A 72,089-nucleotide genomic window follows, 5' to 3' on the forward strand; every position below is an offset into this window, starting at 1 on the left:
AACACAAAGAAAGCTTCACCAAGGATGAAAGAAAAACACCAACCAAGCTCCAAGGGATGTAAGCTTTCTCTCCTTCTTCTTCTTCTTCTCCAAGTAGTATCCGGCCACCACAAAAGCTCCAAAGGAAGAGAGAGAGGTTCGGCCACCACAAAGAGGAAGAGGAAAAGAGAGGATGGCCGGCCACACCAAGGAATAAGAGAGGGAGAGAAATAATAAAAGTTGTACCTCATGAAGGCACCCCTACCCCTTCTTTTATATTCCTTGGCTTTATCAAATAAGGAAATTTATTTATAATAAAATTTCCTTAACTTTATTTGACAATAATTAATTAAGAAAAAATAAATAAAATTTCCTAATTAATTAAATTGTGGCCGGCCACCTCATGGAGAACAAATAAGCCAATTTTTAATCAACAATTAAAACTTCCTTATTTGTCTTTGGAAATTTTAAAAAATAAAATTTCCCTTTAAAATCCCTTCATGGTTGATAAAAAGAAATTTCTATAATTTTAATTTTCAAACATGTGAATAATTTTTTAAAGAGAAAAAATAAAATATCTTTCCAATCTACAAATAAGGAAAGAGATCTAATCTCTTTCTTTAATCTTTTGTAGATCCTTTTAAGAGAGATATTTTAATTTTAATTCTCTTTAATAAATTATATCTTCCACATAATAAAAATTAAAATTAAAAATCCTTTTTAATTTAATTATGGTCGGCCCTCTCTAGCTTGAGTTCAAGCTAGGGCCGGCCACCCTAAACCATGCTTAGGCCGACCCTAGCTTGATTCCAAGCTAGCTTGGCCGGCCCCCTTTAGATGGGTATAGAAGGTGGGTATAGGTGGATATAGTACTCTATAAATAAGAGGCTACGATATGGACCGAGAGGAGGAATTGGTTTTGGTCTCCCGATAAAATTAAGCATCCCGTGTTCGCCCCGAACACACAACTTAATTTTATCAATAATAATTCATTCCACTAGAGAATTATTATTGAACTATCGCACCAATCCCAAATTACATTTTTGGGCTCCTTCTTATTATGAGTGTGTTAGTCTCTCTGTGTTTAAGATATCGAATGTCCACTAATTAATTGAGTTACTGACAACTCATTTAATTAATATCTTAGTCCAAGAGTAGTACCACTCAACCTTATCGTCATGTCGGATTAAGTCCACCTGCAGGGTTTAACATGACAATCCTTATGAGCTCCTCTTGGGGACATTATCAACCTAGTATCTCTAGGACACAGTTTCCTTCTATAATCAACAACACACACTATAAGTGATATCATTTCCCAACTTATCAGGTTTATTGATTCATCGAACTAAATCTCACCCATTGATAAATTAAAGAAATAAATATCAAATATATGTGTTTGTTATTATATTAGGATTAAGAGCACACACTTCCATAATAACTGAGGTATATGTTCCTTTATAAAGTAAGTATAAATGAAACAACCTCAAATGGTCCTACTCAATACACTCTAAGTGTACTGGTGTAATTATATAGTCAAGATAAACTAATTCCTAATTACACTATGACCTTCCAATGGTTTGTTCCTTTCCATTTTGGTCGTGAGCTACTGTTTATAATTTATAAGGTACTGATAACATCATCTTCTATATGTGACACCACATACTATGTTATCTACAATATAAATTAATTGAACAACTACAAACAAATGTAGATAATTTGACCAAATGTGATTCTTTATTCATAATAAATGTTTACAAAGCTTAGGCTTTCAGTATACACTCCAACAATCTCCCACTTATACTAATGACTAAGCTGCCATATCTTCTACCATACATCTGATTCTCATTCCCTCCACATGCCGATCGAAAGCTTTCGCCGGAAGGGCCTTAGTGAAAGGATCTGCCAGGTTATCCGCTGATGCAATCTTGGCGATGACAACTTCTCCTCGCTTCACGATATCTCGTATCAGGTGGTACTTGCGCTCTATATGTTTACTTGCCTTATGAGCTCGTGGTTCCTTCGAGTTTGCAACTGCACCGCTATTATCACAATAAATTGTGATGATTTTGGGCAAACCAGGAATCACATCTAAGTCCATTAGAAAGTTCCTGAGCCATACTGCTTCTTTAGCTGCCTCAGAGGCTGCTACATACTCAGCTTCCATGGTTGAGTCCTTATGCTTAACACTCCTCCATGCAATGGCTCCACCTCCTAAAGTAAACACATAGCCTGATGTAGACTTACTGTTGTCCCTATCTGATTGGAAATCTGAATCCGTGTAACCCACAGGGAGCAAATCGTCTGCTTGGTAAATTAGCATATAATCTCTAGTCCTTCTCAGGTACTTTAATATATGCTTTACCACAGTCCAATGTCCTTGTCCAGGGTTACTCTGATATCTGCTGACCATGCCCACGGCAAAACAAATATCAGGTCTCGTACATAGCATTGCATACATAAAGCTTCCTACAGCCGAAGCATAAGGAACTGCTTTCATGTCTTCTTTCTCCTTTGATGTCTTTGGAGACATCTCTTTAGATAGAGTTATTCCATGCCTAAAAGGTAAGAAATCTTTCTTGGAATCCTGCATACTAAAACGAGCAAGGATTATATCTATATATGAAGCTTGGGACAAACACAACATTCTTTTCTTGCGATCCCTTATCACTTTGATCCCAAGAATGTGTGCACACTCTCCTAAGTCCTTCATATCAAATTGTTTAGACAACTGTACCCTTACGTCTGATAATACCTTGACATTGTTGCCAATTAACAAAATATCATCTACGTATAGTACAAGAAATACCACCACGTTTTCGTTACACTTCTTGTATACACAAGACTCATCCAGACATTGAATAAATCCATATGACTGGATTACTTCATTAAACTGGATGTTCCAAGACCTTGAAGCTTGCTTCAGTCCATAAATGGACCGATTGAGCTTGCACACTAGATGAACCCTTCTGGTTGCTTCATATGGATGTTCTCTTCAAGACTTCCATTAAGAAAAGTTGTCTTGACATCCATTTGCCAAATCTCATAATCCATATGAGCAGCAATGGATAAGAGTATCCGGATAGACTTAAGCATGACTACCGGTGAAAAGGTTTCCTCATAATCGATTCTCTCTTTCTGAGTATACCCTTTCGCAGCAAGCCTAGCTTTGAAAGTTTCTACCTTCCCGTCTGTCCCTCTTTTCCTTTTGTAAATCCACTTGCATCCAACGGCTTTTACACCATCAGGTGGTTCTACAAGCTCCCAGACCTTATTAGAGTACATAGACTCTATTTCAGAATTCATCGTCTTTTGCCAAGATGCTGCATCTATATCTTGGAGTGCTTCGTCATATGTTCGGGGATCAGGTTCATGTTTACCCGGGATCAAGTCCGAAGACTCTCCTAAAATCATGAATCTCTCAGGCTGCCTTACAACCCTCCCACTACGACGAGGCACTGTCTGTGGTTGTGTATCATGTGTGACACGTGTTGCAGTCTCTTGTGGTACTTCATCTTGTACTGTTGGTACTAAAGTAGACGTGTCCTCTCTTAGTTCTTCTAAAACAACTTTACTACTGGGCTTGTGATCCATTATATAGTTTTCTTCTAAAAACTGGGCATTGGTGCTAACAATGACCTTCTGGTCTTTAGGACTATAAAATAAACCACCTTTCGTTCCTTTGGGATATCCTACAAACACGCGAACTTCTGTACGGGATTCTAACTTATCAGCATCTGGTTTCAGCACATGTGTTGGACTACCCCAAATCCGAATATGTCTTAGACTGGGTTTTCGCCCATTCCACAATTCTATGGGAGTAGAAGAAACTGATTTAGAAGGTACTAAGTTCAGAACGTATACTGCTGTTTCCAGAGCATATCCCCAAAACGAATTTGGTAATTCTGAATAACTCATCATCGATCTAACCATCTCCATAAGAGTCATATTCCTTCGTTCTGCTACACCATTCTGTTGGGGTGTTCCAGGTGCAGACAATTGGGATTGAATCCCAGCCTCTGATAAGTAATTCCTAAACTCTCCTAAGAGGTATTCGCCACCACGATCAGATCGTAGTGTCTTGATACTTTTACCTAGTCGTTTTTCCACATCAGCCTTGTACTCTTTGAACTTATCAAAGCACTCGGACTTGCGGCGCATTAGGTAAATATATCCGTATCTTGAATAATCATCTATAAAAGAGACAAAATATTCAAAACCTCCTCTTGCCTGGACAGACATAGGACCACACAAATCAGAATGAACCAATTCTAACACTTCTTTGGCTCTATACCCGTTGGCCTTTAACAGCCTCTTGGTCATTTTACCTTCCAAGCAAGATTCACAAGTTGAAAAATTTTCCAACTCTAACGAACTCAAAAGTCCATCAGCTATAAGCCTCTGAATCCTACTTAAGTTAATATGACCAAGCCTTAGATGCCAAAGATATGCTTGGTTCATTTCCGAAGGTTCTTTTCTTTTATTAGAGTTAGAAGATGAGTTATAAATTTCCATGTTTTGCCTTGTGGAAGAAATTGGATTTAAAGTATACAAATTGTCAACTAATGCACCAGAACAGATAATCACTTTATTTCTTTTAATAACTACATCGTTACTGAAAGAAACTGAATATTCATCTAAAAACAGTTTAGAAACTGAAATTAAATTCTTTCTAAAACTGGGTACATAAAGATAATTTCTTAAAACCAAATTTCTATTTCTACTAAAAGATAAGTAGATGTCTCCCACTGCAACAGCCGCCACCTTAGTAGCATTGCCCATGTAGACGGTAATTTCTCCTTCAGTTAGTCGTCGGGTTTCCTGGAACCCCTGCAGGGAATTGCAGACATGATCAGTGGCTCCCGTATCTACACACCAGGTGCTGGTAGATAACACCGCTAAACATGTTTCAACAACTAGAGTATGAGATATATCTTTGTTGTTCTGATTCCTACGAGGATAGTCCGCCTTCCAATGCCCTGACTGCTTGCAGATGAAGCATTTGCCCTTCGGCTTCTTCACTCCAGCTTTAAATCCTGTACTCTGAGATTTATTCACTTTCTTTACTGAGCCAGCTTGTTTCTTCTTCTTCTTTCCTCTCGGTGTAGAAGTAGAACCATTCTCAACATAGTGAATTTGAGAATTGTGACGAAATAATCCTTCTGCTGCTTGAAGTTTTGTCAGTAGTTTCGCTAATGAATAAATCCTCTTATTCATATTATAGTTCAGGCGGAACTGCTCAAAACTTCTAGGTAGCGTTTGGAGGATCATATCGATCTGGATTTCCCCATCAATTTCTCCTCCAAGGATCTGTATCTCGTTCAGATAAGCCATCATCTTTAGGATATGATCCCTTACAGGAGTACCCTCTTGCATGGTGGTTGTCATTATCTTTCTCATGGCTTTTTGCCTAGAAGCCCTATCCTGATGACCAAAGAGTTCCTTGAGATTGTTCATAATATCATAGGTTGTTGGTAAATCTTGATGTTGATGTTACAATACATTTGACATTGAAGCCAAAATGTAACACCGCGCCATCTCATCTGCTTTTACCCATTTCCTATGATATTCAATCTCCTCTTGGGTAGATTCACCAGTAAGTGCTTCAGGACAAGGCTCAGTCAGTACAAATTTATAGCTTTCAGTAGTAAGGACAATGTCTAGGTTCCTTTTCCAATCTATGTAATTAGGTCCAGTAAGTCTATTCTGTTGAAGTATGATGGACAGTGGGTTGAAAGTCATCCTAAGAATCACAAATAACTTTTGGTCAGAATTCTAAATTTAGAATAATATTGATTCCTCAAACAATACTATTTTAAATTAACCAACACCTCAAAACACCGTGAATTTTGTATGCCACGTTAGTGTGGACATATACAAATTCAACATTTGTAAAAAGGAGGGTTTTAACCCATTAATTTTATTATCTTGTCAACCTAACTTTGACAAATAAAATTAATAGTTGGTATCATTTGGTCACACAAATAATAGCAGTGACTCCGATGGGGAGGATACTATTAGATGTGTCTAAGTGTATACCACTACTTGACACTAAGTCCATTAATAAGATTATGCCCCTTCCATTGGGGAAGATCACACGCTCTTAATTAACTTCCTATAGTCATCCAAAAATGGAAGTCTGTTCTAGTGATCCGCAAACAAGCTCATCCGTTATGGAGGAAGGCACTCAGAGCCAACGCGCAAGCTTGTTTGCATCACTTATAAACCAGTAATGGAGACCATGGAATTTACTTAAAAATCCCTCTCCCACTTAGTTATTTATAAATAAGGAATTTTAACTATGCTAGCCTACTAAACTTGTAAACTAACATGCACACACAGCACAATATAAAAGCAATAAATAGAAAATCTAATTTTCAACTATTATGGCTTTTGTCTCTAGTTGTCCTCCGTGTGTTGTCATCTCAAGCTGCTGCCATATTTGGCCACCGCCACCGGGTCTAGCTGTCGCCTCCATTTTGCTCCTAGTTCCGCTGCGCCTCTGGTCCTTAGAAGGTTCCACGCTTTGCAAGATTCGATCGGCGACATAAATAGAATTTTACATTTTTGATCCTATATTCCATAAAAGGAATGTACATGTATCTAGATCAAAAATAAAATCCTAATAAAACTAAATACAGCTCCTGCTGTATTTTAATACAATCATGCACACACATATAAATGACCTTGACATGTCCAAGGGTCCAATCACACACATAATAATTAAAAGCCATAATAGTTGGATCATCCACAAAGTTAGCACATCCTACTATTAACCTGCCTAAATTATGTATGACATGTGCATAATTAACCTAATACCAAATACACAGAGGCAAAACCCTAGCTCTGATACCAATTAATGGTTGCTACTCGGAAAGTCTAGAGGTTCCACTGTATAAAAATTTTGTACAAAGGTCTGAACCTTTTCCTAGCTACCATGTGTTCTTTTAAATTAAATTTTGGATCGCCTGCGGAACTTAACACGTTTGATCCAAAACTTAATCTATTTGTTCTTTTAGGTTTTGACTTGGATCTCCTGCGGAACTTAACACGTTCGACCCAAATCACCTTAAGTTATTAATTCCATTAAATATTAATTTCCCTAATTGGTTCCCAGTACTGACATGGCGAGACACATGGCCTTCTTGGATATGGGAGCAACCACCACCGACTAGACAAAACCTTTTATAGAAATTTAATATTTAATTTCCTAAAATAACTTTAGGTTAACCGAAAAGAACAATCAAATAACAAGGAAAAATAAAACAAAAGAACACAACTTCGAAAAACATATTCGAAATACTAGAACGTAAGCCTCTTGTATTTGGTATTATTTCCATAAATAACTAGCATGATGCAGAAAGTAAAATTACTAGTTATACCTTTTAGAAAAACCTCTTGATCTTCTACCGTATTCCTCTTCTAACCTCGGACGTTGTGTGGGCAACGATCTTCCGAGATGAGAAACCACCAATGAACCTTCTTCTCCTACTAGCTAGGTTCGGCCAACACAAAGAAAGCTTCACCAAGGATGAAAGAAAAACACCAACCAAGCTCCAAGGGATGTAAGCTTTCTCTCCTTCTTCTTCTTCTTCTCCAAGTAGTATCCGGCCACCACAAAAGCTCCAAAGGAAGAGAGAGAGGTTCGGCCACCACAAAGAGGAAGAGGAAAAGAGAGGATGGCCGGCCACACCAAGGAATAAGAGAGGGAGAGAAATAATAAAAGTTGTACCTCATGAAGGCACCCCTACCCCTTCTTTTATATTCCTTGGCTTTGTCAAATAAGGAAATTTATTTATAATAAAATTTCCTTAACTTTATTTGACAATAATTAATTAAGAAAAAATAAATAAAATTTCCTAATTAATTAAATTGTGGCCGGCCACCTCATGGAGAACAAATAAGCCAATTTTTAATCAACAATTAAAACTTCCTTATTTGTCTTTGGAAATTTTAAAAATAAAATTTCCTTTAAAATCCCTTCATGGTTGATAAAAAGAAATTTCTATAATTTTAATTTTCAAACATGTGAATAATTTTTTAAAGAGAAAAAATAAAATATCTTTCCAATCTACAAATAAGGAAAGAGATCTAATCTCTTTCTTTAATATTTTGTAGATCCTTTTAAGAGAGATATTTTAATTTTAATTCTCTTTAATAAATTATATCTTCCACATAATAAAAATTAAAATTCCTTTTAATTTAATTATGGTCGGCCCTCTCTAGCTTGAGTTCAAGCTAGGGCCGGCCACCCTAAACCATGCTTAGGCCGGCCCTAGCTTGATTCCAAGCTAGCTTGGCCGGCCCCCTTTAGATGGGTATAGAAGGTGGGTATAGGTGGGTATAATACTCTATAAATAAAAGGCTACGATATGGACCGAGAGGAGGAATTGGTTTTGGTCTCCCGATAAAATTAAGCATCCCGTGTTCGCCCCGAACACACAACTTAATTTTATCAATAATAATTCATTCCACCAGAGAACTATTATTGAACTACCGCACCAATCCCAAATTACATTTTTGGGCTCCTTCTTATTATGAGTGTGTTAGTCTCTCTGTGTTTAAGATATCGAATGTCCACTAATTAATTGAGTTACTGACAACTCATTTAATTAATATCTTAGTCCAAGAGTAGTACCACTCAACCTTATCGTCATGTCGGACTAAGTCCACCTGCAGGGTTTAACATGACAATCCTTATGAGCTCCTCTTGGGGACATTATCAACCTAGTATCTCTAGGACACAGTTTCCTTCTATAATCAACAACACACACTATAAGTGATATCATTTCCCAACTTATCAGGTTTATTGATTCATCGAACTAAATCTCACCCATTGATAAATTAAAGAAATAAATATCAAATATATGTGCTTGTTATTATATTAGGATTAAGAGCACACACTTCCATAATAACTGAGGTATATATTCATTTATAAAGTCAGTATAAAAGAAACAACCTCAAATGGTCCTACTCAATACACTCTAAGTGTACTAGTGTAATTATATAGTCAAGATAAACTAATTCCTAATTACACTACGACCTTCCAATGGTTTGTTCCTTTCCATTTTGGTCGTGAGCTACTGTTTATAATTTATAAGGTACTGATAACATTATCTTCTATATGTGACACCACATACTATGTGTTGGAACCCCAAGGTTGTTTTGGTGTGATCAACAAGTTGAGTTAGGTCCTGCGTTGTTTCTAACCTTGTGTCTAAGTGTGAAGGAGCTTAGGAGCACAGGTACTCGAGCGGAAGACGCAGCTAGCGAGAAAGACGGCACGCTGTGCGTCCGAGGGACGAGGTGCTGCAGAAGAGTACACCGGCGGACGAGAAGGAAGTGCGCGCGGTGGTTCCGAGGTACGAAAGCCGGAGCGGAAGATTGCTCGGGGAGCAAGAGACGCGGATGAGTTCGCTGGTGGACGAGAAGGAACACGCGATAATTTCGAGGGACGAGAAGCCGGAGGGAAGCACGCTCGAGAAGACCGGAAGATGGGTTCGGGTGAGCCCAATTCCGGATGGCAGAGATCACCCAAGCAAACAGAGCCAGAGCGAACAGACCCGGACTGAGATGAGCTGGATCGAGATGAGCTGAATCGGAGTCCAAAAGTCAACTTATGTTGACCTTAGGGCTCCGGGCGCCCGGATCTGACCTGGGCGCTCGGAACCCTTCCGGGCGCTCGGAATCGACTTTTCAACAGGATCGAGTTTTGACTCGATCCGACCGTTGGGGGATAAAATTTATCTTGGTCCAGAAGCTTTTCATCAATTCAGAACTCACGCTTTTCTTTCAAACACTTGTACGCTTTCTGTAGTTAGCTTCTATTGTGCGCTTCAACTTTGTAAGAGGCTTCTCCGCCTGAAGGAGAAATTCTAGTACGATCATCTTTCTTGGATTAACAACCTTCCCGGTTGTAACCAAGTCAAAACCTGGTGCCTCGTTTTCTGTTCTGATCTTAGTTTATTGCTTTGATTATTTTACAAGTGTCAGTTTAAGAGTTCGAGAAGGGTTGGTTTGTGTTTTGATTTCTGCAGGGCTATTCAACCCCCCCTTCTAGCCGGCCCAACGGTCCTACACTATGTTATCTACAATATAAATTAATTGAACAACTACAAACAAATGTAGATAATTTGACCAAATGTGATTCTTTATTCATAATGAATGTTTACAAAGCTTAGGCTTTCAGTATACACTCCAACATTCCTAGGAAGAAATCCTAGGCTTGATTCCGAACATAGGGGAGAAGGAGGCTAGTTTCGGTGGAGGGAGGAAGGAGGAGGAAGAAGAAAATAACTTTTCATTCTCTTACTCCTATTTATTCTAAATGAAGGGAGAAAGGGAAAACAACCTTTTCATTCCCTTACTTCATTTACTCTAAATGAAGGGAGAAAGGGAAAATGAACTTTTCATTCTAAGTGAAGGGAGAAAGGGAAAATAAACTTTTCATTCTAAGTGAAGGGAGAAAGGTGTCCCTTCACCCTCTCTACCCTTAATTACAATTTCCCTTTCTTTCCTAACAGCACACCCCTATTGAGGCTACTGGTTATCCCATATCACAGAGAGCTTGCCACTTACTAAAAGGTTCAAGGTTTGAACCTTGGCCATGCCTCTTTTTGGTTCTATTTTCTCTTTTTTTTTTTTTTTTGTAGAAGAAGGAACCCACATAAAACCCATTCTAACCATGAAAAAAAATTATATAAAATTACTAGAGATTTTATGGGTGTTGCATTCACTTGACTTCACTCATCAGGATTTTCACCTAGCTTCATTCACTAGAATTTTCCAACTACCTAGCTTCACTCACCAGGTCTTTCAACTGCCTAATCTCCAGTTAGGACTTCCCCAGTCAAGTATCTGGTCAACCCTTTGACCTACTAACTCTCCATCACATCAACCTGGTCAACCTTGACCAGAATCTGCAATCTCCATGTATTATCAAACATCGAAACCCAAACATTGAGACTCAGGCTTGAGCCAACTCAAGCTTAGTCAACCTGACCCAAGGGATATTGCACCAACAATCTCTTCTTTTTTGATGTTTGACAATACCTTTAAGTTAGGCTAATCTCATAGCCTCAAATTCCTTTCATGCCAAGACATGAATAAGAGTTTTCTTCATTCTCTCCTTTTCTTAAAGGATAAACTCTCTCTTTAAATAATAAAGACCTAACTTAAATCTAAGGAATATTACACCAACATATAATAATTACTACGATTATGGATGCTCTAATACGTGGAGACCAATTCGACGGGAGGCTATTCAAATTTCAACATTGATCATTAATTTTGAAGAAGTTTCATTAGTCTATGGCATATTAGTAAATGAAACTTATTTAGAAACGATCGAAAAGAAAATCTTTGTAGAATAAATCAGATAATCGAAATAAATTATAAAGCCCGAGTGTCAACCTAATGGAATGCTTCGTGAGATTTTATTTTGCTATGTAAAAGGGAATTTCATTTTCACCCTTTATAATTTTTCGTAAATTTCACAATGTCCTCGGATTTTATATACAAAAAATTTAAATTTTAATAAATAATATCTATCTTAAAAAAATTTGGCACACCTCTTTGAGGGGTACATGCATTTTTGGTTGGTAGATGTAATCCTTCAAGAAGTATATGTATTTTTTTTTATGGTAAATGATTTTAAGTGGTAGATGCAAACTTACAGAAATATCCTCATCGACTCATCCATTTACTATTATCAACTATTGACTTATTAATGTGTATCATCGAATCATCTTTATATAGTAAAATTTTAGTTAGTAAATCGGTCCAATTCCATTATGAATTTTGAAATCCAATTAAACCAATCAACCTGCTTTTGATTAAATAGTAATAATAGAATGTTTTTTTTTATTAAATTGATGAAGTTTTTATTTAAAAGTTTTAATATTTTTTTAAGAAAATAGTTAATTTGATCATCAACTGAATTAATAGATTTTTATATTGATTGAATATTTTTTATTTATTTAACTTTAATATTTGATTCAGTTTTCATGGAATGCTCGCTCCTAGAAACTTCAAATTACTTATTCGTCTTTGACTATGAGAATGGTGGTACACGAGAACAAATTGCATGTTTTTTTTTTTGAATAAATGATAATTGGATTGGTATTACTGACTTGTGAAAAGCACTTTTTTAGTTGAGATTTATTAATTTTAATAATCTAGATAAATTATTAAAATTTTAAAGTATAAAATAAATTTAATAATTATTTTTTTTCCTAGAGTAAACAAACTCCTTGAATAGACTTGAGGGTGCTATAATTTATTTATTCGTACAGGTAGAATCCCAAGTCCAAATAGGAGAGATGGGAAAATTAGACTAGTTTAGGGGTGTTTGGTTTATGTTTTTCATGTTATTTCTTATTTTTATTTTATGAGAAAATGAAAAATACGTTTAGTTTATGTTTTTTATGTTCATTTTTAAAAAAATGAGAGAGCGTTTTCTAAGAAAACGAAAAACATGAAAAAATTATTTTTTAAAAAACAAAAAACGCACGATTTTTAGAAAATGAAAATAAAAATGAGATAAGTCAAACACACTTTTATCTTCTTATACGATCATTTGTCAAACTTAACGAGGATTCATAGTTTCCTCTCACTCACTCAATTGACACCTTAATTATTTTAATTCAATTAAAATAATTAACTGAATTAATTTAAAATTTTAATCCAACCTATTCAAAAGTTTTTTTTTAAAAAAATATTGATTATTTTGATAAAATAAGTTGGTTGTGAATTTTAAAATTCAATTAAATTAAATTTTTATTAAATAAACAAATATTGAGAATTTTAATTTTTTTATTAAACTGATTAAGTTTTTATTAAAAAATTTTAATGTTTTTAAAAATTAGTTAATTAGGTTACCAACAATATTAATAAAATTTTTACCGGGCTGCTTATTGGTCGATGATTATAATAAATATATAAAAATAATTGCTCAGATTATTTACGTCATCTGAAGATCAGACGGCTGTGATAGAAACCGACATCACAAGATTCATCTTCACTGCAATTAGTGGGCAGTGAGGCTCGAACCTAAGTCATCTCGCTCAGACTTTAAATTTGTAGCCACTGCGCCAACATAACTCGATATATTCATGGGTAATAAAAATTCTTATTAACATTAATACCCAATTTTCTCAAAATATTTCTTCGAATATGCAAAATTAATAAATTAGTTAGAATATTAATTTTTTTTATCAATTATTAAATTCAAATTTGGGACAAATCTGCATCTAATGTATTTTAGTAATTTTATTCTTTTAATAAAAAATGTAAAATACCGAAAAATGACGAATAACCATAAGGGAATTTTTAGAAATTTTTTGAGAATTTTTCGGAGCTCGTATAACTTATGATACGATGATAAATATTGGGTCTCGGAAAAGCCTGTTTAGGCTACCCCGTTTTAACGAGGAAATGTTTATTTTTTTCTTTTTCTTTTTCCTTTGTTTTCCTCCCCCGCGTGTCGAGCCTCACCCGACGCTGCCTCATGTCGTCTCCTCCCTTGCCCTAACCGCACGCGGCGGTTTTCTTCTCCCCCCTCCCGCGTACAAAACCCAAGCTGCACGCCTTTTCTTCCCCGACAGCCGCTTTTCTCCGCCGCACATCGCCGATCCCTCTACCTTAGCGCTGCCACCCTTCCCCCTCTTCGGATCTGCGCGCCGATGCCGATCACCGGCCATAGGAACCCCAGCGTCGATCGTCACCTTGTCGCCTGGGTTCCACCTCCCCTTTGCCCTCTGCGACGCTCGAGCCACCACTGGCTGAGCCCTTCTTCCGATCCCTTCGTCCTCCACCCGACGACGCTGCCCGTTTCCCCTCTCTTCCTCGGCCACCTCCGCACAGACGCATCCCGGTATAGCACCCCCTCACTGGTCTCTCCTGATCCGCCCTTTTCCGTGCTCTAGTTCTTTATTGCCGAGCCTCTCCCTCTTCGTGAGCTGCTGCCGCGCTATCGACGAACCTCAGCCCTAGATCGGCGCCGTCGATTGGGGCTCAGAGCACAGAGGTAAGGGTGCTGCCCTACCTGGCCATCCTGCGCTTGGCCAGTCTGCGCTCGGCCTGTCTGCTTCGCCCGATCGACCTGACTGCTTCGACCGACTTGACTGACGCCCGACCTGTCTACTTAGACCGGTATGTCTATGCTCAGCTTGACTGCTTCGCCCGGCCTGCCTCTCGCCAAGGCTTTCTGGCCGTCCGACCGTACTGTTCGATCACTCTGGTTGGACTGTTGATCTGTCTGATCGGTCTGATCGGGCTACTTGTCTCTTGACTGCTTAGCTTGGAAATATAGATCTGCTGCTCGTCGACTGAGTCCGATCTCCATTCTTCAGCACGTAACAGAAATCAATCTTTGTTAGTAGTCTGAAATTATCCATTCAAGTCATCTCGATTGTAAGTTGAATTTAGATTTTATAATTTTAAATTCAGTTAAGTCTTAAAAAATCTCTAACAACATATTATTGTGTCTAAATGCTCATCCCTGTACATGTACCATTCTGAGTTGACTTATTCTCATGGGAAAATAAGTTTGAGATGAAAATAAATTTTGATATTGTCCTACTTAAATGCTTATATATACAATTGATTAACCATTAGGTTTTAAAATTAAAATAGAAGCACTCTACCCATGAAACACAGACATCGAATTGGATGGCTTTACAGGGACGGTGAAATCACAAGGTCTACTGTCGACGATTTACTGCAAGTGTTTCTGTGATTTATTGTGAAGACCGATCAAAAATTTTTATAGAATCGAGTCAATCATCTTTAAAATTAATATCATCTCTAAAATTAATTAGATTATAAGAATTAGACATCTAATGATTTAGTGCAAGTATTTCCATAATTTATCCTGAAGACTGATGAATTTTTTTTATGAAATCGAATCAATCATCTCATATTCTCATATTCATATTGTAAGAATTAGACATCTGAGTTGGGAAAAAAAATTAAACTAGAAGCACTTCAAATTATAATTATAAGTCATGATAAACCTTCATATCCTTAGAAGAGGCATAAGCATTCAAGAGTTAAACTTCCAACCTGAGTATTGAATAAGTTGAGCTCAAACAGTAGCTTCCTTAATAAGGATTTATTTCAAAAGGCTTAAGAGTATTATTATTATTAATTGATGGTTTCATAGCTTTAATAAGAATGTGTCCCAATTATTGAAATTTTCACAAACCTTATTTTATTAATTAATTAATTTTCGATGATTAAGTATAATCAATTTCTAATGATTAAGTATTATAAGTATAATTGATTAAGTATTGATCCGGCAGTAAGAATGAGAGTCCCCATTTAGCAGAGTCAACGCCACGTGGAGGTCGAAAGGTAAAAGGCCAACCAGAAGCTTGGCCGAGCGGATAATGATGGTGACGACCGGCTGAAGCTTCTGAGCGGAAGCAATACATCCCGGCGGGAAGTCGGGGTTCCGACGCTCATGATGAACAGTATAGTAGTGCCGATCGGATGGCCCGCTCGGCCGAAGGAATAAAGTATCAACACTGCGAACAGTCCAGAGCACATGACCAGAAATACCCCGAACGGACGTATACCTTAGTCTGGTCGGACGTGATGGGACTGCAGAGCGGCGTGCCACTCGGTGCGGAAACAGAAGAGCTAGAATGACAAGACAGAAGATTATGCTATCTCATCAGAAGATTATGCTGTCCCATCAGAGACGTGCGCGGACTGTAGCAGTAAGGGGTCAGGCAAGCTCCTCTGACAAGCCCATACTGGGTATGGGCTGAGGACACGTGTGTGCCTCGGTGTATGTGCATCAGCCTCCTCAGAGCTCTATATAAGAGCCCGCAGACTTCGCCGGAGGTATGAAAACTCTGATCTTCGGAGCTATTTCATCGTCTTCTTCTTGCCTGACTTGAGCGTCGGAGGGTCGTCGCCGGGGACCCCTCCCCGGCCCGACTTCTGTGCAGGTTCGCCGGAGGTCTGTGCAGCTGGTCGGAGATAGAGGAGAGCGCCACGTGCCCAGCGTCCGTCGATTCAGCGACTCGGACAGGATCAAATTGGCGCCGTCTGTGGGAACGCGCCTGTATCCGAGCGGAATAGATGGACGAGGCTGGATGACCTCACACCGTGATGCTCTCCCAGGAGAGGCCCGACGCTCTAATTGAGGCAAGAGCAGCTAAGCTCGTGGAGCAACAGAAACAGAAGGCTCAAGCTGAGCGGATAGCACAGCTGAGCGGACCGACCGGAGCAACAGGCGAAATGGGGGCAAAATGGGGGTCCGACCGGAATTCAAGTGGGAGCAACGCCTGCCCCGATATCGGTCCGACGAGGAAGCCTTGATGAGTTTCGACAAGTATATATATTCTTCTCACTCCACGGGTATTCGGGAGTCAAGAAATTGGGTCAGATCCCCTGCTGGTCGGCAGGTCAGTTCTTCAATTATTTCTGTTGCTCATAAATTTGTAGTTTCTTGAGTAAAAACTCCCGCGCCGCTCGGCCGGGAGTGTATTAGTCGAGCCCGAGGCTCGATGGGAAGACCCCGTGCCGCTCGGCCGGGAGTATGTTAGTCGAGCCCGAGGCTCGATAGGAAAACCCTGTGCCGCTCGGCCAGGATCATATTAACCGAGCCCCGAGCTCGATGGGAAGCCCGTGCCGCTCGGCCGGGAGTGTATTAGCCGAGCCAAAGGCTCGATGGGATAAATCCCGTGCCGCTCGGCCGGGAGTATATAAACCGAGCCAAAGGCTCGATGGGATAAATCCTGTGCCGCTCGGCCGGGAGTAAATAAACCGAGCCAAAGGCTCGATGGGAAGACCCCGTGCCGCTCGGCCGGGAGTATGTTAGTCGAGCCCGAGGCACGATAGGAAAACCCCGTGCCGCTCGGCCGGGAGTATATAAACCGAGCCAAAGGCTCGATGGGATAAATCCCGTGCCGCTCGGCCGAGAGTAAATAATCCGAGCCAAAGGCTCGATGGGAAGACCCCGTGCCGCTCGGCCGGGAGTAAATAAACCGAGCCAAAGGCTCGATGGGAAGACCCCGTGCCGCTCGGCCGGGAGTATGTTAGTCGAGCCCGAGGCTCGATAGGAAAACCCCGTGCCGCTCGGCCGGGAGTATATAAACCGAGCCAAAGGCTCGATGGGATAAATCCCGTGCCGCTCGGCCGGGAGTAAATAAACCGAGCCAAAGGCTCGATGGGATAAATCCCGTGCCGCTCAACCGGGAGTATATTAACCGAGCCAAAGGCTCGATGGGATAAATCCCGTGCCGCTCGGCCGGGAGTATATTAACCGAGCCAGAAACTCGATGGGAAGACCCCGTGCCGCTCGGCCGGGAGTATATTAACCGAGCCAGAAACTCGATGGGATAAATCCCGTGCCGCTCGGCCGGGAGTAAATAAACCGAGCCAAAGGCTCGATGGGATAAATCCCGTGCCGCTCGGCCGGGAGTATATTAACCGAGCCAGAAACACGATGGGAAGACCCCGTGCCGCTCGGCCGGGAGTATATTAACCGAGCCAGAAACTCGATGGGATAAATCCCGTGCCGCTCAGCCGGGAGTAAATAAACCGAGCCAAAGGCTCGATGGGATAAATCCCGTGCCGCTCAGCCGGGAGTATATTAACCGAGCCAGAAACTCGATGGGAAGACCCCGTGCCGCTCGGCCGGGAGTATATTAACCGAGCCAGAAACTCGATGGGATAAATCCCGTGCCGCTCGGCCGGGAGTAAATAAACCGAGCCAAAGGCTCGATGGGAAGACCCCGTGCCGCTCGGCCGGGAGTATGTTAGTCGAGCCCGAGGCTCGATAGGAAAACCCTGTGCCGCTCGGCCAGGATCATATTAACCGAGCCCCGAGCTCGATGGGAAGCCCGTGCCGCTCGGCCGGGAGTATAGAAGCCAAGCCAAAGGCTCGAGGATCGAAGGCCCCGGACCGCTCAGCCGGAGGTATATTGTACGAGCCGCACGCTCGAGGATCGAAGGCCCCGGACCGTTCGGCCGGAGGTATATTGTACGAGTCGCACGCTCGAGGATCGAAGGCCCCGGACCATTCGGCCGGAGGTATATTGTACGAGCCAAAGGTTCGAGGATCGAAGACCCCGTGCCATTCGGCCGGAGGTAAATTATACGAGCCAAGCGCTCGAAAGCGAAGGCCCCGAGCCATTCGGCCGGAGGTAAATTATTCGAGCAAAATGCTTAAGGACGAAGGCCCAAGCCGTTCGGCCGGGCGTGCGATATCCTTGCATCGGCATAAAAAACCGAATGCCCCGTACCGTTCGGACGGAGGAAGCAAAAATGATGAAGGATGGCAAACAGCTTCGCCGGACGGCAGTGTCCAAATTAGCCTCAAAGGCCGACGAGCTCCGTCGTTAAAGATCGAGAGCCGCGCCGACCGGCTATAAATATCCGAGCCGACGAGCTCCGTCGTTAAAGATCAAGAGCCGCGCCGACCGGCTATAAATATCCGCGCCGACGAGCTCCGTCGTTAAAAATCGAGAGACGGTCCGGCGTCTATAAACCCTCCGGCCGGGAAACCGGGAGACGAGCCGGCGTCTATAAACGTCCGAGCGGAAGACCGACGAGCTCCGTCGTTAAAGATCGAGAGCCGCGCCGACCGGCTATAAATATCCGCGCCGACGAGCTCCGTCGTTAAAGATCGAGAGCCGCGCCGACCGGCTATAAATATCCGCGCCGACGAGCTCCGTCGTTAAAAATCGAGAGACGGTCCGGCGTCTATAAACCCTCCGGCCGGGAAACCGGGAGACGAGCCGGCGTCTATAAACGTCCGAGCGGAAGACCGACGAGCTCCGTCGTTAAAGATCGAGAGCCGCGCCGACCGGCTATAAATATCCGCGCCGACGAGTTCCGTTGTTAAAGATCGAGAGCCGACCGGCTATAAATATCCGCTACCGACGAGCTCCGTCGTTAAAGATCTAGAGCCGCGCGACCGGCTATAAATATCCGCTACCGACGAGCTCCGTCGTTAAAGATCGAGAGCCGCCGACGGCTATAAGCAGAAGACCGACGAGCTCCGTCGTTAAAGATCGAGAGCCGCGCCGACCGGCTATAAATATCCGCGCCGACGAGCTCCGTCGTTAAAGATCGAGAGCCGCGCCGACCGGCTATAAATATCCGCGCCGACGAGCTCCGTCGTTAAAGATCGAGAGCCGCGCCGACCGGCTATAAATATCCGCGCCGACGAGCTCCGTCGTTAAAAATCGAGAGACGGTCCGGCGTCTATAAACCCTCCGGCCGGGAAATCGAGAGACGAGCCGGCGTCTATAAACGTCCGAGCGGAAGACCGACGAGCTCCGTCGTTAAAGATCGAGAGCCGCGCCGACCGGCTATAAATATCCGCGCCGACGAGCTCCGTCGTTAAAAATCGAGAGACGGTCCGGCGTCTATAAACCCTCCGGCCGGAAAACCGGGAGACGAGCCGGCGTCTATAAACGTCCGAGCGGAAGGATAAGGCAACGTACGGTCGTTCGACTCGCTTATCAAAAATACTTCGACAGAAATCCCCTTTCGAGCACAAGAAAGGAGGGACGATGGCGTTGACGGAGGCCGTAATTACCGCCTCATCGGCCGAGCGGATAATGATTTCCTGGAAGAGCCGTTCGGCGAAACAATAGTCCAGTCAGTCAGACTAATCGCCTCCTTCGACTAGACTTGAAGGGGAGGCAAGTGATCCGGCAGTAAGAATGGGAGTCCCCATTTAGCAGAGTCAATGCCACGTGGAGGTCGAAAGGTAAAAGGCCAACCAGAAGCTTGGCCGAGCGGATAATGATGGTGACGACCGGCTGAAGCTTCCGAGCGGAAGCAATACACCCCGGCGGGAAGTCGGGGTTCCGACGCTCATGATGAACAGTATAGTAGTGCCGATCGGATGGCCCGCTCGGCCGAAGGAATAAAGTATCAACACTGCGAACAGTCCAGAGCACATGACCAGAAATACCCCGAACGGACGTATACCTTAGTCCGGTCGGACTTGATGGGACTGCAGAGCGGCGTGCCGCTCGGTGCGGAAACAGAAGAGCTAGAATGACAAGACAGAAGATTATGCTATCTCATCAGAAGATTATGCTGTCCCATCAGAGACGTGCGCGGACTGTAGCAGTAAGGGGTCAGGCAAGCTCCTCTGACAAGCCCATACTGGGTATGGGCTGAGGACACGTGTGTGCCTCGGTGTATGTGCATCAGCCTCCTCAGAGCTCTGTATAAGAGCCCGCAGACTTCGCCAGAGGTATGAAAACTCTGATCTTCGGAGCTATTTCATCGTCTTCTTCTTGCCTGACTTGAGCGTCGGAGGGTCGTCGCCGGGGACCCCTTCCCGGCCCGACTTCTGTGCAGGTTCGCCGGAGGTCGGTGCAGCTGGTCGGAGATAGAGGAGAGCGCCACATGCCCAGCGTCCGTCGATTCAGCGACTCGGACAGGATCAAGTATAATTAATTTCTAATGATTAAGTATTATTAAGTATAATTGATTAATTATAGTCCTATGAGAATTGATAGGCATATTTTAGTTAGCATTTGAGTACATGCATGTGTTCATACACCTTAATTATTCACGTGCAAACTAACACTTTTATTAAATCATATCGAATAAATCTTTGTAGAACGGTAAATGAATCAAGCGTTCATGAACAAACTTGATGTTCGGCTTGATAAGAACTTATTTATATTCATTTAATATACACAATATTAATTAAACAAATAAACTTGAACAATTTGTTAAATTAAACAAACAAGCTTGAACACATATGTGTTCAGCTCGTTAACGTTCGTGAATAACATTCATGAATAATGTTCGTGAATGATGTTTATGAATAATGTTCATGAACTATATTCATTAATAAAATTCTTTTGAATATGTTAAATAAATAATAAAATAAAAAAATAAATAAATAAGTTTAAATTATCAAGCTCAATAATCAATCAAAAAATTAAAAGTTTCAAACAATCAAACAAGTTTGAATTAAGATTTCAATAACATCTACATGGACCAAGCTCAAGTCAAGCTTGAACCAAACTCAAGCCAAGCTCGAACCAACATCAAGACAAGTTTGAATTGAGAGCTATAAATGAACCAAGCTTAAGCCAAACTTCAAATAAACTTAAGCTTATAAAAAATAAACCAAGTCAAGCTTAAACAATCATTTCAAAAGCTTGGTTCATTTTAAGCTCGGCTCGATTCGACTTGGCTCATTTACAATCCTAATAATTATATCTATGTCATCACCAAAAAAAAGATGTGTGATCAGCGCGTGATTCAACAACTCACATGTTTGATGTTTGTTCTCAAGGAAATCTGATTTAGCTAAACCGATTGAGCACGGGATCAATCTTATACCATCTGATCTAAATCAAAGGTTGAATATTGCTCTTTGTACCCATTCAACGGATCATGTGAGTTTAGGTAAACATATCTCTCATCTCTTATTTTTCATTAACTACTAGTCATCGTGCACATACGTTGCATGTGTAAAATAATACATGAATATACATAAATTTTATAAAATGAATATTTATTGTCATAAATTGTCACACCCCAAAAGTAAGGTTGTTCAACAAAAATTGGACATCATTTCTCCTGTAACAGTGACAATTAAAACATGAATACATAGCCACATGGCTAAACAAGAATAATAATATCAGCCTACATGATTGGAAACAAACACAACCACATAAGATAAATGGAAACACACATGACTGGATCAAAAACACAGCGGAAAGCATAAAGTAAACATATAAACCCAAAATAACTGACTGCGAGCCAGCCAGGCTTGACACAATAACATCAAAACAAATACAAGAAGCCACAAGACTAAACTTCATACAGAAGATACATATTACACGTATAATGCTAAAACCACAAATGCGAGTGAAGGTAAAAACGAAAGAAGTCGCTCGATGTGACATGAGACTGACTGATAATATCTTTAGGTGACTCCATAAATCCTTTACCTGCTCCCTGACTAAAGAAAAACTAGTACAAGGGGTGGTGAGTGTGAGTGACTCAACGGGTAATAGACAGATAATGCATGAACATAATATATATTTAGAGATTCAAAAGTATACAGTCTCATAGAGAAATGATCAACAAGTATAACAATAATGTCATAATAAGTGTCCATACCTGAACGATGTGCCGAGCACCTAATAATTGCAAGTGCAAGAGTGAATCTACAATATAACTACTTGTATATACTAAAACATCATATAAGGTCTATCCAGCTACCATTAAGCAAACCAATGTCAAGTACATGCAACTGAGATATCTCAACTATATATAAACATATCACAAATATATGGATATAATCAATCATAAACATATGCAATCACATATCATATGCATATGCACGACATGGTCACTCCTGCCCACCCCTTAGCTAACACGACCCTATATAGTCAAGAGATCAAGACAATGACAATTGTACACAATACCAACAACCACTACTCCTGAATGGTGCGAGTGGATAGTTTGCTGAATAGCTATCTAGTTACATAACAATAGGGTCCCTGCTGCTCGCAACTCCAGCTAATACTACCCTTGAGTGAAGAAAGTTGGGCACGTCAGGACAAGTTACACTCACTCCAAGCACACTACCCCGAGTGGTCGAGTGAGTAACAATGGTCAATGACTCTCTCAACCACAAGGGAGACATAATCGTTGACATGCATGCAATGTTATGATGAGCAAGATGTGAATAATCATCACCACAGATATAGCAAACAATTATGCTATAGTATAACCAGCATATCCAGTACATGTATATACAACAATAAATGTAAATAAATAAGATATCGAGTATTTACTAAACATCATAGATGACAAACGAGAGATTGTATAGATATGAAATCGATATTCTCAAAGATCGCAACCAAGTATCAAGCTCATGAAATAATTCGAATGGAGTCAAGGTAAATACAACAACCTATCTAAAAATAGATCATGCACTACGGTCAAAGTACTAAAGAGACAAAGCAGGAAGTATCCGCCTTTATTTATAGATCATCTTGAACTAATCCCAAGTCGAGGTGCCTATGTCTCAGTAAGATTTAAATCTGTTGATATCCTCAATCTAATAATCAATCAATTATACCCAAGGATTAATCCATATTATATTCCATAGATTAAATCGTACTGTAAATAACACCATTTAAACTAACATTTCTAATAGTACTTACCAAAATCTAACAATGGTCACTGGCGGCTCACGACCGAGTTCAGATTCGGAAAGATGGTTGGAGCTGTGGATCACTCACGAACAGTGATGGCTGGCTACAAAGGCTGACCCGACAACTACAAACATCCCAAACCACCACAAACCTTAATATGTTGGTGCAATGGGGTCAACAATAGGGGGTGAATTGTCTATAAATTAAAAATGGACCTTTCTCTTTCCTTTCAAATAAGATTAGTAGCACAATTAACTCAAAGTAATTTAATAACTAATAAAATAAAGAGACTAAGAAAGTTACTTAGTTACAACCTAGGTGGTTGTTAATCTAAGGTAAAAGAAAGCACTAAAGATCTTCTTCGATGAAGGGGAAGAAGCTTCTTGCACTCATTGGATGCTGAGAGAATTACTAGAAAATGAATACTTGAGTTGTTGAATATTTCTTAAGCCCAGGGGTTTTTTTATAGCCCGTGAAAAATCTTATTCTAAGTTGGAAGACACCTCCAACAGAGTGGAAGACATCTCCAACAGGATGGAATGCGTCTCCAGCGAGGCAAGCGAAGATAAGGTTTTATCTTCGCTAACAGTAACATTTTGCTCAGTCTTGTTGGTTAGTCCTAGGAAGATCGTACCGGTTCCACTGTACAAAAATTTTGTACAAGTGTCGAACCTATCCTAATAACCTATTGTGTTCTTTAGAAATTAAATTCGGAATCGCAAATGGAACTTAACATTATTGATTCCAAATTTAACTTATCCGTTCTTAATGGTTTAGACTTGGATCGCAAACGATGCTTAACATTATTGATCCAAATCCACTTATGTTATAAATTCAATTAAATATTAATTTCATAAATTGGCTTCCAGGTTAAATATGGCAAGGCACTAGGCCTTCTTGGATATGGGAGCAACCACCACCTCCTAGACAAAGCCTTTCAATGAAATCTAATATTTAATTTCCTTATATAACCTAGGTTTAATTCAAAAGAACAATCGAATCACAAATTCAAAACAAAAAAAACACAAACTCGAATCACAAATTCGAAACCTAGAAGTATATGCCTCTTGTGTTTGGAATTCATATAAAGAAAAACTAGTATGATGCGGAAAACAATTACTAGTTATACCTTTCTTTGTATGCAACGACCTCTTGATCTTCTACCGTATTCCTCTTCTTATCTCGGACGTTGTGTGGGCAACGATCTACCGAGATTGAACCACCCAAACCCTTCTTCTTCCTCCTTGCAAGTTTCGGCCAAACACTCCTCCTAGAGATGAAGAGTTTCGGCCACCACCATCAAACTCCAAGGGATGCTAAAAACAAAGTCTCCTTTCTCTCCTTCTTCTCCAAGCTAGAGCCGACCACCACCACAAAGCTCCAAGGGATGATGACGCCGGCCACCAAAAAGAAGAGAAGAGGAGAAGAGTAAGACTAGGGCCAGCCACCACCAAGGAAGAGAGGGAGGAAAATAGAATAGAGTTGTCACCCATGAAGGCACCCCTACCCCTCTCTTATAATCCTTGGTCTTGACAAATAAGAAAAAATTAAATAAAATCTTCCTTATTTTCTTTGCTATGAAAAGGAAAATTTAATTAATTAAAACTAATTTCCTTTTCTTAAATCCACATGGCCGACCACCTCATTGCTTCAAGCAAGGAAAGTTTTAACACATAGTTAAAACTTCCTAATTTATTTTCAGAAATTTTAAAATTAAAATTTCTCTAATAATTTTTCCTTCATAGTTGGTTATAAAAGGAATTTTATAAATTAAAATCTCTCTATGAAAACATGTGGATGATTTCCAAAAAGGAAAGTTTTCTCTAAAATTAAAATCATCATTTCAATTTACAAATACGGAAAGATATTAAATCTTTTCTTAATCTTTTGTAGAAACTTATAAAAGGAAGTATTTAATTTTAAAACTCTCTTTTTAAATCATGAACATGGTTACAAAAAGGGAAAGTTTTATCAAAAATTAAAATCTTCCTTTTAACTACAAATAAGGAAAGATATCAAATCTTCACTTAATCTTTTGTAGAAAGCTATAAAAGGAAAGATTAAAATTTTAAACTCTTTTTTAAAACCATGATATCCACATAAGAAAAGATTTTAAATAAAATCCCTTTTATTTTCTAGTGGCCGACCACCTAAGCTTGGGATCCAAGCTTTGGCCGGCCACCTTAAATTGGCTCAACCCTTAGCATTGGCCGGCCCTAGCTTGGCCTCCAAGCTAGCTTGGCCGGCCGCCTCAAGGTGGGTAGAAAAGTGGGTATGTGGTGGGTATAATTCTCTATATACAAGAGGCTACGATAGAGACCGAGAGGAGGAATTGGTTTTGGTCTCCCGATGAAATTAAGCTTCCCGTGTTCGCCCCGAACACCCAACTTAATTTCATCAATAATAATTCATACTACTAAAGAATTATTATTGAACTACCGCACCAATCCCAAATTACATTTTGAGCTCCTTCTTATTATGAGTGTGTTAGTCTTCCTGTGTTTAAGATGTCGAATGTCCACTAATTAATTGAGTTACTGACAACTCACTTTAATTAATATCTTAGTCCAAGAGTAGTACCACTCAACCTTATCGTCATATCGGACTAAGTCCACCTGCAGGGTTTAACATGACAATCCTTATGAGCTCCTCTTGGGGGCATTATCAATTTAGATTACTAAGACACAGTTTCCTTCTATAATCAACAGCACACACTATAAGTAATATCATTTCCCAACTTATCGAGCCTATTGATTTATCGAGCTAAATCTCACCCTTTGATAAGTTAAAGAAATAAATACTAAATATATGTGCTTATTATTATATTAGGATTAAGAGCGCACACTTCCATAATAACTAAGGTCTTGTTCTTTTATTAAGTCAGTATAAAAAGAACTTACCTTAAATGGTCCTGCTCAATACACTTAGAGTGTACTAGTGTAATTTATTTAGTCAAGATAAACCAATACCTAATTACACTATGACTATTTCAATGGTTTGTTCCTTTCCATCTCAGTCGTGAGCTACTGTTTATAATTTATAAATAATCGATAACATGATCTTCTGTGTGTAACACCACACACCATGTTATCTACAATATAAATTAATTGAACAACTACAGTTAGCATAAATGTAGACATTTTTGACCAATGTGATTCTTTATTTCAAAACAAATGTTTACAAAAGTTAGGCTTTTAGTATATACTCTAACAATAAGACACCTTCAAAGAATTGAAGGCGTCTTCCATGGGTGGTTGAAGGCGCCTTCCTATAGAAAGGTGCGGAGCCACTTCTAACCACATTGAGGGGGCCTCCATCAGCTCTGCATCTTTAATCGCCTGGATGATTTGTTTATCGGGAATTGGGCTCATCGGGACTCATTTTTCGACCTTCTCCTCGAGCAGGCTTCCTCCCCGACTTCTCATCCCTCAAATGTCGTGCACGTCCTTCTCGTCCACTGGTGTACTATTCTTCAGCATATCGTCCCTCGGATGTACCAAGTTCGTTGACTCTATCCTATGCCATCCTTCTCACTAGTTGCATCTTTCACTCAACTTTTTGTGCTTCTAAGTTCCCGCACACTTAGACACAAGAGTTAAAATAAAACAAGACATAACTGAACTTCATTGACCACATCAAAACTACCCTAAATACTTCAGCACATCAACGATAATTAAAACAGTAACCTAAAATCCAAATTCCTCTATCCCTTACCTTATTTGTTTCTGCTGGAGGTTATTGCTTCTTTGCCATCTCTGCCGGAGGAGAAACCAATTACTCATCAGAAGGTGGAGCAACAACAATTGCAATGGTATGGAGAAGAGGCAGCGTCGTTAGTGATGATTGGCAGGAGAGCATCCGAGGGCTTCGGCGGTCGACGATGACGCGATGACTAAATTGCGAGAGTGGTTGTGGTGGTCGCGGCCTAGCCGCGTTTGGCCGCATTGATCGGACACAAGGTGAGGCGGTGTCAGGGCAACGGCGATCAGGTGGCACCGGCGTGATTGGGGGACGACAGAGACGTGTGAGGTTGGCAGCGGATTGGGAGGGGAAGAGGGGAATCGGGTAAAGGCCGACATCGACGTTGTCGGTTTGCTCCCTCGCGAAGTGATGCATAGGGGAGGAGGAAGGAGTCGGCGACGAGATGAGGAGGAGGGTGATAGAAGGAAGAAGGAGAACGATCTCTCCGCTTAATGGCGTAGATTATATTGCTTCCACTTGTGATTATGGTTGAAGGGTACCTTTATTTCTCTAATCCAGAGGTCTTCTCTAGGTTGAATGTTGGTGAAGATCTTCCTAGCAACTGCTCCATGGATAGTTTCTTTGACAACATCTTCGATGATAGTCAGCAGCATAGTCAACTGCTCATACTTGTAACCCGCAGGGGCCTAGCCTCTCACACACCCATACTTGTTTCCATGTTCACACCAAAATTGTTTTAGCTTCGCCTGGTGAGACTGATGAGTCAGCTGAGAAGACCTTCTTCGTCGAAGAAAAGGTCCTGTGGTAATCGAGAGGCCATTTGAAAGTACAAGGAGAAGAAGAAGGCCCATGCAGCTGTTAGGACCAAAAGTAGCTAGAGGGGGGGGGTGAATAGCTCGTCGCGTTCGCTCGGTGCGCTTCGTTGCTTGGCGTTGCTTGTTTCTTCTTGAATGTGCAGCGGAAAATACAGAAACAAATACAAAACGCTAACACTAGGATTTTACTTGGTATCCACCTCACAAGAGGTGACTAATCCAAGGATCCACACCAACGCACACACCCTCCACTATGAATAACACTCCTTTATGGTAACTACCAAAGGCGGAGAAGCCCTACAACACTCTCAATACAAGAAGAAGAAAGGGAAATACAAGTTAAGCAAAAGCTTACACGATGTGCAGTAAAAACCCTAACCCTAACTTCTTCCTCTTGCAATAGATCCGCCTCTTGACTTGGAAAGCCTCCAAGAACCTTCAAGAACTGGCGATCACGTGCTTGTAGAGAGCTGTGGAGGAGCTGGAATGAATCTGAGAAGAGCTCGTGAAGAGATGCCGAAGACCACGCTCGCCTGCGGCTTTAAACCCGACGGTCGGATCCCGATCGATTCAATGTTCGAATCGATCGGGAGGCTTTGGATCGATCCATGGATCGATCTGGGGCCTCGTCAGAAACACGCTGGATCGATCCACGGATCGATCCGGCGCTTATCGCGCGAAGCAGCGCCGATCGATCGGGACCTCTGATCGATCCACGGATCGATCCGTGGATCGATTGGGAAGAATGGATCGATCCACCGATCGATCACCTGATCGATCCACGGATCGATCCAGACTTGGTTTTGCCCAAAACCAAGTCCCAAACCTCCTAACCAACATCCGGTCAACCTTGACCTGTTGGTACATCATGCCTCGCATCGTCACTCCCTTGACCTGCCAGACTCCCCACCAAGTGTCCGTCAATCCCTTTGACCCACTTGGACTTTTCTCGTCGTGCCAAGTATCCGGTCACTCCATTGACCTACTTGGACTTCCACCGGATGTCTGGTCAACCTTGACCCATCTGGACTTCCTTCCTTGCCAAGTATCCAGACAATCCTTTGACCTACTTGGACTTCCCAACACCGGATGTCCGATCATCCTTGATCCATCTGGATTTCCTTCCTTGTCGGCTTCACTCACCGGACTTTCACCTAGCTTCACTCACTAGGACTTTCACCTAGCTTCACTCACTAGGGTTTTCACCTGGCTTCACTCACCAGGATTTCCTTCTGCCTAGCTTCACTCACTAGGACTTTCACCTGGCTTCACTCACCAGGATTTTCACCTGCCTAACATGCCAGTTAGGACTTCCCAGTTAAGTATCCGGTCAACCTTGACCTACTTGACTCTTCTTCGATCAATATCTTATTGTCAAACATCTAAACTCAAACCAAGACTCAGCTTGGTTAACCAGGTCAACCTTGACCTGAGGGATGTTGCACCAACAATCTCCCCCTTTTTGATGTTTGACAATACCACAATAACACTTACAATCCCACATGTAAGTTAGGCTAATCCTATAGCCTCCTTCTTCATGCCACTAGGTAATGAACCCATAAGTTAAGCTTTTCATTCTCCCCCTAAGAGGGCACACTCCCTCTAGGTAATGAAAACCTAACTTACTTCCTTTCATTCTCCCCCTATTGGCACACATCAACCTCCTACTAATAAAACACATCAACCCGTCTTTGGACACACATCAACCTATGCTCCAATTTTGGGCACACTTCAACAACTCCATTTGTTGAAGACTCTCCCCCTGAAGAGTTGCTCATCGTGATCACAATTTCACTCATTGTGATCAACTCAATATTGAAGGTCCCATACCCTTCATTATCCTTAACTTCTCCCTCAATGTTGACAAATACCCAACCTTGAGCATTTTCAACCACTTGAGTTGCCACTTGAAATGATGAGGATATCCACTCCCCATTTATCCCCATTTCAAGTTTAAATGCTCAACCTTGAGCAAGTTCACAACAGAAGGTTAACCACCTTCCAAGGTTCATGAAAAATAATTTTTCATGTCTTTAAAGAGTCCCTCCCCCTAAAGACATGGTGGTAACTTCTGTCATTGCACCAACAATGACTTGGAATCCCTAAACCATTAGGAAACCCAGATTTAGAAGTTTTGAGGTTCAAATGTTCAAAATTTGAAACAAACCTCAACCTAAACTTCAATGAAGTCTTCCTTAACCATTCCATCCTTGTTTTCAACACGAAAACACCCTTTTTATGTATACAAATGTATTTTAAGGGTTTGGAATGGTTACCTAGACTAAAATAGGTTCAAAGTGCTGAAATCAAGCTTTCCCAGCCAAAATCAGCAACTTGGATCGATTGGAGTTGGGTTCCAATCGATTGAACCTTTCTGAATCGATCCACTGATCGATTCAGACTACCTGGATCGATCCAGCGAGCTACTGCTCGCGAGATTTGCCTTCTGAATCGATCCATGGATCGATTCAGGCACTCCAATCGATCCATGGATCGATCGGAGCTCTGATAGTTGCTGAAATTCCATTTCAGTCAACTTCAGAAACCCTTAGAAAATTCTACAAAAATCCAAAAATTATGAAATTTCGTGTAGACATTGTTTAGGGCATATATTATCAAGGAAAAATAGTTTTCTATGAAAATACATCATATTTTCAAAGATTGACACAAACTTGAAAACTTGCAAAAACTTTAGTGTTTTCTTCAAGTTTGTGTCTAACTATTCAATGGTGATTACTATTAAAAGATAGCCTTCACCAAGGTTTTCCAACATCATTTTGAAAACTTTTTCAAACCAATATCCCACCATATTCCTTGGGCTTAATGCACATGACTTGTACATTAGCTTTCCCAATGATGGGAAAACACATATCTATGTGTTTTGATGAAACTAAAACTCAAAAGAATGCACTAAATCAACATCTTGAGTTTTGTTCATCATCCTAACATCTCACTTGTATCTAATGTGCACTAAAACACATACAAGTCATCTTATAGGTCTTTGTGAGATGTAAGATTTTGGTTTTGCCCTATTCTAGGGATCATGCATATCTATCTAGGCATTTTAGATATAAACTAGACATCCACCAAGAATGTCACTTGTTAATAATTGTTGTTAAATGCCTTTTGTCCTTAATTACAAGGAATTAAACTAATGCATGATAATGTTATGGCATACATCAAAATAAAATAACTTTCAAAAGAAATATTCCTATAACTACATGATGTATGCATGACATGACATGGTATTTTTGTATTTTTCATAATAAGTCATGAATGCAAAAGTAGACATGATGTCATGGCATATGATGGGCAAACAATCATGGCAAGGTTTAGCATAAATAAAATATACCTAGATTAGCTATCTAAGTATCCTTAAAACCTTAGCTAAACTTACAACTTAAACCTAGATTGCCCTTAAGTGCGTCAAGAAAACGCCAAAACCTAAATTGGCATTTCTAATTCCCTTGATTAATTTATGCCAATTGAAATTAAGCATATTCCTCAAATGTTGGCATATTTCATTTTCCAACAAGAGTAGCACTTTAAAGTTAAGGCCCGGATTGCCTTAAATTTCCTAAGAACATACCAAAATCCCAACTTGGTAGCTCTTATGAATTTCCCAATATGTGCCTTTTAAGATTAAAATCAAATTTTCACCACTAGGCACATTTTACTCTTTCAAGGAGTAAATAATAGTTCCATTTCATTTTCAAAGGTTAACAAAAACCTTGAAAATGCTCCTTGAGTGTCAATTTCCTCAAAGTTGGGTTAACTACCCTTCTAATTGGAGTTGACACTCTCTAACCCATTTATGGGGTAGAGAAGATGCTCCTAGGAACCCAACACCTATTGGTGCTCCTTGGATGCTCTAGGTACTCACTAGGGATAACTTCCCTAGATACCTTCCTAGTGACCTTGTTGGGCTTCTTAGAAGCCTTGGTCACATTTTCTAGGTCAACCCTAGGGATAGCCTCCCTTGTGACCTTGTTAGTGACTTTCTTAGACTTCTTAGAAGTCTTAGTCACTTTGGTTGCAAAAATACTCTTAGGGATGACTTCCCTAGTATTCTTGACTTGACCACTAAACCTAGGGTTTGTTCCATAACTATATGGAACCCTATGATAACTAGGCACATCCTTCTTAGCCTTTGGTTTGTATCCCAAACCTCTATGGCTATTTGATGGCTTTGACTTTCCTAGCCCTAGGTTTTGCTCATTTTGCCCTTTTAGGATATTTTTCATCCTTTTTAGGGTCTTTTCCATTTTATCAAGTCTTGATCTCAAGACTTGATTTTCTATCATTAAATCCTTAGAATTTGGTTTTTCATTAAGTCCATGAGCATTTTGGTTTCTAGTCTTGTATCTAAAATCCTTAGAGTTATTGCCTAGACTTTTACCTACATTCCTAACCCTAGGAGTAGTAGTTTTGGCATGTAGGGCCACATGCTTTTCCTTAAAGCCCTCATGCTTCCTATTCTTATGGTAAATCGCATTAAAATGATAAAGATTAGAACTATCATGCTTTTTACCATAATGTAAAGGAGTAGGCTCAATAAATGTTACCTTCTTCTTTACCTTGGAGGCTCCCCCTTGACTAATGCCTCCTTGAGCCTTGACCATCTTCTTCCCTTGAGGCATTGACTCGGTAATGCCCCTTTTGATTGCAAGAGAAGCATATAATATGCTCCTTGCTCTTCTTTGTGTTGGGGATGGTCTCCTTGGGCTTCACCTTGCCCTTTTGTGCCACTTGGCCCTTCTTCTTGGCTAATTTAGGGCACTTGCTCTTGTAGTGCCCATGTTCCCTACATTCAAAGCATATAATATGATTATTATTATTACTTGAAATATTTATACCTTTGCTTGTAGGGGTGCCATCTTTACCTTTGGATCCGGCGGGAGAAGCCTCCTCTTGATCGGACCTTGATTCTCCTCCATTTGATTTTTCTTGACTTGTGGAGGTAGAAGCTTCTTCCTCCTCTTCTTCTCTTGACCCGGATGTAGAGGCTTCTCCTTCTTCTTGATCCGGTGTCACCAAGGATTGCTCCCCCTCAATCCTAGAGGTGGAGGCTTCATCATCTTGAATATGAAACAAGGAGTATGCTCCCTCCTTGTTCCCTTCGTTGCATTCCCTTGAGGATGAAGCTTCTTGGATTTCCTCTTCTTCGGAGGTTGAACATCTCTCAACCTCGGAATCCTCCTCTTGGTCTTGCTCCACAGAGTCTCCCTCTCTGGATTCTTCTTGATCTCGTACAGTGGAGGGGATCTCTTCATGAAGCTTGGCCAATTTGCTCCAAAGCTCCTTGGCATCTTCGAATTCTCCAACTTGAGCCAAGATGTGGCTAGGCAATAAGTTGACCAAAAGCTTGGTCACTTTGTCATTTGCCTCGCCCCTTTGAATTTGCTCCGAGCTCCATCTGCTTTTCTTTAGAATCTTGCCCTTGGAGTTCGTTGGAGCTTTGAAGCCTTCCATTAGAGCAAACCATTGCTCTATCTCCATCATAAGAAAGTTTTCGATTCTTGATCTCCAAGAATCAAAACTTGTAGAAGTGTATGGTGGAGCCACTCTTGTGTCAAATCCAAGTCCATCTTGGAATTGCATCTTGGAGTTGAGCTTGATAAAATCTTGAACTTGAAGAATTTGCTCCAACTTCTTCACCCTCTAGCTTTTCTTGATATGCTTGACCCTTCCGGCGATGATTCCGGTGAAGAGCGGCCTTGCTCTGATACCACTTGTTAGGACCAAAAGTAGCTAGAGGGGGGGGGGTGAATAGCTCGTCGCGTTCGCTCGGTGCGCTTCGTTGCTTGGCGTTGCTTGTTTCTTCTTGAATGTGCAGCGGAAAATACAGAAACAAATACAAAACGCTAACACTAGGATTTTACTTGGTATCCACCTCACAAGAGGTGACTAATCCAAGGATCCACACCAACGCACACACCCTCCACTATGAATAACACTCCTTTATGGTAACTACCAAAGGCGGAGAAGCCCTACAACACTCTCAATACAAGAAGAAGAAAGGGAAATACAAGTTAAGCAAAAGCTTACAAGATGTGCAGTAAAAACCCTAACCCTAACTTCTTCCTCTTGCAATAGATCCGCCTCTTGACTTGGAAAGCCTCCAAGAACCTTCAAGAACTGGCGATCACGTGCTTGTAGAGAGCTGTGGAGGAGCTGGAATGAATCTGAGAAGAGCTCGTGAAGAGATGCCGAAGACCACGCTCGCCTGCGGCTTTAAACCCGACGCAACGGTCGGATCCCGATCGATTCGAATGTTCCGAATCGATCGGGGAGGCTTTGGATCGATCCATGGATCGATTCAGAGCGCCTCTGTGCTCAGGAAACGCGCCTGGATCGATCCACGGATCGATCCAGCTCTTATCGCGCGAAGCAGCATCGTCCCGATCGATCGGCTGATCGATCGGGACCTCTGGATCGATCCACGGATCGATCCAGAAGCTTTCTGTTCGCTGGGAAGAATCTGGATCGACGATCCAGCACCTGATCGATCCACGGATCGATCCGGCGCACTTGGTTTTGCCCAAACCAAGTCCCAAACCTCTAACCAACATCCGGTCAACCTTGACCTGTTGGTACATCATGCCTCGCATCTGGTCACTCCCTTGACCTGCCAGGACTCCCCACCAAGTGTCCGGTCAATCCCTTTGACCCACTTGGACTTTTACTCGTCGTGCCAAGTATCCGGTCACTCCATTGACCTACTTGGACTTCCACCAGATGTCTGGTCAACCTTGACCCATCTGGACTTCCTTCCTTGCCAAGTATCCAGTCAATCCTTTGACCTACTTGGACTTCCCAACACCAGATGTCCGATCATCCTTGATCCATCTGGATTTCCTTCCTTGTCTGGCTTCACTCACCAGGACTTTCACCTAGCTTCACTCACTAGGACTTTCACCTAGCTTCACTCACTAGGGTTTTCACCTGGCTTCACTCACCAGGATTTCCTTCTGCCTAGCTTCACTCACTAGGACTTTCACCTGGCTTCACTCACCAGGATTTTCACCTGCCTAACATGCCAGTTAGGACTTCCCAGTTAAGTATCCGGTCAACCTTGACCTACTTGACTCTTCTTCGATCAATATCTTATTGTCAAACATCTAAACCCAAACCAAGACTCAGCTTGGTTAACCAGGTCAACCTTGACCTGAGGGATGTTGCACCAACAATCTCCCCCTTTTTGATGTTTGACAATACCACAATAACACTTACAATCCCACATGTAAGTTAGGCTAATCCTATAGCCTCCTTCTTCATGCCACTAGGTAATGAACCCATAAGTTAAGCTTTTCATTCTCCCCCTAAGAGGGCACACTCCCTCTAGGTAATGAAAACCTAACTTACTTCCTTTCATTCTCCCCCTATTGGCACACATCAACCTCCTACTAATAAAACACATCAACCCGTCTTTGGACACACATCAACCTATGCTCCAATTTTGGGCACACTTCAACAACTCCATTTGTTGAAGACTCTCCCCCTGAAGAGTTGCTCATCGTGATCACAATTTCACTCATTGTGATCAACTCAATATTGAAGGTCCCATACCCTTCATTATCCTTAACTTCTCCCTCAATGTTGACAAATACCCAACCTTGAGCATTTTCAACCACTTGAGTTGCCACTTGAAATGATGAGGATATCCACTCCCATTTATCCCCATTTCAAGTTTAAATGCTCAACCTTGAGCAAGTTCACAACAGAAGGTTAACCACCTTCCAAGGTTCATGAAAAATAATTTTTCATGTCTTTAAAGAGTCCCTCCCCCTAAAGACATGGTGGTAACTTCTGTCATTGCACCAACAATGACTTGGAATCCCTAAACCATTAGGAAACCCAGATTTAGAAGTTTTGAGGTTCAAATGTTCAAAATTTGAAACAAACCTCAACCTAAACTTCAATGAAGTCTTCCTTAACCATTCCATCCTTGTTTTCAACACGAAAACACCCTTTTTATGTATACAAATGTATTTTAAGGGTTTGGAATGGTTACCTAGACTAAAATAGGTTCAAAGTGCTGAAATCAAGCTTTCCCAGCCAAAATCAGCAACTTGGATCGATGGAGTTGGGTTCCAATCGATTGAACCTTTCTCGAATCGATCCACCGATCGATTCAGATTACCCGATCGATCGGCGATGCTGTGAAAGTCGCAAGAGGCCGAATCGATCCATGGATCGATTCAGCACTCAATCGATCCATGGATCGATCGAGTCCGATAGTTGCTGAAATTCCATTTCGTCAACTTAACCCTAGAAAATTCTACAAAATCCAAAAATTATGAAATTTCGTGTAGACATTGTTTAGGCATATATTATCAAGGAAAAATAGTTTTCTATGAAAATACATCATATTTTCAAAGATTGACACAAACTTGAAAACTTGCAAAAACTTTAGTGTTTTCTTCAAGTTTGTGTCTAACTATTCAATGGTGATTACTATTAAAAGATAGCCTTCACCAAGGTTTTCCAACATCATTTTGAAAACTTTTTCAAACCAATATCCCACCATATTCCTTGGGCTTAATGCACATGACTTGTACATTAGCTTTCCCAATGATGGGAAAACACATATCTATGTGTTTTGATGAAACTAAAACTCAAAAGAATGCACTAAATCAACATCTTGAGTTTTGTTCATCATCCTAACATCTCACTTGTATCTAATGTGCACTAAAACACATACAAGTCATCTTATAGGTCTTTGTGAGATGTAAGATTTTGGTTTTGCCCTATTCTAGGGATCATGCATATCTATCTAGGCATTTTAGATATAAACTAGACATCCACCAAGAATGTCACTTGTTAATAATTGTTGTTAAATGCCTTTTGTCCTTGATTACAAGGAATTAAACTAATGCATGATAATGTTATGGCATACATCAAAATAAAATAACTTTCAAAAGAAATATTCCTATAACTACATGATGTATGCATGACATGACATGGTATTTTTGTATTTTTCATAATAAGTCATGAATGCAAAAGTAGACATGATGTCATGGCATATGATGGGCAAACAATCATGGCAAGGTTTAGCATAAATAAAATATACCTAGATTAGCTATCTAAGTATCCTTAAAACCTTAGCTAAACTTACAACTTAAACCTAGATTGCCCTTAAGTGCGTCAAGAAAACGCCAAAACCTAAATTGGCATTTCTAATTCCCTTGATTAATTTATGCCAATTGAAATTAAGCATATTCCTCAAATGTTGGCATATTTCATTTTTCCACAAGAGTAGCACTTTAAAGTTAAGGCCCGGATTGCCTTAAATTTCCTAAGAACATACCAAAATCCCAACTTGGTAGCTCTTATGAATTTCCCAATATGTGCCTTTTAAGATTAAAATCAACTTTTCACCACTAGGCACATTTTACTCTTTCAAGGAGTAAATAATAGTTCCATTTCATTTTCAAAGGTTAACAAAAACCTTGAAAATGCTCCTTGAGTGTCAATTTCCTCAAAGTTGGGTTAACTACCCTTCTAATTGGAGTTGACACTCTCTAACCCATTTATGGGGTAGAGAAGATGCTCCTAGGAACCCAACACCTATTGGTGCTCCTTGGATGCTCTAGGTACTCACTAGGGATAAATTCCTAGATACCTTCCTAGTGACCTTGTTGGGCTTCTTAGAAGCCTTGGTCACATTTTCTAGGTCAACCCTAGGGATAGCCTCCCTTGTGACCTTGTTAGTGACTTTCTTAGACTTCTTAGAAGTCTTAGTCACTTTGGTTGCAAAAATACTCTTAGGGATGACTTCCCTAGTATTCTTGACTTGACCACTAAACCTAGGGTTTGTTCCATAACTATATGGAACCCTATGATAACTAGGCACATCCTTCTTAGCCTTTGGTTTGTATCCCAAACCTCTATGGCTATTTGATGGCTTTGACTTTCCTAGCCCTAGGTTTTGCTCATTTTGCCCTTTTAGGATATTTTCCATCCTTTTTAGGGTCTTTTCCATTTTATCAAGTCTTGATCTCAAGACTTGATTTTCTATCATTAAATCCTTAGAATTTGGTTTTTCATTAAGTCCATGAGCATTTTGGTTTCTAGTCTTGTATCTAAAATCCTTAGAGTTATTGCCTAGACTTTTACCTACATTCCTAACCCTAGGAGTAGTAGTTTTGGCATGTAGGGCCACATGCTTTTCCTTAAAGCCCTCATGCTTCCTATTCTTATGGTAAATCGCATTAAAATGATAAAGATTAGAACTATCATGCTTTTTACCATAATGTAAAGGAGTAGGCTCAATAAATGTTACCTTCTTCTTTACCTTGGAGGCTCCCCCTTGACTAATGCCTCCTTGAGCCTTGACCATCTTCTTCCCCTTGAGGCATTGACTCCGGTAATGCCCCTTTTGATTGCAAGAGAAGCATATAATATGCTCCTTGCTCTTCTTTGTGTTGGGGATGGTCTCCTTTGGCTTCACCTTGCCCTTTTGTGCCACTTGGCCCTTCTTCTTGGCTAATTTAGGGCACTTGCTCTTGTAGTGCCCATGTTCCCTACATTCAAAGCATATAATATGATTTTTATTATTAATTGAAATATTTATACCTTTGCTTGTAGGGGTGGCATCTTTTTCTTTGGATCCGGAGGTAGAAGCTTCCTCTTGATCGGACCTTGATTCTCCTCCATTTGATTTTTCTTGACTTGTGGAGGTAGAAGCTTCTTCCTCCTCTTCTTCTCTTGACCCGGATGTAGAGGCTTCTCCTTCTTCTTGATCCGGTGTCACCAAGGATTGCTCCCCCTCAATCCTAGAGGTGGAGGCTTCATCATCTTGAATATGAAACAAGGAATATGCTCCCTCCTTGTTCCCTTCGTTGCATTCCCTTGAGGATGAAGCTTCTTGGATTTCCTCTTCTTCGGAGGTTGAGCATCTCTCAACCTCGGAATCCTCCTCTTGGTCTTGCTCCACAGAGTCTCCCTCTCTGGATTCTTCTTGATCTCGTACAGTGGAGGGGATCTCTTCATGAAGCTTGGCCAATTTGCTCCAAAGCTCCTTGGCATCTTCGAATTCTCCAACTTGAGCCAAGATGTGGCTAGGCAATAAGTTGACCAAAAGCTTGGTCACTTTGTCATTTGCCTCGCCCCTTTGAATTTGCTCCGAGCTCCATCTGCTTTTCTTTAGAATCTTGCCCTTGGAGTTCGTTGGAGCTTTGAAGCCTTCCATTAGAGCAAACCATTGCTCTATCTCCATCATAAGAAAGTTTTCGATTCTTGATCTCCAAGAATCAAAACTTGTAGAAGTGTATGGTGGAGCCACCCTTGTGTCAAATCCAAGTCCATCTTGGAATTGCATCTTGGAGTTGAGCTTGATAAAATCTTGAACTTGAAGAATTTGCTCCAACTTCTTCACCCTCTAGCTTTTCTTGATATGCTTGACCCTTCCGGCGATGATTCCGGTGAAGAGCGGCCTTGCTCTGATACCACTTGTTAGGACCAAAAGTAGCTAGAGGGGGGGTGAATAGCTCGTCGCGTTCGCTCGGTGCGCTTCGTTGCTTGGCGTTGCTTGTTTCTTCTTGAATGTGCAGCGGAAAATACAGAAACAAATACAAAACGCTAACACTAGGATTTTACTTGGTATCCACCTCACAAGAGGTGACTAATCCAAGGATCCACACCAACGCACACACCCTCCACTATGAATAACACTCCTTTATGGTAACTACCAAAGGCGGAGAAGCCCTACAACACTCTCAATATAAGAAGAAGAAAGGAAATACAAGTTAAGCAAAAGCTTACACGATGTGCAGTAAAAACCCTAAACCTAACTTCTTCCTCTTGCAATAGATCCGCCTCTTGACTTGGAAAGCCTCCAAGAACCTTCAAGCTGGCGATCACGTGCTTGTAGAGAGCTGTGGAGGAGCTGGAATGAATCGAGAAGAGCTCGTGAAGAGATGCCGAAGACCACGCTCGCTGCGGCTTTAAACCCGACGCGGTCGGATCCCGATCGATTCGAATGTTCCGAATGGAGGAGGCTGGATCGATCCATGGATCGATTCGAGCTCTGTAGCGAGAAGCGCTGGATCGATCCACGGATCGATCCGGCGCTGCGGCGACATCGTCCGTCGATCGGTGATCGATCGGGACCCTGATCGATCCACGGATCGATCCGAGCTTCTGACCATTGGGAAGAATGGATCGATCCACGATCGATCCGGCTGGATCGATCCACGGATCGATCCGGCGCAATTTTGCCCAAAACCAAGTCCCAAACCTCTAACCAACATCCGGTCAACCTTGACTGTTGGTACATCATGCCTCGCATCTGGTCACTCCTTGACCGCCAGACTCCCTAAGTGTCGATCCCTTTGACCCACTTGGACTTTTACTCGTCGTGCAGTATCCGGTCACTCCATTGACCTACTTGGACTTCCACCAGATGTCCGGTCAACCTTGACCCATCTGGACTTCCTTCCTTGCCAAGTATCCATCAATCCTTTGACCTACTTGGACTTCCAACACGGATGTCCGATCATCCTTGATCCATCTGGATTTCCTTCCTTGTCTGGCTTCACTCACCAGGACTTTCACCTAGCTTCACTCACTAGGACTTTCACCTAGCTTCACTCACTAGGGTTTTCACCTGGCTTCACTCACCAGGATTTCCTTCTGCCTAGCTTCACTCACTAGGACTTTCACCTGGCTTCACTCACCAGGATTTTCACCTGCCTAACATGCCAGTTAGGACTTCCCAGTCAAGTATCCGGTCAACCTTGACCTACTTGACTCTTCTTCGATCAATATCTTATTGTCAAACATCTAAACCCAAACCAAGACTCAGCTTGGTTAACCAGGTCAACCTTGACCTGAGGGATGTTGCACCAACAGCAGCTTCCCTGGTGGAGGAGGTTGCTCAACTAAGAGCTGTTAATCAACAACTGATGAAGAGAGTTTAAAATCAAGCTAATCTTGAGGCTGAGTTTACGAGGCTTAGATGCTTGCTTGTGGAGCATCCTCAATGGGGTGTTAAATGAGCATTATAATGTCCATTTAACAACCCCTCTCCATTGTGAGTGGACATTATAATGCCCACTCACAAGAGAGAAGAGAGAAAGTGTTCAAAGGTTTGGACACCTTTAAACACTCTCTCTCAATTTTTTTTAAATTTTCTTTATTATTTTTAATTGAATTTTTTTAATATTATTTTTAAAAAATAGTAAAAGAGATGAGTGAGTGGATGGTGGGACCCATAAATAATAAGTGTTAATGTTAAAAGGAATGTGAGTGAAAGAGATATGTTGTTAGAGCAACTGCATTGAAATGTTATTCAAATGTAATAACATTCTATGAACGTTAAAATCAATGTAAGAACTGTTATAATATAGATGGGGCCCACATAAACATTGAACGCATTCAATTCATTGAATGTGTTCAATGTATATTTTATCATTTTTTAATCCCTATGTGGCCCACCACAAACATTCAAGTTTGTGGCCCACCACAAACTTTATATCTATTCTATTAAAACAAATTAAAAAATTTAAAAAATAAAGAGATAGTAATCAACGGATAGTTTTTCACACAATGGATATTAATCAACACAACGGATCAATTCAACGGCTATTTCAAATTTCAACGGATAGTTTTTTTAAAAAAATATAAAAGTTCATCTATAAATATTCATCGCCTTATTTCAATCTTTCAACACCTAAATCTCTCTAAAGTTCTTCTCTTATTTTCCTGGATGAAAATAACCGAGAATTTTTTAGAATTTTTGTGAATTACCAAAAATTGTTAGAAAAAAAAATCTTCTTTCTCAAAATTCACAAATTCCACCAAATTACCCATATTTTCCATATCCACCAAATTATCCACATAATCTATGCCCATCAAATCCATACGGTTCATATCCACCAAATTATCCATATAATCCATATCCACAAAATTATTCATCTATTCCACATGCAACCAATATGTATTTTACATCTCCGACGGAAAATGAACTGTTTACTCCGACTTTTGTTCTAGAGACTCAACTGTCTGACCATGAATCCCCAATTGAACTTGTAAATTTGGAGAAGGCGGATTCTGACATTGCGGGTAAAAGAAAGCAGTCAACATGGAGTAAGGTTGAAGATGAGGTTTTAGCGAGATCGTTTGTTACTATCAGTGATGATCCAATCATCGACAATGATCAGAAGGTGGATGCTTTCTGGGGACGTATTGCAAGCTACTACAATGAGAATCGTCCTCTAGGTACACTCAATAGAATTGCTAGTGTCATATGATCGCACTGGCACAATACCATACAAAAAAAGGTATATCTCTTCAACGCAAATTACAATAGTGATTATAGTGCATATCGTAGTGGCCATAGTGATGAGGACATATTGCGACTTGCATATGAAAAGTATTGCGAGGAAAATAACGACATTGCATTTAATCTCGAGCATGTATGGAGAATCATAAAAGACTGTCCAATGTTTACTCCACAGTCCGTTGATCACCTTGTTGGCACAAAGAAGGCAAGGACCTCAGAGTCGGGGGCAAACAACACCTCATTTAACCAAGATGCGAGTCTACATGTAGACCTAAATGAAGAAGAAACTCGTCCAATGGATAGAAGGCAACAAAAAGAAAGGGAAAAGACAAAATGAAATTAGACATTGAAGGTATGCCAACAAATTTGGACAATATATTTGCAAAGTTTACTAGTATACAAGCATAAAAATGGTTGAAGTTGAAATGAAAAAACGACAACTCAAAGTTGAGGAGATGAAAGCAAACGCTGCCGAGATAAAAGCAAAAGCTGCCTTAGCCAAAGTTCAATTAAAAGAATATGTAATCCTTTCAAAGGATACTTCACAAATGACAGAGGAGTAATTAATCATCCACGAACATCTATGTCAAGAGATTAAGGGGAGATGGAATATGTAATTTTCATTTATTGTAATGTTCAATTATTGTACTTTCAATTAATGTAAATTTCGATTATAATAATATTTTAATTTTAAATAAAATTATTAATATGATTATTTATTTTACTTTTAAATAAATATATTTTAATTTTATGTAAATAATATATTTAAAAATAATATTATTAATTATTTTAAATAATAATTATTTAAATTATGTAAATACAATTGAATATTGTAATAAAAATAAAGATGAATGGACAGTGGACCCCACAAATAATGAAGGTTAATGTTAAAACGAATATGAGAGAATGAATGTGTTAATATAATGTGTATGTGGCATATGAGTCTCACACTTTTTGATGAAATGGTGGATGTTATAACATCCACCAATGTGGATATCCTTATAATGAGTATGTGGTAGTGGGTCTCATGCTTTTTGATAAGATGATGAATATTATAATGAATTAGCATTACAGATGCTCTAAGGAGGTGCATTGATGGAGAGATTGGGTCTTTTCCTTATCAGAAGCCATTGAAAGCGATGATCAGGTTTCTTGCCTCTATCCAGAGATGCAAGGGAAGACTTTTGGAGAAAATGGTTCATATAGTAGTCAAGATCTCAGAGTCTGTGAGATTGGCAATTTGCAGTGCATGTGGACTCCTACTGCTAAATCTTAGGACTTTTTTGGATGTGGAAATGGAGTGTCAAACCGGTTGATTGTTCAGCTAAAGTCACAAAAAAAGGAGGTCTGATTTTGTTTATTACATAACATTTGTCTATCTGCTTCCGTAGTTCTCTTCTTTGGTATTTTTGCATGACTTGATAGTTGTCTGTGCATTGCAATTTTTCATTTGGCATTATAATTGTTTCTTGCAAATAAAATAATATTCAGTGATGGAAAGAAGGTCCAATTATAGAAGACATCAACTAGTGTTTGCATTTCATTATTCAATATTCTTAGGCTCCTCTTGTAGGTCATGAATTTGCACATCTTCTGTATGATATGCAACATTCAACGCTGTGGATTTCTTGCGGGTTGACCAAATTTGAATGACTAGCCTGGGTACTCAGGAATATCCCGGAAAGAATTTGGTAGGTGTTACCTATCTTGTGAGGTTGTGCAGCTTGGCAGCTTGCTTGGTGTTTCTTACTCTGTGAGTTGTTTCAGTACAATTCATAATTCACTGTCTTGCACAGTTTTAAGTAATTGTTTTCTTCTTCTAGTTAATGAAGCCAGAGCAGGTTTCCTTTAGACCTTAACTAACCATTAGTGTTGTAAAAATGTTTTGGTGGTAGCCATTTCCACTAGATCCTGGTATCTCTAAGCATGACTAAATTTTGTTTTTTATTTGGAGACTTATGTCGATTTCTTATACTGTAGTAAAAAGGTGATTACGTTCAACCTAGGCGTTCCTCACAGCCTATGAAGGAAGGTAAATCACAGGGTCAACTTATAGCCGACCGTCAAGTCACTAGAGGGTGGGAGAAGTTTTTCCCCGAAGGTATGTCCGTCGGAAATTGATTCATGTCCCATCGTAGTAAATCTGTCACCTTCTAGCCAACTGAGCATCCCTATGAGGACCATGTTGATTTCTTATTGCCAAGACTCAAAGAGGCATTGTGTTTCTTTTATCATTATTCTGTGCTGGTGATTTGTTTTCTGGCAATTTCTATTTAGAAATGAACACGAAAAACACAATATAGAATGAGAGAAAGCACAATAGGAGGTTGCGCCTATTCTAATTCAACTTACTAGTTACTTGTGTTGAGCCTGATGCATTTCCATCACTTTATTAATCTTTCTGCTTTTACTTTGCTGTCATGGTTGGTTAGTTGCTTGTCTTCATGATGATATGACGGTATGGTTGGTGATTCAATTTTATCTTCTATGGGTAGAGAATTTTGCTGCAGTTTGTAGAAATTTGTGCTCTGTCCTCCAGTAATCTCTGGTATAATGGCTGGCTAGAAGACTTGGCAAACATGTTGAGTTCAGCTAGGCTACTCTCTCTTTTTGTTTTTTGCTTTGTTAAACATGATTTATACAATGCGTTAAACATGATTTATACAGTGTCTAGCTATTTATTATTTCGGACTTTGACCCAATAGGTGCTCCTGCTGCAAACAAGGATTTGGAAACTGTTCCCAGCATTTCAAACTCAACTCGACAGGAAGTGCATTACTGATCTTTGAACTATCTGTTAGTCGATCCATTTCTAGCTTTTTCGCTCAGACAGTTGCTGAAGACTAAATAAGGTGTAGTAAGTAGAAAGCCAACCAAGCATTGTGGATGAAGAAGCAAAGCAAATTATCTGCCTTCAAGTTGACTGATGGCCAAATTTACCTCAGTTTGTATGTTCTTGAGCAGGATTTGCATGCTCGTAGCACGATCAGGACATAAAATCTGTTGGGATTTTGTTGTAATGTGCATGCTCCATAAGCTTTGTTCGAGCTATACATCAAGATCTTGCAGATATGTGTGTATATTCTGATAATCAGCTGTGTTCTGATACCTGAATCATGGTTTGAACTTTCTGAGCTTTGAGATCTGGAAGAAATGGAGAAATATATGTGAGGTTCAAAGAATAAGTTTTTATTTGATATTAATTGCAAATGATATAACTTTATTTTTGACTCTAACTTACAGAACGAAAGATATTATGGTAAAGACGAAACGCTCGCCCCAACGCCCCACTATACCCGACCCAAAATTAGAGAACGAAAGACATGCTTTCCATGCATGTGGATTGTGGGGCCGCAGGTGAACCTATAGTCCTTGAACGAAAGGCAACCTAAGTTTGAATTAAATTTAAATTTATAAAAAGAAATTATGTAAGTTTAAATAATTATTTTAACGATGAAATACACTCAAATATTTTATTAATATCAAAACATGTCTTAACATTTCTATTTAATTCTCAAAATATTACGGGGAAAATTTCTTTAAAAAAAAAGGGCTAGGGAAATTTGGGTAAATTATTTTTTGACAATACTTTAAACTTGTGAGGGTTGGAATGCCTAAATAAAAAGGGGTAGTAAACTGTTAAATTGCGGGGTTTTTCTCGGTTCAAAAGTTCCTCCGGTCGATTTGGGCGAGGGATTCCCGTTCTGCTTTTGTTATTGCTCTTCCTCTCGCCGCCGCCGTAGAACTAGGTTTGTCTCCATGGACCTCCTCCGCGACTACAAGGACGACGACGGCGACGGCGATGGAAACGACGAAGTCGAAGAGGAACCACTTGGGGAAGAAACCCTAGGGGAATCTATGGGTGCTTCAGATCCGCCAGCGCTGGTGCCTGAGGTGGCGGAGGCCTCCTCGTCACCGGATTCGTCCCCTCGCCGCCTTCCTGCGAAGTCATCCGCCCCACGCGTTGACGACACCACCCTCGCTCTCGCGGCTGCTGAATCTTCCCGATCCCTCCATCGGCCCCTCGATCCAGGGCAGCACGCCGTGGGCTTCAACCCTACCTACGACCAGCTCTGGACACCCATCTACGGCCCCGCTCACCCGTTCGCCAAGGACGGCGTCGCCCAGGGCATGCGAAACCACAAACTCGGGTTCGTCGAGGACGCCTCCATCCAGCCCTTTCTCTTCGATGAACAGTACAACACCTTCCACAAGTACGGTTATGCCACTGACCCTTCTGGCCTCTCCTTCGTCGGTGACATCGAAACGTTAACTAAGAATCAGGCCCTTTCTGTCTACAACATGCCCCAGCAAGAACAGAAGCGGCGTCGCCTCCAGATGAAAACTTCCGGCGGTGCGGAAGAAGCTGAGTCTGGGGCTGCTGATCCGGAGGTTCAGAATCCAGCGACTAATGAGTGGCTTCTCAAGAATAAGGTCAGCCCCTGGTCCGGCAAGATGGATGTTGTCCAGGGCGAGCTCACGGAGGAACAGAAGAAGTATGCTGAGGAATATGCTGAGAAGAAGGCCGAGAAGGAGCGTGGAGAGGGGCGCGGAGACAAGGCGGAGCATGCGGACAAGAGCACATTCCATGGGAAGGAGGAGCGAGATTACCAGGGAAGGTCATGGATCGCGCCACCCAAGGATGCAAAAGCTAAGAATGATCACTGCTACATACCGAAACGGTGGGTGCATACGTGGAGCGGCCACACAAAGGGAGTTGCGGCAATACGGTTCTTTCCCAAGCACGGTCACCTCTTGCTTTCAGCCGGTATGGATTCGAAGGTCAAGATATGGGATGTCTTTAACTCGGGTAAGTGCATGCGCACCTACATGGGCCACTCTAAAGCAGTTCGGGACATCTGTTTCTCGAATGATGGCACCAAGTTCTTGAGTGCTGGATATGACAAGCACATCAAGTATTGGGACACCGAGACAGGGAAGGTCATTTCTACATTCTCCACAGGGAAGATTCCATACGTGGTGAAACTTAATCCTGACGAAGATAAGCAGAGCATCCTTCTAGCAGGGATGAGTGACAAGAAGATTGTTCAGTGGGATATGAACTCTGGCGCGATCACACAGGAGTATGATCAACATCTTGGTGCAGTTAATACAATTACCTTTGTTGATAATAACCGGAGATTTGTTACTTCAAGTGATGATAAGTCGCTTCGTGTTTGGGAGTTTGGGATTCCTGTTGTTATCAAATATATCAGTGAGCCTCACATGCATTCCATGCCTTCAATATCTCTCCATCCTAATTCAAATTGGCTAGCTGCTCAGAGTTTGGATAATCAAATACTTATTTATAGCACGAAGGAGAGATTTCAGTTGAATAAGAAGAAGAGATTTGCAGGACACATTATAGCAGGGTATGCATGCCAAGTGAACTTTTCACCCGATGGTCGTTTTGTAATGTCTGGAGATGGAGAAGGAAAATGCTGGTTTTGGGACTGGAAGAGTTGCAAAGTCTTCAGGACTCTAAAATGTCATGAAGGGGTGTGCATTGGATGTGAATGGCATCCATTGGAGCAAAGCAAAGTTGCAACTTGTGGATGGGATGGCATGATTAAGTACTGGTGAGTTTTCATTCTTCATGCTCCTATTAAACTTTCTTTTCTTGTCTTAATTGTTCGAAAATAATTTTTTTTGTTAATCAGTTCTAAATGTGTCTATTTACATCTGTTAGAACTTTATTGCATTATATTCTCACGCAGACAGGGACCTAACACCGATTAAAATTTAGCCATTAGTTTAAACTCCTCCAATCTCCAATCTGATTTTATTTCAATTATTTTTGGTTTTGAGTTAAAGTTAACTGGATCTGGATGTGCTCGCCTGTTTTCTTGATTATTGTTTCTATTTCCATTCATATGCTAGTTTGCTCAAGATAGACTGCAAAATAAAAAAGGGTTACTCGAGTATATCTAGAAGACTTTGAGTTTAGAAGGTATAAAGATAGATTTAAAACAATTTTCTTAGACGATGTCCTTTCTTTGATATGCGTAAAGACTTAATCTGTATGCTGCCTGTTGTAAACATGTGCAACTTATGTGTTTTTCTATTATGAGCATTTCTTCACTCTCGTTGTGTTTTCTGTTGTACTTTTGTTCGCATAATATTGCTTTCTCTAGAGGTTTGTCAAATTCTTTACAAATGAAAAGTAAAAAAAAAAACACCAAAAGAATCTCATAGCGCATCACTTAAGTTGGACGGTATTCATCAAACACGTAGGAACTTATTTTCCAAAGGCAAGAGATATACGATAATGTAATGTGAAAAAGAAATATTCTTAAGAGTATGAAAGTTATTTGATATTAGGTGTAGTGACTTTAGTCTCACATTGGTATCTCTAGCTTAGGGATATACAATGATTTTATTATATCAATATAATTGTTATTTTATTAAAGCAATGCAATATTTTCCCCCCTGTATTCTGCATGGGTCTCAGAGCCTCTTACTAGGGTCAGCGCTTCTAAAAAAAAATCTCTTAAAGAGGAATCATTGATCATTGGCAATTACCTTCCCTCACGTATCTAATTTTCAGCAATCTCATCTATTTCCTATTTTTAAGTCTCAGTTATGGTGCTCATCCATGCAGCACCACCTCCCTTATCCGTGTTTCTGCAACACTTAACAGCACGTGCTTCTACCACTTGTTGCTCTGCTTGCTTGAGACACGGACATTATGACACCTTTTAACTTAGTAGAAACCATCATCCATCAATAATCAGTTTCACCAGCATTGGCCACATGCATGCTACCTTTTTTGTGCTCATAAGACTCCTCTCCTCTGTCATGCATCCAAATCACATATCTTATTATTTTGATCCTTGATCTTGCCACAACACTTCCAATCACATATGTTTTTTTCGTTCTCCTAAAGATTTGCTGGACAATCTCGTCATCTCAGCAATCCATGTCTTGACCATAGGGTGCTTATCATATTTATTCATGTCTCTGCTTGACCTACACCACCAGATTAATCCTTGATGTTAGAGCCATCTACTTAACTTTGCAACCACCACACCTTTCCAATTTTAGATTTGATCTATGTTGAGGTAGATGAGCATTCTTCTACTATAGATCTTCAATTTTCTCCTACCTTTGGTCCTTTTCTTCTGCCTTTTCTCTTCAATCTTCCTTGTTTTTGTGTTGTACTTTTGTCACTTGAGCCAATGAAGACCTAAACAGATTAGTTTCTGAGAATTCTCTTCATTGTTGTTTTCCTTTTCTTTTCTCTTTATCCTCTCTTTGTCAAAGTGATTATTTGAAGTCAAAGATATTGGCGGTGTGTTGATCATTGTTTGAAGGTATCATTACTTGCATGCTTCATCATCAGACTTCACTTTCCAGAGCTTTGCTTAATTGTGATTTCATTTTTCTGGTCATGTGTTATGTTTCTTTTGTGAAAACTTTTCTAGTTTATGTAACAAGCTGATAGTGTCTACTCCAGCTCGAGAAAAGAAGATTAGAGTTGTTAGATATTAGTTATAGTGGCTTTAGTGCACATTGATACCTCTAGGTTAGGATTTTATCATGAGTTTATATATATCTCAGTAAAGTAATTCAATATTTCCTATTTCTATATTCTATTATGTTTGCATGTAAATCATATGGCTCTCATCTGAAAAATACATAAATTTTTTGTGTGGAAACCAAAAAAAAAAAAAAAAACAAAACAAAAAGCAGTGCATATTCCTTGATATCCTTGCAACTAGCCCATAAAAGTCATATTGTGGAATGCTGCTTTTTCTAGGGGGTTTCTAGCATCTCACACTAGCTGTGGTCCTTTGAACCTCTTAATAGACATCCATGGACTTGCAAGGTCACCTTGTAACCACGTGATGATGCATGGGTGCAACTGCAACTACATCTTGCAAAGAAAACACTCAGCTCACTCATTCAAACTTTATTTTTTAAGGTTTATTGGATAAATTCCATGATCATGTGACTTCCTCAAGGCATTCTTTTTCTGACATTCTCTCTAATGCGACAAAGGAAGAACTCTTTTGTTGAAACATTCTGTTTCTTCCAGCCAAATATGATAGATGGAAGCATTTAAGGATAGCCTGAATATGGTCTACTGTATATCCATTTCGTTTTCACATTGATGATCATTCTGCCATATTACCAACTCCTTGGTCCAATGTTCTAGTGTATGAAAAAGTTTGTCTAATTCAAGTATCTGCATCCAATTTTCCTTCTGCAGTTACACTCAGATAATTGACAATTGATGGACTCTTCTATAAGTCCACAAAGTGGAAGCAAATTAAATGCACTATTCCCTATTTTGAAATCTTTTCAAAGTTAGTAGCCGCCCCTTATAGTATGATAGATGGAATTATGCCTCATAGTTTATCTTCAACCTTTCTAGAAGGTTTTTTGTGGAGTTAGTTACAAAAATCCTTCATAATATCTCACCCGCATAGTATGGTAGCTTGCACTTGTGGCGTAATAGCTGCACACTGTACTTGTGTGCATTTTCATGGGGTTAACTTCCCTCAACGTTTAGTCTTAGTTTGGTTGGCATAAAGATCACTTTGCTTTGATTCATTCAGACCAAAATTCCAAAGCATGATTTCTCAATCAAAGTCAATGACATTTAATTCAGGAACTAACAAAAAAGAAAACCAAATATTAGACATGATGACAATGAGATGCCACAAAGAGAGCTGGGAGGACCTACTAGTATGTTAAGGAAATGTGATATGCCACTTCTCTCGTGGTTAATTTTGGGGCATGATTTTTTCTCCAAAATGTAGGTGTTGGACATGGATTTTAGCATGCAGGAGTTTCTCATCTCCGAAGTCAAGCACAATGGAGTATATTTAATTTACTCAATTGAATTATGATACAAGCAACAAATAATCAAATCTCATCTATCTATATTTCTTAGGGAAAAGCTTTAAATGGTTAAATGATTTCTTATCATTATATTAGATAAAGGACTCATGACAAAGTCTTCCCAAGGAGCACATCATGCCATTGGCATTCATGAGCAACGTAATTGAAAACATTTGTCAAGTAGCAGCTCTTCAAATGCACAAACATGCATCTTACTTGCAGAATATTGAACAATGCTTTTAGATGGTGTTTGCTCAAGTTTTTACGTATGTCCTATGCTCTGTCACTTCTCTTAGTTGCTTAGGTCATCAATGCATCTAATGACTTAGTTTTACCTACATCAAGAATCAAACAAGCAACCCCTAATAGCTAATTCGTGTGCTGGTTTCAAAGTTTAAAATAACGTTCCACGCTGGAGTTTCAATCGCTGGTCAAAATGATATGCTCTAGTACCACGTTATGCTGACGCTTGATACACTTAAGCATACACTGAAACTGTTTGCGATAAATCCAAATAAGTTTTACTCCCTTAGTACTGTTAGATGATTTCCTTCTAAAAATAAAACTATAATAATTAGATAATTAGTTGAATTAAAGTTTGGTCATACTATACTATATCATGCTAATGCTCAACATACTTGTAATAAACACGTGATGGGATGAATTCAAATGGATTTTAAGCATTTAATCACCCTTCATTGGTTGGGTGTGTCTATTAATTTTTACTCCTACATTATTCTTCCACTTAAATTTGTTTGCAGCTGTGTATTCCACTTTCCTCCACTTATTAATTGTTTATTTTGATACGGAACTTTGTAGGGATTGATTCCGGAGGCAGCAAGACAATTTGCATCTACAGTAGATCTCATGCCCCCAGGCTCGGAAGACAAGCATAAGCTGCGTTAGTAGTCGTGTTGCTCCTTGCTGTCGAACTAAAAATATGCCACCCTCCAGCATGAGTATGCCCCTGAGAGTTATTTGGGGGAATTGGTAGAGCAATGGTGGAGTTAAAATGTAATTGGAACGACCATGAGTTCAGAATCTCCTGCTTAATTTTATGGTCAAGAGGCTTTTGTACACTATAGTGCTTTGTTTTCAAGGTCTACTCAAAATACAACTAGTTGCAATTTGTGTTATAATTATTCATGAAACATGCCTGGTTTTCTACTACCGAAAGTTAAATGTAACAATATGTTCTCTTTTAATTTTTATGTACTGTTGGTTCTTATAATTGCAAGCTGTGCGTGAAATTATGTTTTTTTAAGGACTATAATAGAGAAAATTTATGAATTGATATTTTTTTTCTTCTGGTTTCATTGCTCTAAACTTATTGTAGGCATTATTACAAATTGAATGTATTATTTGAAATATAAATAGAGGATTCAGTTATTTTCAGAATGAAGTAAAGAATAATAGTTGTTTTTTTTAAAAAAATTCTAGAAGCAAAGGATAAAATAGCTATGTCGACGAACAGCATGAGTTTGATGAAGAAAAAAACTGTCAAGAGATCCGCAATTAAAACGTGGTATTGATCGGTAAAATTATCAAAAAGTGTCGTTTTCGTTTTTCTAAAACCAAAAACGTGCCTTTTTTGCATTATAATATCTTGTCGTTCTAAATCTTTATGGCTAGTCAATTAACAAATGATCTTTCCACAAGCTGATTAAGAAATTAGCTTCCACGAGTTGATTTTAAATCAATAAATTCGGCTTAAAGTGAGTTGAACTAGTTTTGTTCATGATTTTATTACCTTCTGCAATTTCGTTAATCAACTATTTACTTCTGCATAATACAAAATCACAAGTAAGCAATATCCATTATCCGATTGCTAAAAGATTCAGAAGGTCGTTCCCCTTCTATGGATAAGTCGCGCATAGTTATTGTATGGGCACTAAAACTCCCCCATCATTTTTTGTGGGCAGCCATTCTCGCAGACACTCGCACCGCCACGTGGAGCGCATCAATTTATTGGTCGCAGGAAAACAGAAAACCAAACGAAGAATCACCACGGCAACAACCGTAAGAAAATATTCACGAAACACCTCGAAGATTATCATTATGATTTTCGAGGACAATATTAATCTGAATCGGCTTTTTATTTTTTTATTGGTGAAATATTTGAAAATAGGAGGGGGTAACGTGAAATGAAATTTGAGATAAGTGTTGGCAGATTTGAGGGCAGAATTAAATTTCTTAAAAACGAGAGAAAGGAAGAAAAAACTACGCCCACACGAGGCAGCGCGAGACGCGAGAGGCCAGAGAGATGGGAAGAACCCTAACCGGCGGATCGCAGCCCCTGCTTCCGCCTCCTCATGCGGCGGTGCGCACGCGACACCGTGGCGGTCTCTTCACCGCGGCCGACCTGGCCGCGGCGGAGCTGCTGGTGCACCTCAGCGAGAGCAGCGCCGAGGCCGCCTCCACAGTCTCCTCCTCGGCCTCCTCCTCTTCCTCCTCCTCCTCCTCTCCTCGATCCGTCAACACGCGGCCGCCCGATGCCTCCGTCCTCGGCAGAATCGATGACGAGGAGGAGATGGGACCCTGGCGGAGGACGAAGCGGTACCGGCCGATGACGGATCTGTACGCCGCCACGAGACCCGTCGGCGGAGGCGGAGGCGGAGGCGGAGGCGGAGGAGAGGAGAGGCAGTCGAGTCCGCATCGTCGACCGTGATGCTAATAATAGTAATAATAATAAAACTAAAAATTAAAAATAGTAATACTAAAATAGTAACAACTGTACATATCGTTTTAGGGTTTGTAGCAAAAAATATAAAGCAATGATATAGTTGTTGGAACTTAATCTGCTGTTGGTGGTTTTTATTCTCTATTTTAGAATTATTTTCATCTTCTTTAAATGTGATTGGTTTAGCTGAGTATCTTTTACTTTACCGTGTTGTTTATGACTATTTTGATTACCCAAATAAGGCCATGTCATTCATCCAAAGCTTATATTGAATATAATTTTAATCTCTTCGAATGAGTCTAGTGGCTAGCACATAAAGGGTTGTCATTATGAAATGAGAGTTACTTTTTCCCCCGGTCAACGTACACCCCCTCCCCCTCCCCTCTCTCTCCCTGCCAAAAGACGCATGTAGCTTTCTTTATTTTTTTATATTTTTTTATTTCATTTAATTCTCATTTAATTTTAATTTTTTTAATTAATTTTATTTAAAAATAACTCTCATCCAATTATATTTTAAATTTCATTTAGTTTTATTTTTTAATTAATTTAATTTATTATTTTTTATCAATACTTTATTTTTCAATTTTATATAAATTTTATTTATTTTTTATTTTTTAATTAATTTAATTTATTATTTTTTTCATAATACTTATATTTTTCAATTGATTTTTTAAAATTTTATTTTTTTATTAATTTTTTAAATCAATTTCTTTATCAATTTTTTATCAGTTTTATTTTTTTCAATAATTTTTTTATATGTTTATAATCTTTTATTTATTTTTAGTTTATATTTAAAACTAAAAAAAATACTACCAATTAATAATGAACACATTCATAACTTAGAAACAAACATATTTTTTTCCAAATGAAGAGTACATGTAATAATACAAAAAACATAAAAACATATAAAATAGAAATCTTAATCAATATTGCCTCCAAATTACGCTCCCGATGCATTTGGTGGTGGTGCACCTATTACTTCGTACCACAAATAAACATGTGTCCTATAACGAGTAATCCATCCTTTAGCTTCATACGATGAATGTTGCCACCACCACGTTGGAATGGGTGATACAAGGTAATGAGGATGTAAAAAAACTTGTATGAAGTGATTGTCGACATGAGCAATAGCTATTTCTCGACGCTGATGGTTTGGAACCGGAGGAGTTCTTAATCACAAGTGAGTAAAACAACTCCCAACACTCTCACCAAATGTATACAATACAAGATTGTACCTTGATGCGATGACAATTTCCAAAGGTATAGAGTCCATCCAATACATTTATGGTGCCCACGGCTCGAACGGTCGAACCAATTTAATGAGAATAATAGATTGGTTACCAAATTTTGATCTGGATAAAGTTGATCATATAGATCCTTATTTTGTTGAATCTCTTCTATAAGCTCGAATCGTACTTGAAACCAACCTTCTTTGTCATACCCAATTAGTGCAACTATTGCCCCGAATCCATGATGACCATTAGGTTGAACATCAACGGTGTGAGAAATATAACGCTGCAGAGGCACGGGTAATTTCTCAATATAAGTATCACGGATGGGTGGAACCGGAGAGTGATCATGGGTCGTTTGAGTATTGCGAACCTTTGACCCTCTTCCACATCTTCCTCTCCCTTGAGATGTTGCAATCGGTTGAGAGACCCTAGATCCTGAAGTGGATGCTTCTCCGAAAGAAGATATATGGCGCCCACTTTGCTCATCTCTACCCGTAGGTCGACCTCTATGTTCTGTGTTGTATGAAGGAGCTTGAAATGTACTTTGAGATGGATCAATCATATCAAGACACTTGTTTATCATATGCTCTCGCATATATGGATCCATCCCATCTAATATCTCAACAACGTGGGATGTCCTGTTAGGTTCTGCTCCCTCGTCATTAAACTGATGTGCGTGCATCGACAATCTCCTCCGATGAGCGTTGATACTCTGAAGCGGAATTGGAATGGAAAAATCTTGGTAATGTGCAAGATCATGCTCGCATGGCAATCCGTATACAATTTTGATAGAACAGTTGCATCTGCCGGATAGCTGGTGAGATGCTTCCTCAATACATTTTAGCTGACCAGAAATCAACTCCATTGCCTCTAATGAAATCCGACACCTTATTTGACTGAAAATGTCATCATGTAAATGTTGATGGCGTGGAATGTTCAGAGATTTTTCGAACGACTTCTTAATATCCCCGAACTGAATTCTCAACATCTTATGTATTTTTTCAAAAGATGTCTGTAGGGATGACATGGTATCTCCCAAATATAACTTCAATCTCGCATGTGCAGATTCTGCCCTGTAATAAAAAAAAATGCATTGTGTTTAAATACTGAAAAGAATTGAAATACTACAATAATGAATAAAATTTAAATAATAAAACTATAAAATGACTATACCTTTGATTTGAATTGCTCCCGAGGTGCATACATGTATCAACCCATGCTGAAACAAACCGCTCTTTGTAAGGGTGTAACCATGTATCCCAAAGATAATTTAGAGCACCCTCGAATCGTTGATACTCTTTGCGCATGACATCTCACTTATGCTGATAAGACCATTGTGTCGATGAATTAATGAGTGAGTGCCATGATGCATAAAAATGTTGCCACTCCAGACCAAGCATAGGGGCGCATTTCTTCATTACGCACTGGTTTATGTACCAAATACAAAGGATGTGACATGCATTGGGAAAACATGTTTCAATTGCATTAATAAGCGATAAATCCCGATCTGAAACAAATACCAATGGCAACGATGCCTTCTTTTCAACCATCCACTTCTTTAATGTACCTAATGCCCATGTCAGTTGCTCTGTCTTCTCATTACTAAGATATGCAAACATAAGTGAGTAAGTTCGCATTGTGGATGTGATACCCACAACCTCCAATAGTGGTATCCGATACTCATTGGTCTTGTATGTGGCATCAATGATCAACACAGATGAAAAGTTAACAGACAACTCTAGACTTTTTGGATGAACCCAAATAATATCTGTGATTTCGTTGGTGTCTGGATTTGTACGGTATTTATGGAGGTATTCTTTCTTGATTAATTGGTCCAAGACATACTGAATAGAATTTAGACCACCCCGTTTAGCGGATTTATTTGTGAAAATAGCATTATAAATGCTTTTGATCCCCGTAGTATTTGATGGGTCTCTTTCCTTCAAAATACTAAGAATTTCACGAGGTGTGGTGTTGTTGGCCATGTCAAGCACAAATTCTTTTTCTTTTGGTTTTAACCTACTCGGGTACTCATGTCCATCAATATATTTTACTAATTGATGATTATGAAAACTACAAACAACCCTTAAACCCCACATCACACCATCTGGAGGTATTGGTATACCTCGCAGCTCAAATGGACATTCACATTTTTTAGTCCCAGTATTTCTTTTTAGGATTGCCCATCAACTAGATATCGTGGCGGTTTATACTTTCCACCTCTTTCACACATAAGATGACACTTTGGTAGCTTGCCACCTTTTAAATTAGCAGAATTTTTAATAACCACTACAATACAATTCTTCAAATCAACTGTCTTTACCCAATTTATCATATCTTCTCTACTTTTAAATATCTATATAAAAAAATATAACAAAGATGTATAAGTATGACATTATCAATCTTAATATAATTTCTCTACTTATAAAATAAATAATGAATATACATAAAACAATGATAATAACTAACCTGATCTGTGGTAAATTCGATTGTATAATCGCGACTGTTGTTGGAGATATCTTGACTAGGAACATCATTCTCAATTGACCAACTATCTGAAAATAAGCCCAAATAGTCATCCATATTTTCAGGAAGAGAGAAGGAGAAGCTGAGAGGGAGATAGCAGTGAAGGGAGGTGTGAATGAAGAGTGACTAAAAATGAAGTGTGAGAGGAGGATTTAAAGGGAGATGTTGAAGGGTGGGTAATTTAAGGGGAGGGGAGGTTCTGACATGTGTCAAGAGTTGAAGGGTGGGTAATTTAAGGGGAGGGGAGGTTCTGACATGTGTCAAGAGTTTAAGGGTGGGTAATTTAAGGGGAGGGGAGGTTCTGACATGTGTCAAGGATTGAATGATGGGTAATTTAATGAAAGTGAGAAGTTCTGACATGTGTCAAGAGTTGGAAGTGAGGGTAATTTAAAGGGATGAGAGATTTTAACATATGTCAAATGTTGAAAGGGGGACCATTTAAAGTGATGAGAGATTTTGACATGTGTCAAGGGTTGGAAGGGGGGTCATTTAAAGGGATAAAAGATTTTGACATGTGTCAAGGGTTAGAAGTGGGGTAATTTAAAGGGAGGGGAGGTTCTAACATATGTCAAGTATTGAAAAGGGGTAATTTAAAGGGAGGGGGTGTTTTGACAGGTGTCAATGGTTGAAGAATGACGAATTTAAATGGAGGGAGTGTTTTGACAGGTGTCAATGGTTGGATGATGGGTAATTTAAAGAGGGTGAGAGATTCTGACATGTGTTATATGTCAATGGTTGGAGGGAGGGATGATTTAAAGGGAGAGAAGATTATGATATGTGTTAATAGTTGGATGCGGATAATTTAAGGGTCAAATTAGGAATGTAATTTAAAGGAAGGGAGTAATTTAAAAATTATATAAAATAAAAAAAATTGATAAAAAATAATAAACAAAATTGATTAAAGAAATAAAACTAAATAAATATTAAAAAATTAAAAAATAATAAATAAAATTAATTAAAAATAAAACTAAATAAAAATTAAAAAAATTAAAAAAATTAAAAAAATATAAGTATTAATGAAAAAATAATAAACAAAATTAATTAAAAAATAAAACTAAATAAAATTAAAAAAAATTAAAAATATATATAAGTATTAATGAAAAATAATAAATAAAATTGATTAAAAATTTAAACTAAATAAAATTTTAAAATATATAAACTAAATAAAATTTTTAAAATATATAAGTATGAATGAAAAAAATAAAAAATAAAACTAAATAAAAATTTTAAAATATATAAGTATGAATAAAAAAATTTAAAATAAAATTAATTAAAAATAAAAAATTAAAATTATATAAGTATGAATATATAAGTATGAGTTAAAAAAATTAAAAATAAAATAAAAAAAAAAAAGAAGAAAAAACAGATAGAGGGTAGAATGATCATTTGAGGAGAGAGAGAGGGGGAGAGGAAGCAATTGCTGGGGGGATTGCTTATGAAATTTGAGGTTCGAATCTCGGTAAAATCGAGATAAATATCTCTTTTATGTACTAGTCACTATTCCAAAGACTAGTAGTCGTCCGTGATTTACCTCCTCTGTGTTGGCCCTGAGAACGTATTCATCTTTTACCATCATATTAAACATAGTCCCAAGTACAACGCAACATGAGCCGCATAAATAAGACTATTTAGGTCTATTCAAATAAGGTCATTTGCTTGGCCTTTACCTTATTAATTCTCAGAAAGTTCGAAATGTCAATTAAGAAAATTGATTTTTTTTATCATTATATTTACAATTTAAATTAAATAATTTATTTTATTAAATTTAGATAATCATTTTTCACTACATCTTATATCAATTATCTTAAAATTTTTATTATTTTTTATTATTTTTTTTATTTTTTTATTATTATATTTATTAAACGAGTGGAAAGATAGATGAAAAAGAATGAGTGGAAAGAGAGATTGAAAAGAAATATTATTTTACTAAATATAAAAATTTCATTACTTAAATTTAAATAATCATTAGTTTTAAAATATCTATATTTACTGATATATAGATTTTGAAAGGATTATATATAAATAAATAAATAAAGAAGTATAATAATAATTATAACAATAATATTTCTTAATTCTAAGGTCTAATATAAGAAGAAATATAATAATAATTATAGTAATTATATCTTTTAATCTTAGGGTCTAATTATCACATCTGATAGGTGTACTTGTTCAACCAAATAGACGGTATTCTCTTGTGACAATGTTTGATACAATATGATATAAGTCTACAAATCAGGAATAGATACACAGTGGAAAATATATGATAATCAACTACATCTACACAATAGAGGGATTTACTCAATTCACTCAAAAATATGAAAAACATAAAATTACTATATGCCGACATGACTTAACACATAACAAATACTGTAACCGAATAAAAGAATACTGGTGTCGGCCTTTTTGCATATCACGAGGCACCCCAAATTGATAAAGATTGGAACTCAATTAAATAAAGAAAACACGTGTAGTAAGAAACCTCAAGTCGTATTTTTCTGAGGATAACTAGTGAACATTATATGAATTTTAGAATTGATCTAAATTGAATTTCCATCAAATGAATATCAACTTAATTCGGTATCTCATACAACATTGAATCAAATTAGTCAACTATTGTGTCTTCTATTCTCAATCCAGCAACTATTAAAACTCAATCACCAAACAAACTTTTAAAAACCAAACTAGCATTCAATTCCAAATTTCAAACAAATTCAACCATTAAACCAAAATGCTCAAACACTCTCATAAGAATCAAATTAATGTCTAATTCATTATCACAATCTTATTCATCAATTAAATTCAAACTTTCATTCACAATAACATTGAACATCAGTAAACAATCAATTCCTCAAGTTGAGCATTCACAAATTCAACTTCATCTCAGCAACAATAGCTCCCATGCAGGTAACAAAAGCTAACTAACTAAATAACCAAATCTAATGAACTTATGATAACAAGATCATCTAATTCAAAGCACAAACTGAATTACAAACTGATGGAGTAGCTTAACAAGATTAAAGTAGCAAAAGTTCACCATGATCAGAATTGCAATTAAGGAAATCATAAATGGGATTACAAGAAAGAAAACTCAAATTAAACTAAAGTAAGAAAGGCAAATCAAAGACTAAAATGTAATCTATACTATCATATCTTCAGATCTGAGCAAGATAATGAACAATTCAAAGATTAAGATAAACAAAACAAAACCTAATTGACATTCCACAACCAAACCCGAAACTAAACCTCTCCTCTCTGCCGAAACACAGATCTGCCTCAGAGAATGCCCTTGTGACAAACACAGCAACCCAATGAATCCATAGCTCATCCAGGTGAAGTCCAGAGCTACTGGGAACGCCTCTTGAGCTCAGAATCATTCTGAATTCTCCAGCCGACAAAGAAAACAGAGCACTCTTACTGAAACCGGAACGCGAGGTGGAAGTGAAGATGTATTGATCTCTGGAGAACCGGAGAACGCCCCTAAATCCCCCAGAGAGAATGGCCAAAGCTCAGATCGGAGAACACCCCTAAATCTGGCTTGGATGAAGCTCGCGGATAGCAGGATCACAACCGGAGAACGCCCTAAATCGCTGCTCTGCACTTCGTTTGCTGGACGCCGGATCACTAGGGTTTCGTCGGAGATGAGTAAGGATGAAGTTCAGATCTGGAAGTGGAATGCGAAGCTGCGACGGGGATGAAGACGAAGGGTGAACAGTGGCGGTGTCGCGGAAATCGCCGAGCTCCAGCTTGCACTGTAGCTTCTCGCTGTATTTAAATCATCCTCACATCTGATCGGACGGTCCAGATTGATTTGGGCTGGATCAACGGTTGGATCGTCTCAGATCTGGATCAAAATCTCTAGATCTTCGTCAATGGTTTAGATCTACTCCTCATTAGGTCGAATGGACCAGATTCTCAACGGATGGCTCAGATCTCTCCAATCTTCAATGGATAGTCCAAATTGATCCAAAGCTTGAACGCCTCGTTTAGCCCTAGATTTGAGCCCAAATGTGGCCTGATCTGATCGGGCCCATGACCCTTTTGATGCCTACAAAATAATAATCAAATATTAGCATCAAATACCATGATAACTGGCTAATTTACAATTAAGTCCAAAATCAAATGCAATTTATAAAATATAGAGTACTCATGAGTTTAAGCTATGAATAGACCATCAAAAATATGCATTATGAATCAAAATAATATAGCTAAATCATGGTTATCAAGTACCATAGGGTTAAAGTCCACAACTAAGACAATTATTACACAACCAACCAATATGCCTATATATATATATATATATATATATATATAGGCATATTGGTTGGTTTATATTAATTCACATGTATTGATGAAGTGAACAAATGTATGGGGAGAGACTCTCTTTCACGCGTGGGTGCACAGGAGAGGGGGGGTGTAAATCCAGGGCCAGGATTGCACTGAACCATGTTGACTCGTGTGCGAGCATAATTTGCGCGCATCGAATGCCGGACCGGTCGGGCCAAAATTTGTCCAAGTGGAACAACCAACATTTTGTCATGTAAACTTTTTTGCTGCTTGTGTAGCAGATGCATTAAAGAACGCAGCCGAGTGAAACGTTGACGTTTCACAGCTGGCGAATAATTAATGATCTTTAAATGATCATTAACGCTGCCCTTTGATCTTGAGCTCCTATATAAGGAGGTTGCAACCACAAGCAAAAGGTTATACACATGAAAAGTTGAACCTCTCCATCTACATTCCCCTTCTCCTCCCTCGTGCATCTCTTGCTCGACGGAGTGCCCATGATAGCAATTGGATACCTCTCAGTTCACCGTGACCATCAGTGCTTGGTGGGGATCACGATTTGCCGTTGTATCCTGGGAAACAACTGACTCGTGAAAGCCTCGAAGCATAGCCGGAGGTGAGATGAATTTGTTTTAAGGAAACTGTGTTCATTGCAAGCCTCAGTTTGCTTAGTGCACTCGGGCGACCGCTCTTTCAGTGTGCTCGCCCAGCCAATTTCTCTGCTTCACCCGCCTGGTTGTTTCATTCGTCTGGCAGAAGCTCGCTCGACCTCTCTGCCCGGTCGACCTCAAGCTAGCCTTGTCGGCCTCTTTGCCCATCCGACCTCAAGCTCACCCGGTCAGCCTCTCGCTCGGCCACTCGTTCAGTTCACTTGGTCGCTCACATAGTTCGATTGGCTACTTGTTCGCTTGGTTGCTCGACTTCCTGTTGGCCGACCGCACACTCGCCATGTTACCCATTCGTTCGACCGCCCTTTCGCTCGTTCGGTCGCTCTGCTGCTTTGCTTAGCCGACCACTCGGCTGCTTCGCCCGACCAGCCACTTGCTCGGCCTGTCTGCTCGCCCGACTAACCTCTCGCCCAGTCGGCTACTCTGTCCGGTCGAACTTGCTTGGCCTTACTACCCAGTCGGCCTCTCTGCTGTGCGACTCAGACGTGGGGTTGGTCGCTCATCCACTTGGTCTAATTGTCCGGTCAGCCGCTCTACACTCTTCTCGGTCGATCAATCTATTGCTTGCCCGCCTGGTCTGTCAGTCCGCTCGGACTTTACTGCTTGGACTCGGAGTTCAGTTTGCACTCAGCAATTAGCAAAAACTAGCCTCTACTGGCAATTTGAGATTATCAACTCAAGTCATCTCTACAGATTAATTTCGTGTAATTTAAATTCGACAAAGTCCCAAATATCTCTGGCAGATTATTTTATCCAACAATCTTGAAACATATTCGATTTTGTTGAGATGACCGCAGAACAGAAGGTTGAGGTGCAACAGACTCAACACATGAAGGCTCCCTCTGTCTCAATTGGAACTGTGCAATCATGGGGAAAAGCCAGAGAAGTTTAGTGGATTGAACTTCATGAGGTGGCAGCAGAAGATTCTTTTCTACTTAACCATGCTCAATCTAACTCGGTTCTTGACCGACGACCTTCCTAAGTGTGTTCAGGATGATGATGCGTAGACCATCAGTGCAGTAGAGGTATGGACTCATTCTGAATTATTTTGCCGAAACTACATTCTCAACTGCCTTGCCAACTCACTGTACGCTGTGTATAACATAAAGAGAATGACTAAGGAGCTATGGGAGTCCCTAGACAAGAAGTACAAGACGGAGGATGTAGGGGCCAAGAAGTTCATTGTAGGTCGATTACTGGACTACAAGATGGTTAACTCTAAGACGGTGATCAGCTAAGTCCAGGAGCTTCAGGTGATCTTGCATGAGATCCACTCAGAAGGGATGGTTCTGAGTGAAATCTTCCAGGTGACTGCTATCATTGAGAAGCTGTCCCCCCGGTTAGAAGGGATTTAAGAACTACCTGATGCATACGCGAAAGGAGATGAGTGTGGAGGAACTCATTATTAGATTTCGTATTGAAGAAGAAAATAAGAGTTCAAAGAGGAAGCTATTCTCTTAGGCTATTATGAAAGCCAATGTGGTCGAGCACTGTCAAAGCTTGAAACAGAAGAACCCCAAGTCTTCCAAGATGGGACTCAGAGGAGGCATAAGTAAAAAGAAGTTCTCTGGGAAGTGCTTCAATTGTGACTGAGTCGGTCACAAATCTTCGGAGTGCAGAAAATAAAAGAAGAAGAAGGAGGCCAACCTGAACGAGGGACTAGAAATGGACGACCTTTGTGCAGTGATCTCAGAACTGAACCTAGTCGATTTAAACCCGTGGCAATGGTGGATCAATACTGGAGTAACCAGACATGTGTGATGCAATAAGGAACTACTCCATAACTTTGAAGAAGTCAATGGAGACAAGCTGTTTATGGGGAACTTAGTAACCTCGAACATCATGGGCCAAGGAAAAGTGCTGCCGAAGATGACCTCGGGCAAAGACCTCACTCTGAACAATGTGTTGTATGTTCTGGAGATTTGGAAGAATCTAGTGTTCGGATCATTATTAAACAAGCATGACTTTCGTATTATTTTTGAGTCAAAAAGAGTTGTACTGTCTAAGAATGGAATGTTTGTAGGAAGATGCTATGTATCTGATGGGTTGTTTAAGCTCAATATAATGGTGATTAGGTCTAAGATAAATAAAAATGAAAGCTCTTCCACTTATATGCTTGAGTCTTTTTGTTTGTGGCATGGTAGACTAGGACATGTTAACTACGATGTGTTGTGTAGATTAATAAACATGCAGAGCATACCTACATTCCACCTTGACCCAAAACACAAGTGTGAGATTTGTGTTGAATAAAAAATGACAAGGTCATCCTTTCGACATGTTGAGAGAAGCAACAAACCACTCGGGCTAATTCACACCGACGTGTGCGACCTCAAAGGTACTCCAACATTTGGTGGGAGCAAATATACTTCATCACTTTTGTAGATGATAACATAAAATATTATTATGTGTATCTTCTCAAAAGTAAGGAAGAAGCTATAGAGAAATTTGCTCTCTATAAGAATGAGGTTAAAAAGCAACTTAATAGAAACATTAAGATGGTTCAAAGTGACCGAGGCGGTGAATTGTGTGCTGAACATGGGATCAGACATGAAACAACAACTCCTTGTACTTCTCAGCAAAATAGAGTTGTTGAGTGAAAGAATCAAACTCTAAAGGAGATGATGAATACTCTTTTATTAAGCTCTGGACTGTCAGAGTTCATGTGGGGGAAAACTGTGTTAACAACTAATTACCTTTTAAATAAGATGCTTCGGAAGAAAATAGATAAGAGTCCTTATGAGTTGTGGAATGAAAAACAACTGTCTTACAAATATTTATGAATATGAGGGTGTCTTGCTAAAGTGTTGGTGCCTAATCCGAAAAGGATTAAGATAGGACCAAAAGCTGTTGATTACATATTTATTGGATATGCACAGAACAACAGTGTGTATTAATTTTTTATGTATGAGTCACAAATACCAGAGATATACAAGAACTCGATAATAGAATCGAGAAATGTCTCATTCTTCGAACATGTGTTTCTGTATAAGACCCAAGAGGATGCTAGCTCCTCAAAGTGGACATATGAAACACAAGGTGGAGATGATGATGATGAACCAATCAAGGTTGAGCTTAGACGAAGCAAAAGAGCTTGGGTAGAAAAATCCTACGGATAAGATTTTATCACTTTCATGTTGGAAAGTGAGCCCCAAAGTTATTCAAAAGCTGTAAGCTCTTCTAAAGGATCTCACTGGAGAGAGACAATTGCATTTGAGATATAATCTATCTTGCAAAATCACATTTGGGAACTTGTGGATCTTCTTCCAGGAAGTAAACCACTAGGTTGCAAGTGGATCTTTAAGAAGAAAATGAAGTCAAATGACATAATTGATAAGTATAAGTCCAGGTTGATAATCAAAGGATACTGACAATGAGAAGGCCTCGATTACTTTGATATGTATTCTCCGGTGTCGAAAATAACTTCTATTATAATATTATTGGTTATTGTCGATCTATGGAATCTTAAAATACATCAGATGGATGTAAAGACAACTTTCTAAACGGGGATTTAGAAGAGAAAATCTACATGGAGCAACCTAAGAGAGATTTTCTGTGCTTGGACAGAAAAATAAGATTTGTAGATTGGTGAAGTCATTATATGACTTGAAACAAGCACTAAAGCAGTGACATGAGAAATTTGATAATGCTATGAAGGAATGTGGATTTAAGATTAATGAGTAGGATAAATGTATCTACATGAAAGTCATAGAGAATGACTACATCATCTTGTGCCTATATGTAGATGACATACTTATCATTGGGAGTAATGATAAGATAATCAAATCCACTAAAGATTTATTGAACTTAAGATTTGACATGAAAGACATGGGCCTAGTTGATGTGATTAGGGATCAAAATTCTTAGAACAACAGAAGGACTTGTTCTTAGTCAGTCCCATTACGTGGATATGATTCTTGAGAAATTCACCAAGGGTGATACTACGTTGGCACGAACATCAATAGATACGAGTCAATATCTATCGAAAAATTGAGGTGAAAGTATCTCTCAAATAGAGTACTCTCAAGTGATTGGAAGTCTGATGTACCTGATGAGTTGTACACGACCAGACTTGGCCTACGTAGTAAGTAAACTGAGTAAATATATGAGTAATCCCGGTATTGAGTATTGGAAAGAAATAATAAGAGTACTGAGGTACTTGAAGTATACTTGTGAATATGGACTGTACTATACGAGATATCTTGCTGTGATCGAAGGATATAGCGATGCGAGTTGGATATCTGAATATAAGACTCTAAGTCTATGAGTGAATATGTATTCATTCTTGGAGGTGTAGCCATATCCTAGAAATCTTATAAGCAAATGATAATAACCAGATCCACGATGGAATCTGAGTTTGTAGCTCTTGATAAATGTGGTGAAGAGGTTGAATGACTATGCAAATTCTTAGAATATATTCCGAGATAGCCAAAACTTGTACCGACAATTTGAATACATTGCGATAGTCAATCAGTAATTGGTCGGACACAAAGCCATTTGTATAATGGTAAGTTTAGACATATATGTCATAGACATAATACCATTAGACAACTTCTCTCAACGGGAGTTATCACTATTGACTATGTGAAGTCAAAGGATAACCTTGTGGATTAGCTAATCAAGGGGTTAAATAGAGAGTTAGTTGCAACCTCATCATGAGGGATGTGCTTGATGCCGATGAGAAATGTTGGTGCAAAGGAAACCCAACCTATGCAAACTAGAGATCCCAAGAACTAGGTTCAAAGGGACAACCTAATTGTGCTGACAAAGTTGCTCACTGTGGGGGAACAACCCAATGAATTAGTGAAGGATGGAGGTTAAGCACACAATTTTTAATGATCCAAGTGTTGGTTAGTCCTAGGAAGGTCGTACCGGTTCCACTGTACAAAAATTTTGTACAAGTGTCGAACCTTTCCTAAATAACCTATTGTGTTCTTTAGAAGTTAAATTAGGAATCGCAAACGGAACTTAACATTATTGATTCCAAATTTAATTTATCTGTTCTTAATGGTTTAGATTTGGATTGCAAGCGGAACTTAACACTATTGATCCAAATCCACCTACGTTATAAATTTAATTAAATATTAATTTCCAAAATTGGCTTCCAGGTTAAACATGACGAGGCACAAGATCTTCTTGGATATGGGAGTAACCACAACTTCCTAGACAAAGCCTTTTAATTGGAAAGTTAATATTTAATTTCCTTATATAACTCTAGGTTTAACCAAAAAGAACAATCAAATCACAAATTCGAAAAACAAAAAGAAAACACAAACTTGAATTACAATTCGAAAAACTAGAATCTAATGCCTCTTGTGTTTGGAATTCTTACAAAGAAAAATAACTAGTATGATGCGGAAGAAAAATACTAGTTATACCTTCTCTTTGTATGCTAATGACCTCGAGATCTTCTGCCGTATTCCTCACCTCGCCTTGGACGTCGTGTGGGCGACGATCCTCCAAGATGAACACCACCCAAAGCCTTCTTCTCCTTCTTCTAATATGTAACGACCCGCCTTCTACTAACTAAGCTGTAAGGCCGGACCGTCACATTATGCTGTGCTAACTATTCCATGACCATCATTAAATCTAAGTGCGAAAGCTGTACTAATAAAAATTTTTACTAAACTATTATCATTTCTTTATTCTATATGTGCTAGAGAGTGTAATCTAAGCTATTCATAATATATTTTACATCCCTCATGGTCAAGGAACTGGACTAAAGGTTTCCCGGCTGACTTCAGCCCTCCCAATCGATCCACAGATCGATTGGAATGGTCGAATCGATCCGGTGATCGATTCAGCAGGCTACTGTATGCGGGACTCAGGTTGGATCGATCCAGTGATCGATCCAGTACGCTACTGTGCTCGGGGCAATATTCTGGATCGATCGGTTGATCGATCCAGACTGGCCAATCGATCCAGTGATCGATCCCAGAGCCTTCTGTTCGTGACAGAATTTGCTAGATCGATCGGTTGATCGATCCAGAGGCCTACTGTTCACGAAACAAGTTGCCCAGTCGATCAACCGATCGATTGGGAAGCCCCCAATCGATCCGCTGATCGATTGGGGTTTCTGATTTCGTGCCTAAGGTCTGATTTCAACACTATCTCGTGCCAAATCACATACAACAACTCCAATAATGACTGAGAAACATCCTAATGATAAATAACTAACATTCTAACATGACATAGTTCACAAATTCATAGCATTTAAACATTCTAGAGAGCGTAACATAATAAACTAAAGCTCCAATGTTAAAGCAAATTGCTAGGTCCCTGAGATCTTCATTCCAAGTCCCATCCACACACATCTTCATCGCATTGTCCTCCAGCCTCCGCTAGTCCATTTTTCCTTTACCTTTATCTGCAGTATAAGGAAAATAGTATCTGTAAGCTTGAGAGCTTAGTAAGAAACCATCTACCTCACTAAAACATGCATTCGATGAAATATGCTTTTGAAAGAATGCTATTAAAATCATATGCTGAACTTGAGAAACATGGCATACTGAAATCACCACACATGAATACTAAAACATGGCATACAGGTTCATAAGATATGGAAATCAAAACTGACCATAAGACTATACATGCCTCCATAAGAAAACTAACAGAGCATGGACTGAACTAAGCTGATGCTAAACTATTGCTAGAATTATACTACTTTCACATAGCTATTTTATGAGGTTCTGAAAACTAATTACATAGTAAGTGAAAATACATAATCATGCTGCTGTTTGGGCCCGACAACTGTACTTTGCTGTGCGCGCATCCCTAACTAGACCCGGATTTGCAAGTCCCGAATTTAGTAGGGTTACTAGGTTAGCTGAACCTAGGGACGACTATGGGATCCCAACCCAATAGATATCTAATCCAGTACAGTGCCACTGAGAAAGTAAAATATTGAACATAAACTAATAAATTCTTGTCTTGCTTTTACTAGGTTGTCTAAACCCAGAGCTAGGTTATCTAAACCTAGAGGTGACTGTGGGAGCCCACCCATTGGACATCTGGTCCTGTAAAAGCTGAAGCAAGACTAAATAGGCTGTGTAAATGCTTCTAGTGCATTTATCCAAGCTAATGAGATGCCTAATTTGCATTTGACTGTGCTAAACCTTCTATCGAGCACTTGGTGTACGCTAGTGCACACCTTATGTGCTAAAATTTGCATACGACTAAACTAATGGACAAAAATCACACGAATAGCTACTTATAATGCAGGTGAGGGGTTTCTTACCTCCTGTGCTAATTGTCTTACGATTCTAATCGCTAGTTTCCCGGTGGAGAAGATCCCTTCGACGATCTCCTTGCGTCTACGTGTTCCTCTTGCGGAGGGAAACGTTCTCGTGCTGGAGTCGTTGCCGGAAGGTGCTCCTATGGTCCCTTGGAACGAAACCCTAGCTTCCTTGTGGTTGGCGCCGAGAGAAGAAGAAAAGGGAGAGGTGGCGTCGATGAGGGTTTGAGGAGAAGAAATCCCGATCAAAAATAAAACCCCACTTAATAATTTCCTATTTATATTAAGTGGTAATTTCGGCCCAACTTGAATATAAATTTAATTGTTTCCCTTTCCTTTCAGCACGGCCCTGCTGGGTTCACTTGGTTACTAAAGCTATCTATAAGTCGTAGGACCCAATAGGTCTCGGGTTCAATTCCCGCTTAAACCATTTTACGTTTCTATTCATTTTGTTACTTCCGCTACTCTAAAAATTTCATAAAAATATTCTAAAATTCCAGAAAAATCATAGAATATTTCTAAAATAATTTTGAGAATTTTCGGGTGCTACAATCCCCCATACCTTATAAAAAGTTCGTCCTCGAACTTAGAATAACTCTGGGTACTTCTGTCTCATACTGGCTTCTATCTCCCAAGTTGCCTCTTCTGTTGTGTGATTTTGCCAAATGACCTTTACTAATGGTACTTCCTTATTCCGTAATTTCTTAACTGCTCGATCTACTATCTGAGTAGGCCGACTGTCATAGCTGAGGTCTTCGCGGACTTGTACCAGCTGGGGCTCAATCACCTGGGTGGCATCTGGGATATGCTTCTTCAGCATAGAGACATGAAATACATTATGAATAGCTGACATTTCCTGGGGTAGCTCTAGCTCATATGCCACCTTGCCAACTCTTCTAGTGATAAGGTACGGTCCCACATATCTGGGACTTAGCTTGCCCTTTTTCCCAAAACGCATTACTCCCTTCATGGGAGCCACTCTGAAGAATACTGAATCCCCAACTGAAAACTCTAATGGTCTGCGCCGTGTATCAGCATAAATTTTCTGGCGGCTCTGAGCTGTCTCTATCCTCTGGCGGATCTGCTGTATAGCTGCTGTGGTATCTGCTACTAGATCTGTCTGAAGTTCGATTGGAGATCTACACCTCCGCCCGTAGAGAGCCTCATAAGGTGTCATGCCGATGGTGGCCTGATAGCTATTGTTGTATGCAAATTCTGCTAAGCTCAGATATTTGCACCAACTTCCTTTGAAATCTAGGGCACATGCTCGGAGCATATCTTCGAGTACCTGATTAACTCGCTTCGTCTATCCATCTGTCTGAGGATGGAAAGTTGTGCTAAACTTTAACTTCGTGCCCAAAGCTGACTGTACACACTCCCAGAAGTGTGACGTGAATCTACTATCTCTGTCTGAAATAATGGTTCATGGGACTCCATGTAATCTGACAATCTCCTTGAGATACAACTGAGCTAGCTGTTCCATGGAGTAGGATATCCTGATAGCTAAGAAGTGGGCTGATTTAGTCAACCTGTCGACTATTACCCAAATGGTATCAAAACCATTCGTGGTTCTGGGTAGTCCCACTATGAAATCCATGGAAATGTCTTCCCACTTCCATTCTGGAATCTGAATAGGCTGTAGAACTCCTCCCGGTCTCTGGTGTTTTGCCTTAACCCTCTGACAGGTTAGGCAGGTGCTGACATATCGAGCGATGTCTCTCTTCATCCCAGGCCACCAAAAATGTTTCTTCAAGTCCTGGTACATTTTGGTGGAGCCAGGATACATCGCATAAGGAGTCCTGTGAGCCTCGTCCAAAATCTTCCTCTTTAGTTCCTCCTGATCTGGAACGCATAATCTGTCACCAAAGTATAATACCCCGCTATCTGATATTCTGAACTCTCCACCTGCTGATTCTGCTATCCCTTGCTTGATTTTCTGAATTTCAGGGTCCTGTTCCTGAGCTGTCTGAATGTCGCCAAGCAAGGTAGACTCTAATGTCATAGTAGAGAGCTGTCCTACTATAAGTTCGAGACCAAAATCTGTTATCTCTTTCTGTAGGGGCGGTGACACGACTGCTAGTGATAATAAGGTAGCACTAGACTTCCTGCTAAGTGCGTTTGCTACCCTATTGGCTTTCCCTGGGTGGTAGAGGATGTCTATATCGTAGTCCTTGACCAGCTCTAGCCATCTGCGCTGTCGCATATTCAGATCCTTCTGAGTGAAGAAGTACTTCAGACTCTGATGATCCGTATACACTCTGCACTGAGCTCCATACAAGTAATGTCTCCAAATCTTGAGAGCGAACACCACTGCTGCAAGCTCAAGGTCATGAGTAGGGTAATTCTTCTCATATTCCTTGAGTTGTCTGGAGGCGTAGGCGATTACCTTGCCATCTTGCATCAGCATTGCTCCTAGTCCCAACTTTGAGGCATCACTATATATATCAAAGCTGTATTTTACGGTAGAGTCGATGATAGGTGAGTCAATCTACTCTTTAGCTAATACATTAGATCGTATCATTTTTTTCATGTTTCTCAACAGCCTATGTTTTTTTGTTTCTTTACATTTTTAATTAGTCCCAAATAGATTAAAGATCTCATCTGGAGTTTTTTTCAAATATCATTAACTTCTACTATAGGTTAATGAAGGATTTTTGTGATGTTCCATGGGAAGGACAC

At 39.7% G+C, this 72,089-nt stretch overlaps 1 protein-coding gene and 1 pseudogene across 2 annotated transcripts; both read left to right on the forward strand.

Moving 5' to 3' along the window:
- The first annotated feature begins 27,364 nt into the window (after positions 1 to 27,364).
- Positions 27,365 to 43,258, forward strand: LOC122040878 (annotated as a pseudogene).
- Positions 43,259 to 45,601: 2,343 nt separating this feature from the next.
- Positions 45,602 to 52,053, forward strand: LOC121971249 (pre-mRNA-processing factor 17-like). Of its 2 annotated transcripts, XM_042522422.1 has the most exons (2): positions 45,606 to 47,521; positions 51,609 to 52,053. In XM_042522422.1, exons 1-2 carry the CDS (start codon positions 45,702 to 45,704, stop codon positions 51,613 to 51,615), a joined length of 1,827 nt encoding a protein of 608 aa, XP_042378356.1. In that variant the 5' UTR covers positions 45,606 to 45,701; the 3' UTR covers positions 51,616 to 52,053. The 2 variants fall into 2 exon arrangements, with proteins under 2 accessions (XP_042378365.1, XP_042378356.1); XM_042522431.1 differs by lacking the exon at positions 51,609 to 52,053 and having other exon boundaries at positions 45,602 to 47,525.
- The last annotated feature ends 20,036 nt before the right edge of the window (positions 52,054 to 72,089 follow it).

Source organism: Zingiber officinale, chromosome 1B, assembly GCF_018446385.1.
Source record: "Zingiber officinale cultivar Zhangliang chromosome 1B, Zo_v1.1, whole genome shotgun sequence".
In the NCBI taxonomy this organism is placed as follows: Eukaryota; Viridiplantae; Streptophyta; class Magnoliopsida; order Zingiberales; family Zingiberaceae; genus Zingiber; species Zingiber officinale.

What these genes read in the sequence shown, in the direction of transcription:
- LOC121971249 (XM_042522422.1), top strand. Translation starts at nt 45,702, where the DNA reads ATGGACCTCCTCCGCGACTACAAGGACGACGACGGCGACGGCGATGGA.